This window comes from Musa acuminata, chromosome BXJ1-8 (genome assembly GCF_036884655.1).
Source record: "Musa acuminata AAA Group cultivar baxijiao chromosome BXJ1-8, Cavendish_Baxijiao_AAA, whole genome shotgun sequence".
Taxonomy (NCBI): Eukaryota; Viridiplantae; Streptophyta; class Magnoliopsida; order Zingiberales; family Musaceae; genus Musa; species Musa acuminata.
The window spans coordinates 30,907,060-30,979,148 of record NC_088334.1 but is presented as its reverse complement, the minus strand read 5'-3'; the positions used below and the strand labels follow the sequence as shown (position 1 = coordinate 30,979,148).

Sequence of the window (72,089 nt, the reverse complement as noted above, 5' to 3'; positions counted from 1 at the left end):
TCTAGACAATTAATCCTAAGCATCTAATCAAGTTGTCCGACATGTCATTGGTCCCTCGACGCTTCATCCGATTCTTCGGTGCATCATCCTCTCTTGCGGCCTATTGCCCAATTGGCCAGTTGACTCCGCAACTCCGATATCCTTGGCACAATCTCCTCTCTTCTTGCCCTAATGCCCGAATCCATGGCCCGAAGCCTTTTGTCGATACGTCGACTGATCCACCGACCTGACGTCCAATCTTCTGACATGTTCCTCGGGCCCAACTTGATTCTTCCTACTTTAATTGTCTCATCCTGATCGAAGCATCCTGCGTCACTCAAAACGCAGATTAAAACATAAACACATATTGATGGGTTTCATCATCAAAATCCGAGATTCAACAATTATTGGTCCATCGACGCTTTGTCTGATTCTTCGACGCATCATCCTCTCTTACGACCTATTGCCCAGTCGGCTAGTTGACCTCCGCAACTCCGATATCCTTAGCGCAATATCTGCTCTTCTTGGCCCGATTCTCAAATCCATGGACCGAAGCCTTCTACCGATATATCGACCAATCCTTCGGTGCGACGTCCAATCTTCTGACATATTTTCCTTTGGCCCAACATGATTCTTCCTGCTTTAATTGTTTCTCCTTGATCGAAGCATCCTGCGTCACTCAAAATATAGATCAAATCATAAACACTTATTAATTGGTTTCATCATCAAAATATGAGGTTCAACAATCTCCCCCTTTTTGTTGATAACAACTAATTGATGACAGAGTTTAAACAAACTCCCAGAGTTTAACCAAACTCTCCCATCAATATGCCATATTGATAAAACTCTTAGATTTAAAAATCCAAGCAACATGTTATCATAAACTTATGCATAACATCATTATACTTCTCCCCCTTTGTCATCAACAAAAAGGAGAGGTCCAAATATCAAGTGTTTGAGATATTATATCTCAAATCATTGCATAATAAATCTCAAGTTTAATCATCATGCAAGCTAGAAAATTTAGCAAGTGCCACATCATATTAGAACATGCAAACTATCAAGTTTTAGATATGCAAGGTAGTAAGATAGCAAGTTTACAACATACAAGCTAGCAAAAATTTTGAAAGCAAATGCAAAATAGCTTTCTTGTTGAAGTGTGTAAGCTAGCGATTCTTGCTTCTTATTGCAAAGTGCAAGTTGCAAGTTTTACTTTTTGAGATAGACAAGATAGTGATGTTCAAGATAGCAAGCTCTTTCTTCTCTTTTGAGAAGTGCCATTTTTGCTTCCTTTGCAAAGTGCAAGCTAGCAAAATTTTACATTATTTTATAATATACAAGCTAGCAATTTGACAAGTGTTACTTCTCTTTGAAGTATGAAGGCTAGTATGTTTTTAAAAAATAATGCGAGATAATAAGCTAGCAAGATATAATGTTTTACATGAAGCAAGCTAACAAGTTTTGCATTATACAAGCTAGTGAGTTTTTTGTAAACTTTTTTACACCTTTTGATATATGCAAGATAGTGTGTTTTTGCATCTACTTAAAACGTGCAAGCTAGCATTTTTGCATTTCTAGCAATTCTTTCTCTATATATCATCATGCAAGCTAGCAATATTTCTTGAGTTTTGTAAGTTTGTACATTTTGGTAGATGTGCAAGTTTAGTATCTTTTGCATCTTCTTGACTTGTGCAAGATAGCTATCTCCCCCTTTGTCATTGTCAAAAAGAATGAAAGAATATAATTTTGTACCTCTTTTTTCCTTTACAATAATTTTCAAATCATGACAAAGGATGAATAACAAATATGAAAAATCAAGTTATGAATGTCAAAACAATTTTTCATCATGAATATTTTATCATTGCATGCATCATTATCATAAGTTAAAGTATTGCATGCATAATATCAAATCACCATTCATAATTACATCAATATTTCAATCATTATTTCAATATGCTTGTGCATCATTATAGTTTCAATTTACAACATGCATAATTTTAAAACTTTACATATCATCCTTACTCTATGCATGATACTAAAAATAAATCAATCACCATATCATATATAATACTAATAAGCTAGCAAATTTATATCATTTTAGAGCATCAAAATAATATCATGAGTATTTCATGCATTCATATCATCACATGAAGAATATCAAGAAGAATTAGGTGATGAGATATACTTCAAGAATACAAGGAATTATATAAAGCCAAAAAATCATATCATGTGAATACCAAAAGACATGATTCATTTTGACAAATCTCCTCTTAAATATTCAAAAAGAAATCTTAGGAGATCAAATAATAAAAGATATTCAAATAAATTTGTAAGTCATGAATTTCGAAAAAGATATTCTCTTTAGTAAATCACAAAAGGAAACATAGGAGAAAAAGATTTCAATCTTATGATTCATATAGAAAATCTCCTCTTTAGTAAAATGCCAAGAAAAATCATAGGAGTACAAAGAAGAGATCTTGATTAAAAAAAATCTCAAGTAATTCCAAGAAATCAAGATAAAACTCATTCAAATTCAAATCATCAAATCAAAATCATTTTCAAGAGATTAAAAAAAAAAGATAGCTTCAGTAGTCTCTCCTTTCTGAAAAGTCGATAAAGTAGAGAAATTTTGCAAGAAGAAAGCTTTCTTCTTTTGGTATTTCAATTCATAAGATTGATTTCGTAGAAGCATGCCCTTTTCAAATAAAAACATGTATCTTTTTTTTTAAAACCAAAAAGCCACTTTCATTATAGTAAAAATCGATAATTCATAAATCGCAAGAATCGTCATACATAATTTCGAAAGATAAACTCATTAAGCATGATATTACTTCAAATCAAACATGATTTCATTAATCATAGAGCATCTTCAATCAAAATTAAGAAACAATATGATTAATCTTGTTAAGTGTACAAGCATTAGATTTATATTTAACATTTTATTGCATTATTGCATCATTAAAACATCAAGCATGATTTTATAAGACATTTTTAATCAAAATCATTTTGTTTGTTTATCATAAAATAAATAATTTTCATGATCATTTTCAAAATTACTAGAAAGATAAGCATAATCCTAATTTTTTAGCATTTTCATTATATTATTGAACATATGATTTTTAAGAAAAATAATTAAACTAATTTAAAAATAATTCATGAAAAGCATTATGTAATTTCGAAATAAGGCAAAGGGGTTTTGGTTACCTCATTGTCAAAAGTCGTTAAGGCGTAGTTTGCCACCTTACCTTTGTTAGTTGGCTCCTTGTCTTCGGATGCACTCGTTTCATCCTGAGGTGCTTCCCTCTTCTTGCGTTCATAGCAAATAGTTACGTTCTTTTTGTTCTTTAATTTTTTTTTTATGAACTTTTTAAATTTCATAGTGATGAGTTCAAGTTTACCATCACTTGAGCTTATGCTCGAGTGGTTTTCAATTGTTCTAAGTCTGAAATCCTTCCTATTCTTTGGAAGGTGGTTCTCAAGTTCGTTTTGTGTATTGTGCGCTATTTCATATGTCATTAATGAACCAAAAAGTTCTTCAAGTGAAAAATTATTAAGATCTTTTGCCTCTTGTATTACAGTTACTTCTGGATCCCAACTCTTATTAAGATAACGTAAAATTTTGTTTATAAGTTCAAAATCCAAAAAACTTCTACCAAGTGCTTTTAAACCATTAATGACATCCATAAAATGGGTGTACATGTCTCCAATGGTTTCACTTGGTTTCATGTAAAATAATTTGAAGTCATGCATTAAAAGATTAATCTTCGAAACTTTTACTCTACTAGTGCCTTCATGTGTGGTTTCAAGAATGTGCCAAATGTCGAAAGCCGTTTCGCAAACATAGAAACCCGATTAAACTTGTTTTTGTCTAAGGTGCAAAATAGAGCGTTCATAGCCCTAGCATTTAAGGAAAACATTTTTCTTCTCCAAATCAATTCATTCTTTTATTAGAGTAGAAGACCTTCAAAAACCATTTTTAATAATATTTCATAAATTTAAATCCAACGAAAGTAGGAAAACTCTCATTCGAGTTTTCCAATATATGTAGTCCGTCCCATTAAACAAGGGAGGACGAATGAGAGAGTGACCCTCTTGAAAGCCGAAAAGAGTCATTTCTCTTGGGTGTTAAACCAAATGAGAAATCACAAAACTCTAATACCAACTGTTAGGAACGAGTCGGCACTAAGAGGGGGGGGGGGGGGGGGGATTAGTGCAGTAGTAAAAACGTCGGTTCTAAAAAAATCTTTGTACGTTGAAAACCGATTACGGAAGATGTTACTGTTAGGATCAAGAGCACGCTAAGAGGGGGGGGGGGGGGAGAGGGGGTGAATTAGTACAGTGAAAAACTTTCGCTATTTCAAAAAACCTTGTTTTGATTAAAGCTGATTCAATGAGAATGATCTCAACTCAATTCGTTTCGGAAGAAATTTGAGCTTGAAGTCTTAAGCGAAAATGCAAATGAAGACTAAGTGATTTGTAGCAATATAAATCACATAAATGAAAAAACATAGATTTCATAAAGTCTTCGTAGAAAACTGATCTCGGAAGATGTTTCACGTCAAAGTGAATGTAGATGTATTTAAAGCATAGTAAGGAGGAGAGGCAGTTTGCTATAAAGGAAAGATGCTCAAAATAAATGCAAACCGAGATTTTAGAGTGGTTCGGTCAATGTGACCTACATCCACTATCGGCTTCCTCCTCCGACGAGATCATCGGCGTCCACTAGAGGCCTTCCTTCAATAGGCGAAGGCCAACCACCCTTTTACAGCTTTTCTCCTTTTGACGGGCTTAGGAAATAGCGCTTACAAGTTTTCACTCCTCTCTTGGATGATCTCAACTCTTAGAAAGAAGGAGAAGAACTCTAGCTTTTACAATAATTTAAGGCCTCAAAGACTCAAGATAATGTTAAGATTTCGGTGCCCTTTCATACAGGAAAGGGTGGGGTATTTATAAACCCCAATGAGTTCAAAAATGGAGCATAAAAGTATCTATTCATGGATTTCCGAGGTCTTGGTAGTACCACCGCCATTACTGGGTGGTACTGCCACCTATCATCGGGCACTGGGCAGTACTACCGCTCAGTCTGGGTGGTACTACCGCCTGACAGTGCTCGAAGACCGAGCTCAAGCAGTACCATCGCCTGACAGGGGCGGTACCACTGTTGGTAACAAAAACTACAAGCGGTACCACCGCCTGATAGGGGCGGTACTATCACCCAGAAATCTTGGGAGACTGAGTCTCCCAGGCAGTGCCATTGCCAGCCCTAGCGTTGCCACCGTCGACCAAGATTTCAAGGACCGAATGGGCTGTTCCATTCGGCCCAATTTGGGTCTATTAAGGGCCCAATTGGCTCCTGATTAAGTTAGTGGGATCACCTTCCAATCCTAACTTAATCTACACTCTAACTACGATAATTAAGACATCATTACTGCAATTCGTGTTCCGGTGCATCAATCGCTTCTTCCGGCGAGCTTCCGGCAAACATCCAATGAACCCTCGGCGATACTCCGGTGGACTCTCGGCAAGCTCCTAGACTTTACGACGATCTTCTTGGCGAGTTTCGACGAGCTTCTATGGCAAGCTCTTGGACTTCCGACGAACTCTCGGACTCCCAACGTGATCTTGATCTTGACTTCGGTATAACACCTGCTGCATGTCTTACTGTCATCGTAGTTAATCATGCATACTTTTCCCAATATATAGATTAGATAAACAAATGACAATTGACTTCATTATCAAAATATGAGATTCAACAATCTCCCCTTTTTTTATGATGACAATCAATTGATGACGGAGTTAACCTTAACTCCTCATATCTATATGCCATACTTGAGAAAAGTCACTCTTGAATTCTAAACCTTTGAATTCAAGAGACATACTGATAAGTTAAGTTCATTTAAACTTATTAATACACCCATCATGATTCCTATCATGATGTAACTTTCTGAAATCAATACACCCATCATGATTCCTATCATGATGTAACTTTCTGAAAATGATGTCAAGGCATGATATCCATTTTCAAGTCTTATTTTTCAAATATAAAGGATAGCAATCATAGCAATTCATTCTATGACAAGATATCAATTTGTAATATTTTAAATTAAGCTCTAGATATCTTATCATAATACAAACATTTCAAGTGTAAAATTGCATACATTTATCATCAATTTACCACATATTTCTCCCCCTTTATCATCAACAAAAAGGAGAACGATTTAATAATATATGCAAGTGTGGTAAAAATTCATGTCATTTTTCAACTTGTAAAGAAATTCATACAAATTATTTTTCAAGTATTCATGACATGATATCATTCATTAACTTCTTTCCTTTTACTTATCATCAAAACTTTGCATTAAGAAAGAAAGAAGGTAAAAACCATTGAGAACCAACTTTAAATGATGTTAAAACTGAATGAAAGAGTTTCATTAACTCATGCTCATTTTTCACAAGGATCAAGATATACATATGAAATTAAATCCTTGCAAGTGTTCATCTAAAAAAAAATCTTCCTTCATCAAGAAGGAATTCATGTGAAAGAGTCATTACATCAAATCCATTTCTTAATAAAAAATTTACAAGAGATAAATTTATGAGAGATATATTTGTCAATTAATTTCATGTATTAAAAATCATTAAGTGATGGAGCATGGATATAAAATAGCTTTAATATGGCATAAGCTTATAAAAGCTCCATTCAAGAAATACATTAAGTCCGGAAGAGAAATACAACAAAATCATGCATTCGGACATGTTTTGTCATAGCTTTTCAATCACAATCATGAAGATAAACATGATATTGCATGATCATAGAAACTTTTTACAAACTTTCCAATGTGAACATGTTATTGAAGCACACAATCAAGTAAAATTCTCATCATAAAATTATAAGCACAGAATTTAAATGAATGATCAAAGAATCAAGAAAGTCCGAAAATGAAATTAAACAAATTCATGCACTTGGACAAATCAACATTCCTAATTCTCTTCTAATAAAATCAAATTATTCTTCACTTAAAGGCTTTGTAAAAATATCAGCTAATTGATGTTTAGTATCAATAAACTCTAGGATTACATCATGATTAGTGACATGATCTCATATAAAGTGATGCCTAATATCAATATGTTTCGTTCTAGAGTGTTGAATGAGATTCTTTATTAAACATATTGCACTTGTGTTATCACATTTTATGGGGATATTTTTAAGATGAATCTTATAATCCTATAAAGTATTTTTCATCCATATAACTTGTGCACAACATACAATAGTTACAATGTACTTGTTAGGACCTTTTTTCTGAGCTTTTGAATGATGTTTATTGAGTCTGTTTAGTCCAGTTGTTTATTGAGTCGGTTTGGTTTGGTTAGAGTCAAGTAGAGGTTTATTTATTATTAGAGTTCAAGTCCTGATTGACTTTGGGTGGAACTCTATGAATAGGGATATAACTACTTCTTTTCAGTAATCTATGAAAAATACTATTCTGTCTTTTGACAAGCCCTAGGAGGCCGATCCCCTCGAAGCGATCAAGGAGGGTCGATCCCCTCGAAGCGATCAAGGAGGGCCGATCCCCTCGAAGCGATCAAGGAGGCCGATCCCCTCGAAGTGATCATCCACTTTCTTTTCTTCTTTTTTACGATAAGACTTTAGGGTCTTATCATTTGGTATCAGAGCGACAATAAGACTTTAGGGTCTTATCATTTGGTATTAGAGCGACGATAAGACTTTAGGGTCCCACTCCGCCGCAGCCCTGTTCCTCTTCTCTACCGCCGCTGCAGGGCAACTCCTTCTCCACCGCTGCCGCTGCTTCCTGGCCCTCAGTAGTAGAGATCCCTCCTCACAGCGACCACAGCAAGCATCGTTGCCTCCCACGCAGCGAACGCAGCTACATCCCTGCATCCTCGTAGCAACCCTTCATTCCAATAGTGCTACCACCGATTGCATCACAACAACAACATAGAGTAGGACAGTGATTTATGCCCTAGTCTTGACACAAAAAACAGAAGTTGAGATTAAACATCAACGCAGTCGCCTTCCAACCCTGGCGCTCTCACCCCACGCAGCGATAGAAACAGGGCAGCTACTCTTCCTCCAACGCAACGACTGCAGCACTGCCCTTGGCGTCCACCTCCTCGGCAACTTCGCATCGACAGTGTTGATACCCTTGACCGACACTAAAAACAGAAGTTAAGATTACAGATTTGTAGTCTTACGCAATGGCCACTGATAACTCTCTGAAAGCACAAATAGAAGCATTGGAAATCAGAATTGAGAACCGACTACAAGAAACACTTAATGATTTCAAAAAGAGCCTATTAGAGAGCCTTAGCAAATTTCAACAAAATGGGGGCTCAAGTTCTGCGTTGCATAGATCTGAAAATATAGGAAAAGGGCCCCAAGATTGTGACACAAATTACTCACACATGAAGATGGAATTTCCGAGATGGAAAGGTGGAGATCCGACCAATTGGATCTCTAAGGCAGAAAATTTTTTCCATTTTCACAGAACCCCAGAAGAATCCAAGGTAGAAGTGGCCTCAATCCAGCTCAAGGGAGATGCACTCCAATGGTACGATTGGTATGAAACTTTTCACCGAGTTCCTTCATGGGAGCAGTTCAAAAGAGGGCTTCTTGTTCACTTTGGCCTATCCGAATATGAGAATATTGATTACCAGCTCGCCAAAATTCGTCAGACTTCTACAGTGTTAGAATATCAGAGTATGTTTGAAAGATTATCAAATCAAGCTAGAGATTGGTCGTCGGACCGACAACTTCTGGATATATTTATTGAAGGGCTTATTCCAGAGATCCGATGTGACGTTAAGGCTCGTCAACCCCCACTATGATAGCTGCGATCTCATTTGCAAATCTATATGAGAAAAAAATTAGCAAGGAAAGATCAGCAAAGGGTTTGTACTATGATGAAAAATGGAGTATGGAGCACCGATGTAAACAAGGGCAACTTCTGATGCTTAAACCAATTGGAGAGGAGCTGAAAGCTAAGAATGTGGACTCCGATCATGAAGGTATAAATTCTAATGAAGACGTTGAACCTACTATACATATAATGCATACATTAGCCGACTACTCTAACCCGCAAACTATGGAAGTTGCCGACACTCTAGAGCATCAACCTATTATAGTTTTGATTGATACCAGTAGCACTAATAATTTTATGGACAATGAGATTGTTGACCGATTGGCCCACCACATTGAAGACTATGATAGATTCGAAGTAAAGATCGTTGATGGACGGATTTTCATTTGTGATAGCAAATGTTCAAAGATAAAATTGATTATACAGGGCCAGAAGTTTCATGCAACGATTATTACACTGAAAGACCGACCTGTTGCTTACACTATCAAAAAGTGGAGACCATACTTACTTGATCAACGGGTTGTGATGCATTGCAGATAGTCTATAGCTAAAGTACTGAAAGAGAAGCTCCCCGAGATTGATGCTGCTTAGCCTTGAGGACAAGGCTGATTTGAAGAGGGAGGAACTGTTAGAACCCTTTTTCTGAGCTTTTGAATAATGTTTATTGAGTCTGTTTAGTCTAGTTGTTTATTGAGTCGGTTTGGTTCAGTTAGAGTCAAGTAGAGGTTTATTTAATATTTATTTATTATTAGAGTTCAAGTCCTGATTGACTCTAAGTGGAACTCTATAAATAGGGATGTAACTGCTTCTTTTCAGTAATCTATGAAAAATACTATTCTGTCTTTTGACAAGCCCTAGGAGGCCGATCCCCTCAAAGCGATCAAGGAGGGCCGATCCCCTCGAAGCGATCAAGGAGGGTCGATCCCCTCGAAGCGATCAAGGAGGCCGATCCCCTCGAAGTGATCATCCCCTTTCTTTTCTTCTTTTTTACGATAAGACTTTAGGGTCTTATCATTTGGTATCAGAGCGACGATAAGACTTTAGGGTCTTATCAGTACTCAGCTTTGATTATAGATAGTGCAACCGAGTTTTATTTCTTGGATGACCAAGAAACAAGTGCATGTCCTAAAAATTGACATGTTCCTAATGTGCTTTTTCTCTCTAGTCTACATCCAGCAAAATCCGCATCAGCATAAGCAATTAGCATAAAATTCTTAGACTTTGGATACCATAATCCTAGATTTGTGGTACCTTTAAGATATATAAGTATTCTCTTAACTGCTTTAAGATGAGATATCTTAGGATTAGATTAAAACCTAGCACATAGTCCTACACTAAACATAATATTCGGTCTAGTTGCAGTGAGGTAAAGTAAACTTCCTATCATACCCCTATAAATTTTTTGATTAAAGCTTTCTCTACTTTCATCAATTTCTAACTTAGTGGAGGTGCTCATGGGAGTGTTGATAGCTTTTGAGCTATCCATATTAAATCTTTTTAGCAAATTTAAAGCGTATTTTGTTTGGCTAAGAAAGATGTCATTACTTAGTTGTTTGATTTGTAAGCCTAAAAAGAAGGTTAATTCTCCCATCAAACTCATCTTAAATTCAAGACTCATACTTTTAGCAAATGATTCATAAAGAGATTCATTCGTGAAACCGAAAATAATATCATCAACATAAATTTGAATAATAAGAAAATTATTTTCAAAATTTTTGATAAACAATGTAGTATCGACCTTGCCTTTAAAGAAATTATTTTCAATAAAAAATGAACTAAGTCTCTCATACCAAGCCCTTGGGGCTTGTTTTATACCATAGAGAGCTTTAGTCAGTTTAAACACATGATTAGGGAAACTATTATGCTCAAATCCGGGAGGTTGTTCAACATAAACTTCTTCAGAAATAAAGCTATTAAGAAAAGTACTTTTAATATCCATTTGAAATAATTTAAAATTATTACTACTAGCATAGTCAAGGAGCATCCTTATGGCTTCTAATCGAGCCACAGGAGCGAAAGTTTCTTCATAATCGATACCTTCTTCTTGGTTGAAACTTTTGGCCACTAATCTAGCCTTGTTTCTAACCACAATACCATATTCATCTTACTTGTTTCTAAAGACCCATTTAGTACCAATAACTAAATGGTCATTTGGCCTAGGAACAAGCTTCCACATCTCATTTCTCTTAAATTGATTTAACTTATCTTGCATTACGATAATCCATGAAACATCTTTCATGGCTTCGTCAATACATTTTGGTTCAAGTTGGGAGAGAAAAGCAACGTTGGCACAAAAATTTTTAAGAGAAGAACGTGTTTGAACACCTTTAGACGTGTCTCCTATGATTAGCTTCTTAGGATGATCATCTACATACTTCCAATCCTTGGGTAAGGATGTTTCGGAAGTGGATGCATCCAAGTTGCTAGTTGGAGAAGGGGTTTCATTTAAATTCAAAGTATCAAAATTAATATCATCATGAAAATTATTTTTCTTAATTTCGAAAACCTCATTAAAAACAACATGAATGAATTCTTCTATAATCAAGATTCTTTTATTAAAGATACGAAATGCTTTAGAAATCGAAGAATAGCCAAGAAAAATTCCTTCATCGGATTTAACATCAAATTTTCCTAAGGCATCTTTTTCATTCAAGATAAAACACTTACACCCAAAAATTTAAAATATGAAACATTGGGTTTTTTGTTGTTCCACAACTCGTAAGGAGTTTTGGTGAGTAAGGGTCTTACTAGAACTCTATTCATAACATAGTATGTTATGTTTACCCCCATTGAGTTCAAAAATAAAGCCTAAAAGTGTTCATTCCCGGATTTCCGGGGTCCTGGCGGTACCACCGCCATTATTGGGTGGTACTGCCACCTGTCATCGGGCACTGGGTGGTAGTACCGCTTGACAGCGCTCGAAGACCGAGCTCAGGAGGTACCACCGCTTGACAGGGGCAGTACCACCGTTGGCAGCAATAACTGTCGGCGGTACCACCTCCTGACAGGGGTGATACTACCACCCAGAAATCCTAGGAGATCGAGTCTCCCATGCGATGCCACCACCGGCCCTGGCGATGCCACCGCCGGCCAGGATTTTATGGACCGAATGGGCTATTCCATTCGGCCTAATTTGGGTTTGTTAAGGGCCTAGTTGATCCCTGATTAAGTTAGTGGGATCATCTCCCAATCCAAACTTAATCGACACTTTAATTACAATAATTAAGACATTATTACTGCAATTCGTGTTTCGGTGCGTCAATCACTTCTTCCGGCGAGCTTCCGGCGAACATCCGATGAACCCTCAGCGATGCTTCGGCAGACTCCCGGCAAGCTCCATGACTTCGCGACAATCTTCTTGGTTAGTTTCGACAAGCTTCTATGGCAAGCTCCTGGACTTCTTGGCTAGTTCTCGCAGAACTTCCGACGAATGTTCGGACTTCCGACGAACTCTCGGACTCCCAATATGATCTTGATCTTGACTCTGGCATAACACCTACTGCATGTCTTACTGCCATCGTAGTTAATCCTACACACTTTTCTCAACATATAGATTAGATAAACAAATGACAATTGACTTTATCATCAAAATTTGAGATTCAACAATTAACTTGAAAGCGTATTCGTAAACGTATTGAAAGTAGTAAGCAAGTAAGGAGGTTTGCAATTAGATAAATTGCACAAAAGAAAAGGCAAACTAGATTTTTATAGTGGTTCGGTCATCGTGACCTACATCCACTCTACCAATTCCTCTTCTGTTGAGGCCACTGGCATCCACTATCGATCTTTCTTTAATAGGTGAAGATTAACCTCCTTCTTACACCCTCTTCTCCTTTTCACAGGTTTAGGAGATAACCTTTACAAGCACACACTCCTCTCTAAACAAAATTCTAAGTTTAAGCTAGAGGAGGGGATTTCTCAAGGGATTTATATAGCATTTTCTCACTTTTAAACTCTTTGTGCTTGTATTAGTTAACTAGTGATGAGAGTGATATTTATAGGCTTCAAGTTGATTCAAACTTGGAGCTTAAAAAGGTCTCATCCCAGGTTTCCTAGGTACTAGCGGTACCACCATCGTTCTTGGGCGGTACTACCATTGTTGGATCTGCCATTGGGTGGTACCATTGCCTGATAGGGGCGGTACCACCATTGGTAGCATTCACTATCGGCGGTACCACTACCTAATCTGGGCAGTACCACCATCCAGAAATTCTGAGATGCTGTCTCCCAACCGGTGCCACCGCTAATTGGGCTTTCAGTATCCTGGTTGGGCCTTAAATCTGGCCCAAACCAACCTAACTTCAGGTCCAGTTGGCCCCTAACAGAGTTGATGGGATTACCTCCCAAATCACACTCTAATTATGTGCTAACTACAAAATTTAAGGCATACACTAAGCTAAATAAGTCTAGTTTCTTCCGGTGAGCTTCCGGCGAACTTCCGACGATCTCTTGGTAATGTTTCGGTGGACTCCCGGCAAGCTCTTGGACATCATAATGATTTTCTTGGTGAGTTTCGATGAGCTACTTTGGCAAGCTCCAGGACTTCTCGGTCAATTCTGGCAGAATTTTCGATGAACGTCCGAACTTCCGACGAACTCTCGAACTCCCAACGAAATCATGTTCTTGACTCTGAGACTTCATTTTGCTTTATGCCTTGCTATCGTAGTTAATCTTGCACACATAAAACACACTTTGATCTAGACAATTATTACTAAGCATGAATCATGTTGTCCGGCATATCATTGGTCCATCGATGCTTCGTCCGTATCTTCGACGCATCGTCCTCTCTTGCGGCCTATTGCCCAATCGCCAGTTGACCTCCGCAACTCTGATATCTTTGGCGTAATATCCACTCTTTTTGGCCCGATGCTCGAATCCATGGACCGAAGCCTTCTACTGATATGTCGACCAATCTTTCGGTGCGACATCTAATCTTCTGACATGTTTTCCTCTAGCCCAACATGATTCTTCCTACTTTAATTATCTCTCCCTAATCGAAGCATCTTGCATCACTCAAAACATAGATCAAATCATAAACACTTATCAATTGGTTTCATCATCAAAATTCGAGATTCAATAGAATTTGGTAATGCAAGATTTCTAGAAAATGTCAAAATTAGTAGGAGTGAAAAATCTTGAAGGATTAATTTTGATATTGAGGAGATACATGTTCATTCTTGTTTATCATCTCATATTCAGGAGATTGTTGTTCCTCAAATCATTTAAGGAATTAATAAGGGTGAACAACAAAATAATATTGATGAACCCTCGTATAATGTTGATGTCATCGCTAATGACCTTATAAAACAACTACAACCAATAGTTTTGAGAAGATCTCAAAGGGAAAGGAGATATGTTATTTCTGATTATTATGTGGTATATTTACAAGAATCAAATTATGATGTAAGGATGCAAAGAGACCCCTTATTATTTTCACAGGTCATGGAAAGTAACGATTTTGAAAAATAGTATGATGCCATGAAAAAAGAGTTAAAAACAATGGGCCAGAGTTATATTTGGGAATTTATTGAATTATCCAATAATTATAAAAGAGTTAGTTGTTAATGGGTCTTTAAGATAAAATGTAACTTAACCGTTAAAATTGAATGATATAAAGCCAGACTTGTGGCCAAATGTTTTTCTCAAAAAGAAAGCATTGATTATAACGAGACATTTTATCTAGTTTCTAAAAAGGACTCGTTGAGGATCATCATAATATTAGTAGCTCATTATGATCTTGAGTTATATCAAATGGATGTAAAAATAGCATTTCTGAATGAGGATCTATATGAGACAATCTATATAGAATAACATGAAGGTTTTACAAAAACTAGAAAGGAAAGTTAGGCTTGTAAAATAAAAAATCTATTTATAGCCTTGAATAAGCTTCCAAACAATGGTATATAAAGTTTCATGACATCATTACTTCCTTCATATTTAAGGAAAATACTATTGATCAATGTATATACCTAAAAGTTAGTGGGAGTAAGTTATTATATTAGTCTTATATTTGGATGATATTTTACTTATTAGTAGTGATCTTAGTTTATTGCATGAAACCAAGATATTTTTCAATAAAAACTTTAAGATGATTGATATGAATGAGATAGCTTATGTTATTAGCATTGAGATATTCATAAATAGATCTTAAGGATTATAAGGACTGTCTCAAAAATGATATATTGATCAAATTTTAGAGAGATTTAATATGCAGCTTTGTTTAGCCAATAATACACCAATTACTAGAGGTGAAAAATTCAATCAAAACTAGTGTCCGAAAAATGACTTAGAAATGAATCAAATAAAGGATATTTTTTTATGCATGCGTAGTTAAAAATCTATTATATGCTCAAACCTATAAAAGACCATATATCAATTTTGTAATTACAATGTTGAGTAGATACCAGAGCAACCTAGGAATAAAAAATTAGAAAGCTACAAAGAAAGTAATGAGATATCTATCGGAGATGAAAGTTTATATGCTCACATACAGGAGATCAGATCAGCTTGAAGTGATGGGCCATTCAGATATTAGTTTTGTAAATTGCCTCAACAGTAGAAAGTTCACCTTAGGATTTACATTCATGTTAGATAGAGAGATAATTTTTAAAAAAAGTATAATGTAATCGTTTATTGCATCATCAACAATGAAAATTAAATTTATAGTATACTTTGAGGCCACAAATCAAATTTTATAGTTAGAAAATTTTATCTCAAGACTTGGTATGGTCAACTCAATTGTCAAGCCACTGAAGATATTTTGTGATAACAACATAGTAGTTTTCTTCTCTAAGATTGGTAAGTACTCTAGTGGTTCCAAGTATATCGATATAAAGTATTTGATGGTTAGAGAAATAGCCCAGAAACAATAAGTATTAATTAAGAACCTGAGCACCACCATGATAATTACTGATCAATTTACTAATATTTTATAATCTAAAATATTTAAAAAAATATTTTTAGAATGAGATTTATGAGTAAGTCATAAAAGACATGGTGATGCATATTTAAATGGATGCTATTATTGATATTTTTTCTTACTTGATTAAAATTATTTATTTCTACTATTGTCACATCCCGAATTTATAAAAAGAATAATAAATTAGTATTTTATTATCCATAATTTATATAATAAACTCTCTCCTTTTCTTTTCATTCATCTTTGAATTCAAATCCTTGTCTTTACAATAGTAAATATTCTATTAACTAGAAAAAAATAACAACATCTACTTGATAAGGTCATAAGTCTCTTCCACCCAAGCTTCAGATTTATTACACGGTAGTAAATTACTTTGAAAATAAATATAAAATAAAAATATATCACCAACCACACATGCTGGTAGGAACCCTAGAAAAATCATAAAGTTAATCTTCAATATTTATGAAATATAAACAAGTATCAATAATTTATTAAGAAAATATATCTATTCATCATAAAACTTATGCATCAGAAAAATGATGATAATTTCTTACATAATAAACAAAATTATGCATCAGCCACATGCAACACATATATAATAACAAAGGCGTACATCACCCGATGGTGCACTCTCCCAACAGCGGATGGAGAGGCATATTCCATGGGATGGATTCCTCCCAACATCGGATGGAGATAATCCATATCGCACTCCCAACAGCGGATGAAGTGGTATCCCTCACCCGCCCAAGTAGGGATATGTTCCTCCCAACAGTTGATGGATGAACCATCTATTCATCACATCTGACGGCCCGCTAATCCCCGAAGGGAATCGTCATACCTACCCTTAGCAAGGATATATAAACATCCATGATCATTCATTTACACTCATCCAATGACTCATGCATACATCAAGAAATCAATATGATTAAATATTATGAGAGACCATACAAATCTGCTAGACTATATTCATTGGTGGCTCCGCACTATGATGGGTCCGTAGCTCCTTTCACATGTTGCACTTCCAATGTGAACTACTAGTCTAGTCACATCTACTACATGATACTCATCATATCAATATCATAAACATAAGAAAATAGAAAACCAATAATTATTTTCAAATGACATCTTCAATTAAAAACCAATAAAACCTTTAAATTCATCAAATCATCAAAGAATGAAATATCAATATCTCAATAGTCCTCAGTCAACCAAAACTCTAATTGAAATAGCTCAATTGACTTAAACCAAACTCAATTCGATTATGATATAACAGAACCAACATCAAATCCTTATAGAACCTGTTTGGAATCACCCTAGACTGGTTCAATTTAGATTTGATTAATCTCGATTAGGTTAAATAAGTTTGAACTAGTCAAGTTAGTGTGGAATCACCCTAAATCAGCTTTAACTGATCAAACTTGTTTGATTTAGTCAATTAATGAGCTCGAATCAATAAAGAGAGAGGAAATTGGACTATCTCGTATAGTGCTAACCCAAACCGAACCAACCCACCTGAGTCTTGGACGAGTCATATACACTGCATATACCTATTCCATATACACTATATATACTTGTTCCAAGTACTAAGTTGAGTTGAGGTACGACATGTTATATAAAAGGAGCGACTATATGTCTAATGCCATCGTGTAGCTGGGCAGGCTTAACTTCATGAACTAGGCTAAACCTCACTTATAAGTTGGGCTGAGCCTTGTCATTAAACTAGGCTTTGCTTGGCTCGGGAGTTGGTCCTAGACACGAGTTGGGGTCATATTTAACCACATGGATTGGGTTGTACCTACCGCATGAGCTAGCCGATGCCTAGCCACATAGTTGGGTCGTACCTTACCATATGAGTTGGATCATACATGGCTACATGGACTAGATCGTACCTAGCCACATGAGCTGGCCCATACCTAGCCACATGGTTGGGTCATACCTTACCACATGGGCTGGGTCATACATGAACATATGGACTAGATCGTACTTAGCTATATGGGTTGGATCGTACCTTGCTATATGGGCTGGCCTCTACCCGGCCACATAGTTGGGTCATGCCAAGTCGTACTTGGTCACATGAGCTAGGTCGTACATGACCACATAGGTTGAGTCGATTCGATCTGATCGATCAACTTGACTCAAGTCAGACCCCAATTAGACTCCTCTTATCAAATTAGATTTCAACATTTAAAATTATTAATGAATGACTCAAATTCATTAATTAAAACTTTAAATTCATGATCTTAAATTTAAAACTAATTATATTATAGAAATTCATACATAATTCTTGAAACATAGATATATCTAATTAAATAAATTAGAACTACTATGTTAATCCAAAAATAAGAATTTTAATAATTAAATCAATATTAAAATTCACTTAAGCTCAAGAGATCGAGATAAATCAAATAATCATTATAACATCACAAATCAATTATCCGTATTTACTACTCATGAAATTTCGAAAGTAAAACATCATTATGCATCATAAAATAATAATAATCTCAATATCAAGATTTCAAAATATAAATCAAAGCTAATTGAAAAAGAAAGAATCCTACCTCTCTTCGATTATCCCTTCCTCGATATCATTTCCTCGGGAAGTCATCTCCTCAATCCCCCCATTGTTAGGCTTAGTAGAGAATGAGGAAGAAGTAGCCCCTTTATATAGGAGAAGATGAGATCTCCCCGAAAGGTAAGGAATGTTGAATCTCGGATTTTGATGATGAAGTCAATTGTTATTTGTTATCTAATCTATATGTTGAGATAAGTGTGCAGGATTAACTACGATAAAAGTAAGACATGCAGCAGGAGTTGCGCCAGAGTCCAGACAATGATCACTTTGGGAGTTCGAGAGTTCGACGGAAGTTCGGACAGTCGTCGGAGGTTCTATAGGAACAAATCCGAGAAGTCCATGAGCTTGCCAAAGAAGCTCATCGGAACTCGCCAAGTGGATCATCGCAAGTCCAGGAGTTTGCTGGAAGTCCGCAGGAGCATCACCGAGGGGTCATCGGATGATCGACGGAAGTTCGCCGGAAGCTCGCCGGAAGAAGCGATTGACGCACCGGAGTAAGTTGCAGTAAATGTCTTAGGGAATGTCGTATTTAGCACAATGATTAACTTGGAAATGGGAGGTGATCCCATTAACTTAATCTTGGGACAATTGGGCCCTTGAAAAACCCAAATTAGGCCGAATGGATTAGCCTATTCGGACCTTGATTTCTGCCAAGCGGTTGAACCGCCCAAGGCAGGAGGTTGCACCGCCTGGGCTCAGTCTCCGAGCGAGACTGGGAGGTGCAACCGCTCCAGCCAGGCAGTGGCACCGCTTGGGCTCAGTCTCCGAGCGAGACTGGGTGGTGCAACCTCCCCTGACAGGAGGTGGCACCGCCTGGGCTAGGTCTCCGAGCACTGGCTAAGCGGTGCAACCGCCTCAGTCAGGAGGTTGCACCGCCTGAGCTTAGTCTTCGAGCTCTGGCAGGAGGTGCAACCGCCCCTGACAAGAGGTGGCACCGCCGAGAGGCTCAGTCTTCGAGCTCTGTTAGGCGGTGCTGTTGAATCTCGTATTTTGATGATGAAACCACTTGATATATGTTTATGATTTAAACTGCATTTTGAGCGATGCAGGTCTACTCGATCAGGTTTAGACAGTTGACGCAGGAGGAATTGACGTTGCGCCGGAAGAGATCACGTCAGGATATTGGATGGCTAAATGCTTCGAATGTCGGGCATCGGGCCAAGGAGAGCGAAATTACGCCAAGGATATCAGGTTTAGACAGTTAACGCAGAATGGTTTCCGAGAGTTTATCGGAAGACCGTCAGAAGTTCGCCGGAAGCTCGCTGGAAGAAGTCTTGACTTACGGACTTTGTAATAGCTTAGAAAATATCTTTAAATTCATAGTTAGCACGTTAATTAGGGTTAGGATTAGGTGTTAATCCTATAACCCAAGTAGGGGTCAATTGGGCCCGAGTTCGGACTGGTTTAGGCCAAGTTTGGAGCCCAACCAGTGAGCTGATTTGGCCTAGGCGGTGACACCGCCTAGGCTGGGCGGTGACACCTCCTGGGCTGGGCGGTGGCATCGCCAGCATCGGGAACATAAGAGAATTCAAATTTTTGGAGCCCAAATTTGAATCCTCTTGAGGCCTATAAATACCCCTCAAGTCTCAGCTGAGAAGACAACTTTTTGAGCAGCAAGTGTTTGAGAGAAAGGTCTTAGAAAAGTCCTAGCTAATCTTGTTTTCATTTTGCTAGTGTTCACCTCCTTCTTTCTTGCTGAAAATTTGTAAGAGAGTGAACCACTTGTAAAGAGTTGTAAGAGGGGTATTTACCCTTCCCTTTCAAGAGATTTGCTAATGGAAGGTGGGAGCCTCATCGAAGAGGGGCCTCGCAAATGGATGTAGGTCATTTGACCGAACCACTTTAAAATCGGCGTAATCTCCGGTTTGCGTTTATGTTTATGCATTTATCTTTCTGCAAACCTTTACTTTGCTAAGTTCACTGCCCTCATCTTATTACGTACGCTTTCAACGCAATTGAAACAGTTTCAAACGAAATATTATTTTTATCGTACGAAAGATTTTCGAAAACCGAAGTTTTAATCCGCTGCACTAATTCACCCCCCCCCCCCTCTTAGTGCCGCTCCGATCCTAACAATTGGTATCAGAGCCACGTTTTTCTACCTTGGTTTAACACCCAAATAGAAATGGCTCTTTACGGCTTTCAAGAGGGTTACTCTCTCGTTTGTCCTCCCTTTTTCAATGGGACGGACTACACTTATTGGAAAACTCGAATGAGAGTTTTCTTACTTTCTTTGGATTTGAATTTATGGCACATAGTCGAAAATAGATTTGAAATGTCTTCTCTTCCAATGAACCAATGGAATGATTTGGAGAAGAAGATGTTTTCTTTAAACGCAAAGGCTATGAATGCCTTATTTTGCGCTTTGGACAAAAATGAGTTCAATCGGGTTTCTTTATGCGAAACGGCTTTCGACATATGGCACACTCTTGAAATCACACACGAAGGCACTTCTAGAGTTAAAGATTTGAAAATCAATATTTTAATGCATGATTTCGAGCTTTTTCAAATGAAGCCGAGCGAAACCATTGTTGACATGTACACCCGTTTCACGGATGTCGTCAATGGTTTACAAGCTCTTGGCAAATGTTTCTCGAATTTTGAACTTGTTAGTAAAATTTTACGATCACTTTCTAAAGCTTGGGAATCAAAAGTAATGGCAATACAAGAAACAAAAGATTTAAATATTTTTCCACTTGAAGAACTTATCGGCTCATTAATGACAATAGAAATGGTGCGCAATGCACATGATGAACACAATGAACACTTGAACCACCTTCCAAAGAACAGAAAGGATTTGGAACCTCGGACAAATGAATACCACTTGAGCGATGACTCAAGTGATGAGGACAATGATGAACTTGAACTTCGAACACCAACTCTTAATAAGTTCATTAAACAAAAATCTAAAATAAACAATGAACTTGAATGGAGGAAGAGGCCAAAGAAAAGGAAGGCACCCAAGGATGAATCAAGAACTTCCAAAGGTGAAACGACGAATTGGGCTTTGACGGGCTTCGACTACAAGGTAAGTAACTCAACTCTCTTGAATTATTTTGAAATTACTTGAAGTTTTTCATGAGTTCTTAATTTAGATAGTAGGAATAGGAAATAAAAAAAATTATTTTTCAAAAATTATATCATGTTTTTCTTTTTTAGCATCTTTGAAAAAATTAAAAATTTGATCAATGAAAAGTATATTGCTAAGGTTTCATGCATGTTATGTTTTGAAATGTTGAATGATGTATGCAACATTATGGATTATAGTTATATGATATGTGATAATGCTTAGGATTAATCCATGCATGTGTATTTTGATGATTTTATGTCATGCATGAGTTTTTGAAGTAAATGTTGATTTGATACTCTCATTTTGGATTAACATGTTTTTGGTTTAATCATTTTTATGACGAATTAAGATGACATTCTCATGACATATTAAGATGACATAGTGCATGTACATCTATGTATGAATTTCTTGATAGTCTTTTGATGATAGATGTGATATCATGATGTTTTATTTTTGATGTGTTTGGTCTTGACGGCTTTATGACGAAACTTATGTTTTGACTTTAAATGATGATACAATGTTTTCACAAAAAGACTTGAACACTCTTACATGAAATCAATTGTATGAAATGGAAATGAATTTTCTATTCTATTGAGATTAATGAATTTATTTTACCAATCTTATGAATCTCATGAAAATAAACATGATGAATATTTTATAAATGAGTTGTCTTATAAGATTTTGCCTTTACATCTTGAACTTTAATGCTTATATTGATTTGGCATATAAAGACTAAGGCATGCTCATAAGAAGCAAATCACATGAATAGAAATTTATAAAAATGAAATGTAATCCTCTATCTTATTGATTTCTACCTAAGAGACCAATAAAACTATCTATGCCATTTTGAATCTCTTGAAAGAAATGTTGAGATTTTGATGATTTGGATGATTTGAATTTGAATGAGTTTTATTCAAAATCATGATCTTGATTCCGTGATATTTACAAATTAAGATTTATTATGAATCAAGATTTTTTCATTAATCGATCTCCTAAGATTTTCTTTTGATTATTTATGAGTAGGTTTTTCAAAAAGAAATCATGCCTTTTGGTATTCATATGTTCTAATCTTTCATGATATGATTTTTATACAATTCCTTGTATTCATGAAATGTTTATCGCATCACCCAATTACTTTCTTTTTGATATTCCTTATGTGGTGATTAAAATTATGCATGAAATACTCTTGATATTATTTTGATGTATACAAATGAAAAGTTATAATCATGAATGATCAGATGAAATTTGACAAGTTAATATCTTCATGATTTGAAATATTTATAATTTGAAATTATGCATGCAATTGCTTTGTATTGTGATGATATATGCATCATGAATACTTTATTATCATACATGAAAATAGTGATAAACATTTTGAAAATAAATGTTTGTATCATGTTAGATGATTTTACATTTTGTGCATGATGAGTTATAGTGATGATTGAAACAATGATTGAAATGCTTTAAATGATGAATGTTTGGTATCATGATCAACATGTTGATAAATGCTTGAAAATTTTAATATTTGAGTATCATGTATGATATGCTTATTAATGATGATTGATTTATTTTTCGGTATCGTGCATGAAAAATAAGGTTATTGAAATTGTGTATGTTTTAATTTGAATATATAATGATGCACAAATAAGAATGATACTTACCTTTGTCATAATATGAAAATTGATATAAGGGTCTTCCCTTCTTTTTGACAATGACAAAGGGGGAGCAAGAATTTCTAGCGTGGACATCATGAAAAGAGGCAAACTAACTAGCTTGCACAATTCAAGATGAAAGCAAAAATTGCACTTCTCAAAAGAGAAGATGCAAAAGTAACATTTGCCAAATTGTTTGCTTGCCTCATGTAAAACATTATCTCTTGCTAGTTTGGCATTTTTGCTAGCTTGTATGTTGCAAAACTTGATCACGTTTTCAAACATTTTGCTAGCTTACACTTTGAAAAGAAAGCAAAAATGACACTTCTAAAAGAAAGAGCTTGTTATTTTGAACATCACAAGCTTGCCTATCTTAAGAAACAAAAATTACAAAAGTGCTATCTTGCCTCTCTCAAGAAGCAAAACTTACAACTTGCACATTGCAATAGGAAGCAAGAATTATGAGCTTACACAAGAAAGCTATCTTGCATTTGCTTTCGAAATTTTTGCTAGCTTGTATATTGTGAAACTTACATATCGTAAAAATTGCTAGCTTGTAGTCTAAAGAGAAGCAAAAAGTTGCTATCTCAAAAGAAGCAAATGTGCTATCTTTCCTATCTTAAGAGGCAAAAATTGCTAACTTGCATATCTAACAAAACTTGACAAATTTGCATATTTCAAGAAGCAAGAGTTGCTTTCTTGAACATCTCAATATTGCTAGCTTGCATGATGTAGAACTTACTATCTTGAACATTACCAAAAGTGCTATCTTGTATGCTGTAAAACTTACATATCTAAAACTTGATAGCTTGAATGTCCTAAGCATGATGCATTACTTGCTAAATTTTCTAGCTTCAAAACAGCATGATGATAAAACTTAATATTATGTTTTTCATGCAATGAGTTGAACTTATATTACAAACACAAAGAATAGTTGTACTTCTCCTTTTTGTTGATGACAAAGGGGGAGAAGTATGTTGATGACATGATATGCATAAGTTTATGCATATGTTCATGATGATGTGTTGCAAGTATTCATGATGAATATTGCAATGACTTGAATTCAGTTTGAATTCAAGGTTCTATCAATATGGCATATTGATAGGGGGAGTTTGTTTAAACTCCGGGAGTTAAGGTTAACTCCGTCATCAAGTGGTTGTCATCATCAAAAAGGGGGAGATTGTTGAATCTCGTATTTTGATGATGAAACCACTTGATATGTGTTTATGATTTAAACTGCATTTTGAGCGATGCAGGTCTACTCGATCAGGTTTAGACAGTTGACGCAGGAGGAATCGACGTTGCGCCGGAAGAGATCACGTTAGGATATTGGATGGCTGAATGCTTCGGATGTCGGGCATCGGGCCAAGGAGAGCGAAATTGCGCGAAGGATATCGGGGTTGCGGAGGTCAACCGCCGATTGGGCAACAAGTCGCAAGAGAGGACGATGCACCGAAGAATCAGACGAAGCGCCAACCAATGACGTGCCGGGCAACAGAATGTCAATTCGCGTTGTAATAATTGTCTAGATCGGAGTTGAGTTTTGGTTTGTGTGTGCAGGATTAACTACGATAACGATGAAGACATAAAGTGAAACAAAGTGCTGGAGTCAAGCGCGAAGGATTCGTTGGGAGTTTGAGAGTTCGACGGAAGTCCGAAGGTTCGTCGGGAATGCTGCCGGAACTAGCCGAGAATGAGTAGGGAGCTTGCCGAAGGGTTTTTCGGAAGCTCGCCGGAAGGTTCGTTGGAAGTTCGCGGAGCTCACCGAGAAAGATCGGAGCTTACCGAAGAAGCTCGTTGGAACTCGCCAAGATCAAATCGTGAAGTCTAGGAGCTTGCCGGGAGTCCGTAGAATGGTTTCCGAGAGTTTATCGGAAGACCGTCGGAAGTTCGCCGGAAGCTCGTCGGAAGAAGTCTTGACTTACGGACTTTGTAATAGCTTAGAAAATATCTTTAAATTCGTAGTTAGCATGTTAATTAGGGTTAGGATTAGGTGTTAATCCTATAACCCAAGTAGGGGTCAATTGGGCCCGAGTTCGGACTGGTTTGGGCCAAGTTTGGAGCCCAACCAGTGAGCTGATTTGGCCTAGGCGGTGGCATCGCCTAGGCTGGGCGGTGACACCTCCTGGGTTGGGCGGTTGCACCGCCCAGCACCCGAACGCTGGGCGGTGGCACCGCCAGCATCGGGAACATAAGAGAATTCAAATTTTTGGAGCCCAAATTTGAATCCTCTTGAGGCCTATAAATACCCCTCAAGTCTCAGCTGAGAAGACAACTTTTTGAGCAGCAAGTGTTTGAGAGAAAGGTCTTAGAAAAGTCCTAGCTAATCTTGTTTTCATTTTGCTAGTGTTCACCTCCTTCTTTCTTGCTGAAAATTTGTAAGAGAGTGAACCGCTTATAAAGAGTTGTAAGAGGGGTATTTACCCTTCCCTTTCAAGAGATTTACTAGTGGAAGGTGGGAGCCTCATCGAAGAGGGGCCTCGCAAGTGGATGTAGGTCATTTGACCGAACCACTTTAAAATCGGCGTAATCTCCGGTTTGCGTTTATGTTTATGCATTTATCTTTCTGCAAACCTTTACTTTGCTAAGTTCACTGCCCTCATCTTATTACGTACGCTTTCAACGCAATTGAAACGGTTTCAAACGAAACATTATTTTTATCGTACGAAAGATTTTCGAAAACCGAAGTTTTAATCCGCTGCACTAATTCACCCCCCCCCCCCTCTTAGTGTCGCTCCGATCCTAACAGGTGCAACCGCTCCAGTCAGGAGGTGCAACCGCCTGATCCCGGAATTCCAGGAATTGACAGTTTTGAGCTCCAAATTTGAACTGGGTTGGGGCCTATAAATACCCCACCCATTCAGCACTGAAAGGGCACAGAATACACTCCAAAATCTTGATCTTGTTCTATGATTTTTAGAGCTCAAAATTGTTGTAAAGGCCAAAAGTCCTTCTCCCTCTTTTCTCCCAAGTTCTGAGCTGTAAAGAGAGGAGAGGAGAGAAAATTCTATAAGGGTTGTCTCCTAAGCCCGTCAAAAGGAGTGAAACTGTAAAAGGGTGGTTGGCCTTCGCCTATTGAAGGAAGGCCTCTAGTTGACGTCGGTGACCTCATCGGTGGAGGAAGCCAAAAGTGAAGTCAAGATTGACCGAACCACTCTAAATCTCGATTTGCATTTACTTTGAGCATTTTATCTTTACTGCAAACCTCCTCTAAAGCTTACTGCTTTCTGCGCATATACGATCGGGTTTCAGCTTTGCACTTTCCGAATCAACGTTTAGACGTAAATCTGTTTTTTCGTACGATCATCATATTTCAGTTTGCATTTATGTTTTGATTTCTATCTTAACTGCAAACTGCCTTAATATCCTTGCTTAAGCTGTATCTCGCCTAATCAAGTGATTTACGAATCAGCATTTAGACGTAAATCAGTTTCTTCGTACGAACGTCATATTTCAGTTTGCGCTCGTATTCTGGTTTTCATCATAACTGCAAACTGCCTTCATAGATTGACTTTAACGTCATCTCGCTTGATCTTAAGTTAAAGTAATCTTAGAATCGACTTTCACACCGAAATTGTTTTTATCGTTCGAACGTTTTTATCATCGAAAGATTTCCGCTGCACTAATTTAATTCACCCCCCCCCCCCCCTCTTAGTGCTCTTGATCCTAACAATTGGTATCAGAGCGGGGTTAACTCTCAAACGGATTAAAACCCAAGAGAGATGGCATATGTCGAAAACCAAGAGGGCCACTCTATTACACGTCCACCCATGTTCAATGGGATGGACTACACCTATTGGAAGACCCGAATGAGGATCTTTCTTATTTCTATGGATTTTAAACTTTGGAATCTTGTCGAAAATGGATTTTCGAAGTCTTCTCTTCCAATGATCGATTGGAATGAATTGGAGAAGAAGGCTTTCGCTCTTAATGCAAAGGCTATGAATGTCTTATTTTGTGCACTTGATAAAAACGAGTTCAACCGTGTTTCGATTTGTGAAACCGTATTTGATATTTGGCATACACTCGAAGTGACTCACGAAGGCACAAGTAGAGTGAAAGAGTCAAAATCAACCTTTTGTTACACTCTTTCGAACTTTTCCGGATGAAACCGAGTGAGACTATTGGCGACATGTTTACCCGTTTCACGGATGTCGTCAACGGTCTAAAAGGACTCGGAAAAAGTTTTTCGGATTTTGAGCTCGTAAATAAGATTCTAAGATCCCTTCCTAAGAGTTGGGATCCTAAAGTCACTGCTATTCAAGAGGCGAAAGATCTAAACAACTTCCCTCTTGAAGAACTAATCGGGTCATTAATGACCTACGAGATGACTTGCAAAGCTCATGAAGAGCAAGAAGACATCCTTCCAAAGAACAGGAAGGATATGGCACTTAAAATTTCAGAAGACCACTTGAGAGAAAACTCAAGTGATGAGGACTATGACGATGACTTGGCACTTCTAACAAGAAAATTTAAAAAATTCATTAAAAGAAACAAGTTTAAGAATGAAACAAAAAATAAATTTGAACCCAAGAAGGACCAAGTTATTTGCTATGAGTGCAAGAAGCCGGGACACTACAAGAGTGATTGTCCCCAAGTCAAGAAGAGAACATCAAAGAAGAAGGCGCTCAAAGTAACATGGGATGACTCGAGCGCGTCCGAAGAAGAGGAGTCCAACATCGAGCAAGTTGCTCATTACGCCTTAATGGCCATCGGAGAGGAGGTAACGAATTTAATAGATGCTGATTTATCATTTGATGAATTATTAAATGCCTTCCATGACTTATTTGATGAATGCAAGAGTATTAGTAGAAAATATAAATTGCTAAAAAAGGAGCATGATAGTCTTACTTGTAATTTTGATAAGTTAAAAACTGAATATCATGATAGTTTAAGTTCATGCACAAAATGCCATGATCTAGAAACTCTCTAAAAGGAAAACTTGCTACTTAAGGACACCTTGAAGAAATTCGAGGTTGGTAGCAAGTCATTGAACATGATCCTTGCAAACAAGGGTCACGTTCCCAAAAGAAGTGGAATCGGATTTGTGAGAAGTCATCACCAAAATTCAACCATCTTCATAAAAGGCCCCATCTTACATGTTCGACACCAAAGCAAATGCAACTTTTATTGCAAACTTGGACACAAAACGCATAATTGTCCATTCAAGAAAATTAGTCCGAACAAATTAATTTGGGTTCCTAAAGGAACCATGATAAATTCTATGCAATATGATAAACAATTTAGATCTATTTTTGAGGCACCCAAAAGCAAATGGGTACCTAAAAATCATCCTTTCCTGTAAAGACATAAAAAAATTATAAGCTGAAGCAAGAAATAATATCCTGCTCCTTGGATTCTCGATATTCATGACCCAAGATCCAAATAGAACTCGCAATGCTCTCTAGCCTAAATAACAGATGAAGATTAGAAATTTAAAATCACAAATGCGATTTAGATTCAACCCTATTTGATTTCTCAGAATTGGAAACCCATGATTCTCAATTCACATATCCTTTGGATTTTCGAACCCATCGATTTCATCCGTTCGTAACTTTCGAATCCAACTCTATATCATGAACTGACTAAGTTTGTCATGAACTTGCAAGGCTTACCAACTTGAACAAACTGTCACAAACATGTGTACGACATTGAGAGTATGCATGTCAAAAGATCTATCTTGATCGTGCAAAAGTTCTTATTTTAAAATGAAAACTCTTACGTAATTACGTAAGTAAAGTTGATTGCTCTGATGAAAAGTCTTCTCAAGTCAAAAACTCTCAAATCAGATCACACTGCGGTCAGAACAAGTGCTCACCACCTACAGGTGGTGGCACCGCCCCAGCTGGAGGTAGCACCTCTAGCTGTCACGTGTTGCAAGCAGTTGCACCGCCCCAGCTAGAGGTGCAACCGCCCGCAACTCTGCCCCTTTTTTGTTGGGAAATCATAGGGGGGCGACATCATATGCGCAGCGGAAGAACAAGAAAACAAAAATCCCCGATTCCCAAAAAGATGTTCATCGTCGTGCGAAGATTGGTGCGCAAAATCCACAAAAACACAAAACTGCGTATAGAGATTGTGTTACCTAGGGAGATCGTATATCCCTGTTTCCTTACAGATCCTTAGGAGAGGGTGAAGGAGGTCAAGCGTCCTCCTCTCTAGCGGTGATCCACACAGTAGGGTTGCGACGACGCTCCTCATCCAGGCCTACTCTGAGGTGGAGAGGGAGAGGAGAATAGGAAGGGCAAGCAAAGACTCTAGCCTATGAGGCTGTGAATCCCTCCTATTTATAGAGATCCCGTGTCAAAACCCTAATGGGTCCTTTCCCTAGTGGGTATTGGATCTGCATCCAATAAGACAAGGGCTCTGTCGGATATCTCATATCCGAACCTCTACTCATCGCAATGCCTACCATATGTGTGTGACCCTCTAGGCCCAATATCGAGCTGGCCGTGAGTCATACCTGTCAGAACTCCTTCTAACTAAGTGAATTATTATCTCTGTAATAATTCACTCGACTCATCGACTACGGAAGTACTAGGCCACTACGCCGTAGTCCCCAGACGATACAGGGGAATCCAATCCATTGGACCTGTCTGTCCTCAGTTACCATGTACCTATAGTCCCTCATCCATCTAATATCCCAGAGACCGTATATCGAGCATGGTGCTGTCAGACCCATACGGTTTCTACTTGAGTCTCGCTCTAATCGGATTCTCCCGGAGAACTCTTTCTCTCTCAACCCGAATGACCCTGGCCAGGGATTTGTCTGAGCAAGAACACATGGGATATTCCTCTCATGATACCGAGAGTGGATGATCCTCTATCGACACTCAATAGCCCTCGTAAGGTCGACTACCACTCCCAATGACCAGCTGTACTAGATCTGGGAACAGCCAAACCTATAAGTCTGGTATCAAAGAGTGGAGCACTCATACAGGACATCCTTGGTGTCTCAAGTCTAAGAACCAGATACACCACTAGGACTACGGAATCGTTGTCTGACAATAAGGCATCATCAACCATCCAGCATTCCGTAAGCGGATCAATCAGTGAACTCATTCTCCAATGAGCACCTGTACTGTATCCCTAGTGTCCCTACACGAGCAGCTATGAGACCAGCTGCATCCATCATATGGACGGGTATACAGCACACCAGTCTATCCGGTTATCACGATGTCCCTCTCGAGTAACCTATGACCGGGATTATTTAGGATATGTGTTTAAAGGTGAATCGATCTCATTATCGTGATCTCATCACGATCCGATTCCCATTGCACAAATCCAAGGACATCACAATACATATGTGCATTTATGCAATAGTTATAAAGTGATATACGCCAAAATATAATAAGCAAAAAGATTCTGTATCAAGTCACACGTGCCATCACTCACGTGATTGGCTTGCTGGGCACTTATGACTAGCAATCTCCCACTTGACCTAAAGCCAATCACCTATGTGTCTGATCCCCATCAGACCCCTGTGACGCTCAAAGACAATCTGAGACAATGTCTTTGTTAGTGGATCTGCAATGTTATCTTCGGATGGAACTCTTTCCACTGCTACATCTCCTCGGGTCACAATCTCTCTGATAAGGTGGAACCTCCTCAAAACATGCTTAGATTTCTGATGAGACCTAGGTTCCTTCGCTTGAGCAATTGCCCCGTTGTTGTCGCAATATAGGGAAATCAGCTCCTCACTATCCGGCACGACTCCCAAATCTGTGATGAACTTCTTCAACCAGACTCCCTCCTTTGCTGCATCTGATGCAGCAATGTACTCCGCCTCTATGGTCGAGTCAGCAGTGGTATCTTGCTTGGAACTCTTCCAGCACACTGCTCCTCCATTCAAGGTGTACACATACCCTGAATTCGACTTGCTATCATCGACATCAGACTGAAAACTTGAGTCAGTGTAGCCTTCAACCTTAAGGCTATTACCTCCATATACTAGTAAAAGATCCTTAGTCCTTCTCAAGTACTTAAGGATACACTTTACTGCTTTCCAGTGCTCCAAGCCTGGATCCGCCTGATACCTGCTCGTGACACTCAGAGCATGCGCTATATCAGGCCTAGTACATAGCATGGCATACATGATAGACCCTATTGTTGAGGCATAAGGTATCATATCCATGTTCGCCCTTTCTTCTGGAGTCTTCGGGGACATACTCGTAGAAAGCGATATCCCATGTCTCATCGGTATGAGACCTCTTTTGGAATTTTCCATGCCAAACCTTTTGACAATAGTTTCTATGTACCTGGACTGGGACAAGCCAAGCATCCTTTTGGATCTATCTCTATAGATTCTAATCCCCAAGATATAAGATGCTTCTCCTAAGTCCTTCATGGAGAAGTGTCTAGATAACCAAGCTTTTATTGTGGATAGCATTCCTATGTCATTCCCAATGATGAGGATGTCATCCACATATAACACCAAAAAGCTAATAGCGCTCCCACTTACCTTTCTGTATACACAAGGCTCATCTTCGTTCTTAACGAAGTCATAAGATCTGATTGCCTCATCAAATCTTATGTTCCAACTTCGGGAAGCTTGCTTTAGTCCATAAATGGATCTAAGCAACCTACACACCTTATCTGGTCAGTTCTTGGACACGAATCCCTCAGGTTGCATCATATACACCTCCTCCTCCAGGTTCCCGTTGAGGAATGCGGTTTTCACATCCATCTGCCAGATCTCATAATCATAGTGTGCTGCAATAGCCAATAGAATTCTGATGGATTTTAGCATTGCTACGGGTGAGAAAGTTTCGTCGTAGTCAACACCTTGCCTTTGACGATACCCCTTAGCCACTAGCCTTGCTTTATAGGTCTCTACCTTTCCATCTACTCCGATCTTTTTCTTAAAGATCCACTTGCAACCGATGGGTACAATACCTTCGGGTGCATCAACTAGGTTCCAAACCTTATTGGAGTACATAGAATCCATCTCAGAATTCATGGCTTCTTGCCACTTTCCGGAGTCTATACTCATAATAGCCTCCTCGTAGGTCTGAGGATCAATATCCTCTACATCCTCTGCTCTAATATGTCCCACATATCTCTCAGGAGGATGGGATACTCTATCAGACCTGCGTAAAGTTGAAACTTGTGTATTAGATACCTGAACAGACTCGGGCTGTAGAGTGGTGCTTGAGCTTGGTTCCCTAACTTCGCTCAACTCTATCATTCTCCCACTGTCTCCGCCAAGAATGTGTTCCTTCTCAAGGAACACTGCTCTCTTAGCTACAAAGACCTTTTGGTCCTCGAGATGATAGAAGTAATACCCACAAGTTTCCTTGGGGTATCCCACAAATTTACATCGCCCTGTCCTTGATTCTAACTTATCGGGGTTGTGTCTTTTAACATGGGCAGAGCAGCCCCAAATCTTAACTACTTTAAGATCAGGCTTCTTCCCTTTCCATATCTCATATGGTGTAGACACCACCGACTTAGTTGGAACTCTGTTCAGAAGGTAAGCTGCGGTTTCTAGGGCATATCCCCAGAATGAGATGGGTAGGTCAGCGAAACTCATCATGGACCGTACCATATCTAATAATGTACGATTTCTCCTTTCAGAGACACCATTGAGCTGAGGTGTATAAGGAGGTGTCCATTGGGATAATATCCCATGGTCCTTGAGGAAGTGAGTAAACTCTGTACTTAAGTACTCACCTCCTCGATCTGATCGAAGAGTTTTGATACTCTTTCCAGTCTGGTTCTCCACCTCATTCTTATACTCTCTGAATTTCTCAAAGGCCTCGGACTTGTACTTCATTAAGTACACATATCCATACCTTGAGAAATCATCAGTAAATGTAATGAAGTAGGAGTAACCTCCAATGGCATGAGTTGACATGGGTCCACATACATCACTATGTATGAGTTCCAACAACTCAGTGGCTCTCTCTCCAGTTCCACTAAATGGAGAGTTGGTCAGTTTTCCACGAATGCAAGGCTCACAAGTTGCATATGACACATAGTCGAATGGATCTAGATATCCATCATTTAGCAACTTTTGAATCCTTCTTTCATGGATGTGACCTAGCCTACAATGCCACAGGTATGCACTGTTCAACTCATCTCGTTTCCTTTTGGACACATTTATATTCATGATTATGTGGAGTGGTGTCTAACATAAATAAACCATTATGCAATGTTCCTTTCGTGATGATCTTATCATCTAATAATATCGAACAACCATTGTTCTCAAAAACAAATTTATATCCACTAACTGTTAAACATGAAATGGAGATAATGTTTTTGATAATAGAAGGAACAAAATAACATGCATCTAATGCAATAAAAGCTCCACTAGGCAGATGTAGGGCGACCTCGCCAACAGCTAATACAGCAACTTTTGCTCCATTACCCATCTTGAGGTCCATCTCGCCTCTCTCTAGTCTCCTAGGCCTTGCCAGAACCTGCAACGAATTGCATATATGATAAGCACTACCGGTATCTAATACCCATGTGTTATCATAAGAGTCTGACAAATGGAGATTGATCATGAATGTACCTGAAGCTTCATCAAGCTTTTGTTTCACCCTTTCTGCAAGGTACTCTTTGCAGTTTCTCTTCCAGTGCCCATCTTTACCACAGTGGAAGCACTGGCCTTTGTCCTTTGTTGGGTCTTTCTTAGCAACCTTTGCTTTACCTTGTTTGCCCTTGCCCTTTCCCTTCTTAAGGGACCTTTCTGCTTTCCTTTTCTTTCTGGTCTCACCAGTGTAGAGAACTGGCTTCTCTTTCTTAATAGTACTCTCTGCCTCCCTCAACATATTGAGGAGCTCTGGGAGAGTCACCTCAAGCTTGTTCATATTAAAGTTCATTATGAACTGTGAAAAGGAATCTGGTAGGGACTGAAGCACAATGTCCACACACAAGTTATCCTCTAGGACCATTCCTAGACCTGTGAGTTTCTCTATCCACTCAATCATCTTTAGGACATGGTTCTGAACCGGTGTCCCCTCAGTCATCCTAGCGCGGAAAAGGCTCTTGGATATCTCATATCGTTGAGTCCTTCCCTGTTCCTCAAACAATTTACGGACATGTAGGAGAATGGATCTGGCATCCATCTTTTCATGTTGTCTCTGTAACTCTGGAGTCATAGAGCCCAACATATAGCACTGAGCAAGAGTGGAGTCATCAATGTACTTCACGTAGCGAGCGATCTCATCCTCGCTTGCCCCTTCTTCGGGCGTAGGCATCACTGTATCAAGGACGTACACGATTTTCTCCGCTGTGAGAACAATTCTCAAGTTACGGAGCCAATCCGTATAATTTGGACCAGTGAGGCGGTTGACATCAAGTATGCCACGTAAGGGATTTGAAAGCGACATTTTCTGAAAATAAAGATGTAGCAGAAATGAATAACATGCAGATTTTGCAAGAAATAAACTATCAAGATATGGACTTCTATCTTAATATGCTCCCACTATTTTACTAACGAGTCACGCGACACCCTCAGCACGTGAAACGGAAGTCTCCGGCAGACTTCTAGTGGGGATCAGGATCCAATCAGCGTCTTAGTGTAACCTCGAGGGACTCGACCAATCACACTAAGCCTAAAAGGTAGACAACTCTTGCCGATCACAACTCCTTGTGATTCCCATCCTGTTCGGCCTCCGAATCACCATGGCCTCGAGGGACTCGACCAACCATGATGCTCGGTTAAGTCAACACCTTCGTTACAAGATGAGTCTGATTTGATGATATACCCTCGAGGGACTCGACCAAGCATATCATGCCCTCAGGTCACCGGTGACATCTCTATGTCGTAAGCAAGATAGCGAATCGCGATATAGGTGAGTCTCGAGGGACTCGACCAACTCAACCTACACCGGGATTCGGTTCCTACTCATAACGATGGAAGGCCACGTGGGTCAATCTAATTGCCTCACGTTTACCGACTTAATATTATCGAGAGATGTTTCTATGATTTGGTCTCCTAATATGACATGTCACACATATACATATTTAATATATATCTACATCGCATGCAAATATATATACATATCTAGTATGTGTATAAGCAATCACACCAGATGATCATGGACCACAACCTAATATGATTAGGCCCGAGCCAGTAGGCCTAATCACTCATATCAAGATCTATGTGTGCAACGGTGCATCTCCATGCCTTGTGATCGTCCATCTCGTCCTCGTTGGTTCCGTCGACATCTTGATGCATCTCCATGCATCACGATCGTCCGTCTCGTGGGTCCCGCTATGGCTTCCACGCTCCCGCTGCGCCTCCTCATGTGATTACAACTTAATCATAGGCACGCAGGCCCGACAATAAACGAGAAATATAATGGAGGTTCGCAGACCTCAATAATAATAATCACAAGTACACACATCACACGGTCCATGATCATCCGTCCACTCATCATACATCACATGTATAAATAATCATCATCATGTAGGACTACTAGATAATAAAAAAAATAATAATCAACTAAACCTTTTAATTAATTAATATTTTCTGAAATCAGGGATATATAGGAAATTTCTCAATTCCTAAGGGTATTTTCGTAATTTGGACAAAAGACAGAAACTGGAATTTCTCAAATTCCGAGGGGCAAAATTGTCTTTTGCGCAGAAAACCCTAATACCCTTTCCCCTTTTCGCTGCTGCCGCCGCCGCCACCCTGCCGGCGGCGGCCTGTGCGGCGGGGCGAGGGCACTGCCCTCGCCTGCAGGCGGCACGCCCGCTGGCGGCGATGCCGCTGCGGGTGGGCGCCCTATTCGGGCGCTGCCGCCTCCGCGGGCGATTCTGCCCGCGAGTCAGCGCCCGCAGGTGGTGTTGCCTCGCTGGCGGCCGCCCCTGCGGGGTTTTTGCCCGTGGGAGCAGCGGCCACAGGCGCCGCTGCCCTGCGGTGCCTCAGCCCGCGCTGCTGCCCCGCGGCGCCTCTGCCCGCGGGCTCAGTGGCCGCAGGCGCTTCTACCGAGCGGGCTGCCAGCCCCGCCGGCCGCAAGCCTGCTGCAAGCAGACCGCCGGCCGGCTGCTGCAGGCACAGCGCTTGCGCATGCGCCGGCGCTGTGCTGCCTGGCTGCGGCTGCGGCTGGCTGCAGGCATGCAGATCGAGGGCAGCAACTGTTGCTGCCCTTCCTTGCTTTTGCGTCAACGATTTTGACGTCAATATTCTTCCTAAACACAACACACGCAGTTCAAAAACCAATCATTCGCACGAACAACCTGGCTCTGATACCACTGTTGGGAAATCATAGGGGGGCGACATCATATGCGCAGCGGAAGAACAAGAAAACAAAAATCCCCGATTCCCAAAAAGATGTTCATCGTCGTGCGAAGATTGGTGCGCAAAATCCGCAAAAACACAAAACTGCGTATAGAGATTGTGTTACCTAGGGAGATCGTATATCCCTGTTTCCTTGCAGATCCTTAGGAGAGGGTGAAGGAGGTCAAGCGTCCTCCTCTCTAGCGGTGATCCACACAGCAGGGTTGCGACGACGCTCCTCAAAACTCCAGGCCTACTCTGAGGTGGAGAGGGAGAGGAGAATAGGAAGGGCAAGCAAAGACTCTAGCCTATGAGGCTGTGAATCCCTCCTATTTATAGAGATCCCGTGTCAAAACCCTAATGGGTCCTTTCCCTAGTGGGTATTGGATCTGCATCCAATAAGACAAGGGCTCCGTCGGATATCTCATATCCGAACCTCTACTCATCGCAATGCCTACCATATGTGTGTGACCCTCTAGGCCCAATATCGAGCTGGCCGTGAGTCATACCTGTCAGAACTCCTTCTAACTAAGTGAATTATTATCTCTGTAATAATTCACTCGACTCATCGACTACGGAAGTACTAGGCCACTACGCCGTAGTCCCCAGACGATACAGGGGAATCCAATCCATTGGACCTGTCTGTCCTCAGTTACCATGTACCTATAGTCCCTCATCCATCTAATATCCCAGAGACCGTATATCGAGCATGGTGCTATCAGACCCATACGGTTTCTACTCGAGTCTCGCTCTAATCGGATTCTCCCGGAGAACTCTTTCTCTCTCAACCCGAATGACCCTGGCCAGGGATTTGTCTGAGCAAGAACACATGGGATATTCCTCTCATGATACCGAGAGTGGATGATCCTCTATCGACACTCAATAGCCCTCGTAAGGTCGACTACCACTCCCAATGACCAGCTGTACTAGATCTGGGAATAGCCAAACCTATAAGTCTGGTATCAAAGAGTGGAGCACTCATACAGGACATCCTTGGTGTCTCAAGTCTAAGAACCAGATACACCACTAGGACTACGGAATCGTTGTCTGACAATAAGGCATCATCAACCATCCAGCATTCCGTAAGCGGATCAATCAGTGAACTCATTCTCCAATGAGCACCTGTACTGTATCCCTAGTGTCCCTACACGAGCAGCTATGAGACCAGCTGCATCCATCATATGGACGGGTATACAGCACACCAGTCTATCCGGTTATCACGATGTCCCTCTCGAGTAACCTATGACCGGGATTATTTAGGATATGTGTTTAAAGGTGAATCGATCTCATTATCGTGATCTCATCACGATCCGATTCCCATTGCACAAATCCAAGGACATCACAATACATATGTGCATTTATGCAATAGTTATAAAGTGATATACGCCAAAATATAATAAGCAAAAAGATTCTGTATCAAGTCACACGTGCCATCACTCACGTGATTGGCTTGCTGGGCACTTATGACTAGCATTTTTAACCCGAGCTAGGGTCGGCGGTGGAACCGACCCCAACTCACTCCTTTCCCCTCTTTACTCTTCCAAAGCTTCTCCACCTCCATTTCTCCCCTCATAGCATACCAAATACCCCTCATTTCGAAGCAAAAGATCAACAATCTTTCCCCCTCTTGAAGATCTCACTAAGGTATTCTCTAAGAAGCCCTTAAATTCTGTTTTTGATTCATTTACTCTTGCTCATTAGTATCCTCCTAAACAGAAGTAGTTATGGGGTCCAGAAGATCCTCAAGAGACAAAGGGAAGAGGAGATTAGTGGAAGATTTTGATCTTACCCTTTTCGATTCAAAATATCATGCTGAAAAGTTTTCATCTTTCGAACTTAGGAGTGTCAATAAGGGAAAACATGTTGATTTAAATGAACTAAGAGACTTAGAGACAATCCAATGATTTGCAAACTTAGATCTACTCCCTATTTTACAAATTAATGAACCCATCTATCCAAGACTTGTTAGATTGTTTTACAACAACATACAAGTAGATGAAGAAGAAAGAATGTCTACCTATCTCTTAGGACAACACATCTCCATTACGGATAAATTCATTTGCGACATGATAGGCATTCCCATAAAAAGTAGAGGACTTTACTTTAGAGGATCATGGGATGATGAAACTGTTGGGACAACATATGTTGAAGCCTTAGGAACTATTTTTGCCAATCCCAACTTAACATTTGTTCCTAAAAGTTGTGAACATCTACTGCCACTAAACACTAAGGTATTTCATCATATCCTAACTAGCATCATTCTCCCTAAACAATACCATCATGATGAAGTAAGCCAATTAGAATTAGGAACTATGTATTTGATTATGAAAGAACATGACATCTGTCTTGGCTACCTTATCCAGCAAAATATGTTAGAACTATCTAAGAAAGACATGATGCTTCCATATGGTGGTATAATCACTAGAATACTGAAAGCCTACGATATTCTAATACCACCGGAAGAAGAAGCAATAAAAGTAGATAGGTTTAGCATAATAAATTAAAATCTACTTCACCGATTAAGATGTGTTTATAGAAACGGTAACTGGGTTAGAATGCTTAGAAGAACCAATCCCCCTCAACCTGAACCAGAACCGAAAACACCAGTCTTTAGGGGTACTCAATCTCCTCTGATCTGTCCCTTTGAGGAAACACATTCATTTGAGCCAGCTCATACATCATCTGTCGAAGATATTGGGATTCTAATGGACCGATTTGAACAAAGACAAGAACGGCTTAAACATCGACAAGATCAAATCCTATCTGAGCTACAGCAAATTCATCGACAATTTGACTCTTTATTTAGACATTTTAATTTTTCACCTCCTGAATGAGCTTGTATGTGTATTGTAAACTCTTTATGTTACTCACTATGATCACAATGCCTTATGCCTTGATCCTTGATCTGGTTACCTGATGTATTTATTTGTGAGCGGAGTTACAAACATCACTCATTGTTTAATCTCGTTACTCACTGTTGGATTTTACATCAAAACTAAATGTTTTTTTTGAAAACCTTGTGTCTTGATTTCCATGATAAATATGATTTGTGAAAATGATATACCAATGCAGTTGATGCGTCATGTTATATTAAATATCAACTAGCTGATATTTTTACAAAACCTCTAAGTGAAGAACAATTTGATTTCATAAGAAGAGAATTAGGAATGTTGATGTGTCCGAGTACATAAACTAGTTACAATTATCCTTCGGACTTTATTGAATGATCAAATCACTTGATTGCCATTACATGCCAAAATAACATGTTGGAAATTATGTGCTGAATACAAAAATTTTCATAACAATAAGCATGTTTTGTCTTCATGATTGTATTTGAAAATCTATAGCATAGTCTTGTCCGAATGCATGAAAGTGTTCATTTCATGTGTAAATTCGCTTAACAATTGGTATCCTAAAAATCGGATTTTCTCATATACTTATATATGAAAAATATTTTTCTGAAATGGATTTAATAAAATGATTCCTGCTTATGAATTCCATCTTGAAATATGAATGATAGTGCTTTTACTTGCAAAGATTTGCTTCACATACATATCTTGATACCTGAACCATGATTTAATCTCTCATCGGTTTTAACTTCACTTAGTGTAAACTCACAAATAGCTGGAATCACAAATGACCTTCCTCCTTTATGCAAAAAGATTATAACAAATAAAAAGGAAGAAGTATTCAAAGTGATCTACATATCATGCTTGTATAATTGATTTCCTATCACTTACTATTGAAAAATAACATGAACCGAGTAAAGGCATGAATAATTAGCACACTGATGCTTAAAATTTGCTTATATTGTTCTCTTGGTATCACAATTACCATGCTTTTTGTTGATGACAAAGGGGGAGAAATATATGAGTATTAATGCCATGCTTGCATCACCAAGAGACGCCATGATTGCTATAATTTGCATTATGCCTTGTTTGCATTATGTCAAGATATCAAACAAAAAACTTGCATCATAATTTTACGTATTGATATCTTACCATGTGATGAAATGCAATAATTGTTAAAACATCATTTGAAATGTGTGCATCATGTAATGATATCAAAATCTTACTTCGTAGTTTTACATGTTGATATCTTACAATATGATGAATTGCTACTATTACCATCATTCAGACTTGAAATGTAAAATTTGAAAATGAATGTCAAGCCTTGACATCATCTTCAGAGAGATACATCATGATGGGAATCATGATGGGAGTATTGATAAGTTTAAATGATTTTAACTTATCAATATGTCTCTTGAATTCAAAGGTTTTGAATTCAAGAAAGACTTATCTCAAGTATGGCATATAGACAGGGGGAGTTAAGGTTAACTCCATTATCAATTGATTGTCATCATAAAAAAGGGGGAGATTGTTGAATCTCGGATTTTGATGATGAAGTCAATTGTCATTTGTTATCTAATCCATATGTTGAAATAAGTGTGTAGGATTAACTACGATAAAAGTAAGACATGCAGCAGGAGTTGTGCCAGAGTCAAGACAATGATCACGTTGGGAGTTCGAGAGTTCGACGAAAGTTCGGACAGTCATCGGAGGTTCTGCAGGAACAAATCCGAGAAGTCCATGATCTTGCCAAAGAAGCTCGTCAAAACTCGCCAAGTGGATCGTCGCAAGTCTATGAGTTTGCCGGAAGTCCGCAGGAGCATCACCGAGGGTTCATCGGATGATCGACGGAAGTTCGCCGGAAGCTCGCCGGAAGAAGCAATTGACGCACCGGAGCAAGTTGCAGTAAATGTCTTAGGGAATGTCGTAGTTAGCACAATAATTAAGTTGGAAATGGGAGGTGATCCCATTAACTTAATCTTGGGACAATTGGGCCCTTGAAAAACCCAAATTGGGCCGAATGGATCAACCCATTTGGACCCTGATTTCTGCCAAGCGGTTGAACCGCGCAAGGCAGGAGGTTGCACCGCCTGGGCTCAGTCTCCGAGCGAGACTGGGAGGTGCAACCGCTCCAGCCAGGAGGTGGCACCTCCTGGGCTCAATCTCCGAGCGAGACTGGGCGGTGTAACCTCCCCTGACAAGAGGTGGCACCGCCTGGGCTCGGTCTCCGAGCACTGGCTGAGCGGTGCAACCGCCTCAGTCAAGAGGTTGCACCGCCTAAGCTCGGTCTTCGAGCTTTGGCAGGAGGTGCAACTGCCCCTAACAAGAGGTGGCACCGCCCAGAAGCTCAGTCTTCGAGCTCTGCCAAGCGGTGCAACCACCTGATCTTGGAATTTCGGGAATTGACAGTTTTGAGCTCCAAATTTTAACTGGGTTGGGGCCTATAAATACCCCACCCATTCAGCACTGAAAGGGCACAGAATACACTCTGAAATCTTGATCTTGTTTTGTGATTTTTAGAGCTCAAAATTATTGTAAAGGCCAAAAGTCCTTCTCCCTCTTTTCTTCCAAGTTCTGAGCTGTAAAGAGAGGAGAGGAGAGAAAATTCTGTAAGGGTTGTGTCCTAAGCCCGTCAAAAGGAGTGAAACTATAAAAGGGTGGTTGGCCTTCGCCTATTGAAGGAAGGCCTCTAGTTGACGTCGGTGACCTCGTCGATGGAGGAAGTCAAAAGTGGAGTAGGTCAAGATTGACCGAACCACTCTAAATCTCGGTTTGCATTTACTTTGAGCATTTTATCTTTATTGCAAACCTCCTCTAAAGCTTACTGCTTTCTGCGCATATACGATAGGGTTTCAGCTTTGCACTTTCCGAATCAACATTTAGACGTAAATCTGTTTTTTCGTATGATCATCATATTTCAGTTTGCGTTTACGTTTTGATTTTTATCTTAACTGTAAACTGCCTTAATATCCTTGCTTAAGCTGCATCTCGCCTAATCAAGTGATTTACGAATCAGCATTTAGACGTAAATCAGTTTCTTCGTACGAACGTCATATTTTAGTTTGCGCTCGTATTCTGGTTTTCATCATAACTGCAAACTGCCTTCATAGATTGACTTTAACGTTATCTCGCTTGATCTTAAGTTAAAGTAATCTTAGAATCGGCTTTCACACCGAAATCGTTTTTATCGTTCGAACGTTTTTATCGTCGAAAGATTTCCGCTGCATTAATTTTTATTTTTAATTTATTTTTCGTTTATTTTCACACACAAAGAAAGTAATATAATATTCATATCTTATTGTTCACATGCAAAAATATAATATAAACTATTTACTTCCTAAATATCAAATCACTCATTAGGAAATTGAATCTAACTTATCCATGTGATTAAGGAAACTAAATTTAATTATTTTCTTAATTATAGTACATAGAAGTTAGTAATAAAGCAATACATCATTTATAGTAATTAATTTATGTTAAGGGAGAAATTATTGGTAATTATAACTATCCTATTTATATTTATGTTTATGCATATTATAGTTGAATGTAATAACATGATTATCTTAAAGAGATAAATTACAAGAGTTATTATGAATTATATTAAGAAAGACTAATAATGTTTTGATATATAAAAGAGAATATGACATTAAGAACATACAATCATTATGACTCATATTGATAGTTTGACTTAATGTAGTATTATACTTATTGGACTTATTGGCTTACTTTAAAATTCATAGTTATGTTCAAAAATATTTTTTAAAATTTTTAGAATCCAATTAGGTAAAATTATTTTCAAATAAATTTTATTTTATTTATCTTAATTTTAAATTTCTTTTATATCTTACCCATTAATGGGTCAAGTAGGAGAATGCTATATTATGTAGCCTAATCTAATTGATAAGATATATTATAGATTTGATTGGGTTCTGATGAAAGTTATAGCTAATAGAAAGGAAGTCCATATTATAGTATGATTCCTTAGGAGATATCGTTGAGAGGAACTATTCTAATTATTTATCCTAAATCATTTGCTTTCTATATATAAATAGGATCTCCTAGGAATTAGACACATGACATGTGATAGACACGGGCACTAACACAAGACATGGATACGTGATAGGCATTGAGAAATTACGGTTCCTCTCTTATCCTCCCTTGTCCCTAATCCATCAATCTAAGTGGTCCTGTAAAAGGATAGGAAGAGAGTTGAAGGAGAGTATAGTTCTCCTTGCAGATCGACATTACTAAGATTTTCGAATCCAAAGACGGTGCCACTATAGATCAAATAAGGTTCGTTCCAGATGATATCGAAAGATACATGTTGTAAATCTGATTTATTATTATTTAATTTTAATTCTAATATTTAAAATTTTTTCACGTAACATATAACATATTATGATTTTTATGCTTATATACAATGAGCTCCCTCGTAAAGGATCATAAGCAACGACGATAGAGAAGGTGAAGGGAGGAGGTGGTAATGGCAATGATAATGGTGAGGAGGGACGACACCACTCACGATGGGACCATTGGGCAGAGGCTACAAGTGGCGTTGCTTGCGATGGGTGACGAAAATGGGTGATGCTACTCACGATGCATGACCCGTGGCCAAACCAATCAGGCACATGTACCATCAGGTAAAAGCACAATACTAAAAGTTTGTAAAATACTCAATATTATTTCTCCCTTACTACATAATCGATATAGTTTATTGGATAATAAATATACTACTAAAAAGAACAAGTAATTCCATGCAAAATTAGAAGAAAGGGAGTAGCAAAGCATGGCATCTTTACGAGCTCGATTGCTAATAGCTTCAGCTCATGTGGGTCATGGGTTTGGTTACTTAACCAAAGTTTAGCCTGGTATGCAACTGAACTGAATTATGCAACTGAACTGAATGCCACACCAATCCAACCCATGATTTAGTTAGTTAACCAAAGTTTATCCTGATAAATAATAAATTCGACTCTGTGAAGGATGCCACGATTCACACCAGATGACAAAGAGAGCATTTTTGTACGTCTCGTTTCATGATAACATAAATCATCCCAACTCTTGATGGAACTTAGGGTTAACAGAGAACAAGACTGTTGCTCCAACTCAGATGAGGTCTTTTGTCAGAAAACAACAATATTTAACAGAAAAGGACGCCTACCAAAGCCACAACCAATTCATATTGTAAGATTCACAGACAAGTCACCTGAAGAAAGCCCTAATATGCACCCAGCTGTTCATGGAAAATTGGATGCTGTCATCCAGAGAACCCCGAGCAAGCACAAGGAATCTTAGGAGACCTCCACTGACTCGAGTACTCAGACAACCTCAGTTGCCATGAACAATGGTTAGGGTAAGAAACACCAATGATCAACTGCAGAACTTATAGTTGAACAGCAGCAGGCAGTCACATTCGCATCTTCCAATTTGAACAGAGAATGTGTATAAAACATGATAATCTTGCTTCTTATTGCTGCTTCTGCATTCACTTCCTTGCAACCAGCAGCACCACCAGTCGCTACAGCTTCCAAACAAAAATGTTAAATATGGGGGTATCTCCAACCACCAGAAGCTCATTTCAATGACTTTCACACATCATACATGAAGGTAGACACTTCGTTTTGAGCCAACCAAGTGTTCCCGAGACTACAAGAAGTAGTCGGGAGTTTTGCGAGTAGTATCGGGCTCGATTTGTCGTGGTGCTGGATCAAACTGAAGGAAGTTCTGATCCATGTTCTCCCCAATCTCTAATATAGCTGCCATGTTACCACACCGGTAACAGTAGTTTGGCGCGCTAAACACGGTAACAACATTTCTGTCCTGCACTCATGACAACGTGCGCAAAATATGCATAACAAGTTAGGGCCTCTAAAAATGCTGCATAATGAAACAAAATTTGCTTGAGTCCACTTGGCCCTAGAAGGAATTCAAGCAATATATAATGTGCTCTACTCCAGTTAATCTTTGACAAAACTGATTAAGACATTCTGATAAATTGACTTCAGAATAACACAAATATGATCAACAAATTCTGCATGCATAATCTCAAGACCTTTCCTTTACAATGATGCAACAAACTTAATTCGACAGGCAGAATCCAAGATACAACACTGTGAGACAGAAGTGTCATCCATGGAAAATGTGCAGAGGTAACGATTGAATTGGGCTACCCTAGTTTAAATAAAGAGAACATAACCAAAGTTGCCACACATGCTACAGAATTATCATTAATGGGAAATATGCCGAGGGAACAACTAAATCTGGTTAGCCTAGTATAAATACCATGAACACAATGCTAAACAAAGAGAACGGGGAAAACCAGATAGAAAAATTATCCAGTAAATTTAAAGAATAATTTTTCTTTTGGTATTCTCTTCATTTTCTCAAACATCCAACATTTTCTTTTGACTCTCTTGCCTTCGTTCCCCATATAACTATTTAATCACCCACTGGTAATCTATCAATCACAAGTTATTCCTGCTGTCATCCTAGAAGCAGCAATCTTTAAGAAATGCACCTTGGGACAAAATATTTGGTATAAAAACCCTACAAAGTGACCAGATATTTAACCAACATTTCAACCCACCTGGCACCAATTAAAACCTTCCATAACAAGTTGATGGGCTCTTGCAATCAGAGTTAGGCCATTATTATGATTAAACTGTTGTGCAATATCTTGTCCAAATGTGTATCCTGCTCCCCTTGGTGATATTCCCCATCCGCATCGATCATCAGGATCAGACCAGAGAAGATCACACATGGGACCTTCATGTGGAACCTATAGGCCAAATAAGAATTTAAGTTATTTCATATGGTAACTAAGTAAACCAACTTAGATGTTAAAAAGACACCGCAAAACATAACAAATACTTATAAATAGAAAAGTATTATGGAAACGGGTAACTAGTACATTTGTCGACTCAGAGCTGAGAATTTCCAGTTTCATGTGAACATAACCTAAAAGAAAATAGACAAACCTCAACTTCAAAACAAAGGATGGGGTTAAGTTGTTGAAATGTTTCTAATGGACAATTTATGATGGTCACTCTGCAATTCAAAGCTAAATATACAAATTTACAACAAAACTTATCATGTTGATGTGCCAGAGCTTATCTCAATCAGTGTTTTCAAAAGTGCTAGGCGCTCGCCTAGGTGCCCACCCGATGTTCCAGAATATTAAAAATTTAAAAATATATATTATGATTGATAAATATGATAAAAAAATAAAAATAACACAGAAAATTGAAATCATATAAAATGCCAAATTACATTGTCCATCTTCTAATAACAAAAATATTAAAACAATTAAGTTTAACATCAAATTCAATGAAATGTGCTACACAGGGTTCTACTGATAGAGACAAGTTGATTGAAATGAGAAAGAATGGACTGAGAAAAAAGTGCACCATAGTTCTAACTCAAATTCAATGAAATGTGCTAACCAATTCTAGCTCTTAATAGAGTAAAAGTGCACCACCTCAATATGGTGCAACAAGCTGATCAAAAATGAAAAAGAATGGATTGAGAAAAAAAAGTAACCGGCAGCTATGGAGGAAGGTGGGGGAAGAAGAAGGCGGCGAACTAAGCTGCGGAGGAAGGCGGCAGCAGTGGATGTAGGGTTTTGTTTTCCTGTTTGTCTAACTGGGTCAAGCCAGGGGGGGAATGGTTGGTTATTTTAGGGTACACTAGTTGGTTCGATTGAACCAACTTGTTTATTCAATTGAACCATGCTTGAACCTCGATCCAATTTAGCTCAGGCACTCGTCCAAGGCGTTCGGCAGCTAGGCACAAGTGAGCGCCCGAGTGGTGATTCATTGAAATGCCTCACCTCGACATTTTGCGAGGTGCTCGGGCCTTATCTCACCTCTCTCGAGTGCCTTTTGAAGACAATGATCTCAATAGTCTCATCCTTCAACTTATTGACACTAATACTGTGTGTCCTAGAATTAAACCAAGCGTACACAAAATCAATGTAATGATGAGGACTGAAACAACTCTTGAATTAGGTACCAGTTGCACCACCACAAATGTATCCATATTCTTAGTTCCAAATCATTCCACTGGACTAGTCATGAGAGAATTTACTTGTTAGAGAATGGTCAGGTTGATTTGAAAGGACTGGGTTTGTACATACTCCCATCTGACTGATCCAGTTCAGCACATGTCTGTTTGAATCAGTTGGAAGAATTTTTTTTACTTGCCGGGGTAAGACTGAATACATTGACTATTCCTAGACTCCACATTGGCACTGGCAGGAGCCTTATGCACTAAGCTAACCTTAAGCAGTGCTCTGCACTGCCCTTCTTACAATCTAGAAAAAAGGCTCACTGGTTATGATTATTACTACTGTTTTCTATTGATAGTTTTAGTTAGTTGACAAAATCTGATCCATTAGTTGCTATACAACATAGAGAAAGTAGAAGAATCAATGATAGAATCTAGACACATACCTCCTGTATACGATTCAGAGCACGAATATTATCTAATGTATCCAATGATGGGGATAGACCACCATGCAAACAGAATATCTACAATCAGAAAACAATGACATCTTTTGAGAATTTGAAAGTGGCTAAATTAGTAAGTGCAGAGTAAAGGAGCAGGAAATAAGACCTGACTCTCGATAAGAGCTGTAAGAGGCAGATAATCAAAAAGGTCAGTAAAATACTTCCACACATTGGCATTCCCATACTTCCTCAAACACTCATCATAAAAGCCATACCTGAAACCACAATCCAAGATGAACATGTAATAAAGTTTAGATATCATGAAATATCGAGGAATTTATCCCACTACTGTAGCTATTAAACATCAAACAAATTTCCCATAACTTACATAGTAAAACATTTCTTTTTTTGCATTATATATTTCTACTTGCTGAGTTGAAATAGAAGGATCTGATAAAGGTGTCATCATAGGCATAACATTCATAAGCACAAGTAATATACTTCAAACATTTGTACTTGCCAAATCAAGGTTTTCTTTCTCCACTGACAAACTATGTAATAAGCAATGCTCTTTTAACAAGAAAAGTTTGTCTTAATCCACATTTGCTATAAATCTTACAAAAGTCAGTCATGGATAATCAATAAAATTCAAATGACTAATGGCTGTTAGATTAACATCCAAAAACTATTGCCCTGTGCTAAATTAGATGAAGATCTTCAATTTTGTTGACTATTCACAAACTAGGTAACCTCTGTCTTCCTCTCATCTATGAAACTCTGCAGTCTTGTGTCATCTCTTAGCTATTGAACTTCGTACTTTCATGTATGCCATGTAGTAAAGTGACAGACACTAAAGGTCACTAAGGATGCTCTGGAGGTAAAGGTTTAGGTAAGAGAGGAAGAGAGATGTTCAAGCTGATCCTAGATAACTAGCATCAGGTATCATACTTCCATGACAAAGAAGCTGTCTTAACTGAGGAATAAGACAAGAAATAAGGGGGAGTTAAAAGAGAAGGGAGGAGCACTAAGAAACAAAAAGAGAAGAAGTAGAACAAGAGGTATGAGACAAAACAATATCAGTATATAAAAATGTTGTTCCCAGTGCAGTAGGCTCCTGCTAATGCAAGTTTGGAGCATTGTTGTCTTATGCAGTCTTACTGCTACAAGCATAGAGAAAATTTCCATTATTTAAATTCTAATCTCGCAGATTGCAGGAGAGCAATCTTATCTTGATACCAATTACCAAAGCTCACCCTCTAGTTATGTACAACATCATGTATCCCAAGAAAATGTCAGTATATCTAGAAGATAAATCATGTAAAACTTTTAGATTTGCTACAACCAGATTGGCACCTATCAGATAACAATTAGCCATGCCTTTCCGACTAAATCTAGGGATCAGTTAAAATTATAGCAAAAAAGAGAAATTCATTATCAGACCCTTAATGCAAATAACTATCAAAATTAAATTAAGAGAAATTCGTGGTTAGCCCCTTACTGCAGATAAAGCTCGACATAGATAGAATCTACATCTCCTATTTAGATAAAAACTAAATAGCATCATGTGGCTAACAACAGCCAGTATCATACTGAGTACTCTACATTACACATTCGTGCAAGACTTTGGGTTATATAAGGACTCTCTTAGGATAAGAATAATAGATTGAACTAAACCTTATGGTTGTTCTAGCAAAATTGAATCACTAGCTCACCAGCCAACGGTTTATTTGAACTAATATATAAATTAACATGCCGGACAAAGAAAATAATCACAAGAGGACCTACATATTCTGTCTATATTCTAATGCCACCAGTTTCATCATAAGATTTCACTCTTGAAAAGCATACAATCATAAGTGTACTAGCAAAAGGAGCCACTTACACTTGAGTTATTTGCCGGCTCTCATGATTTCCTCTAAGGATGGTAATTCTGTCTCTATAACGAACTTTCAAGGCCACCAAAAGTGTGACCGTCTCAACAGAGTAATAGCCACGATCTGCATCAAACATAGTAGTTAATAAAAAGATAAGACCTTTTGGACATCTAATGACAAACCCCAAACAAGTGCAGCAAGTCCAGACCAAGTGTTGTAATTTGGACAACAGCAGATAAATGCAAAACAAAAATGCTCATCAGTTATAATTTAGCAACATAAACCAAGAGTTAATGTCTCACTATGTAGTCATAATAACATAGTGATGATGAAAAGGAAAGGAGTTCAGGTATAGGCATGTCAGCATGCTGACAGAAGCAAAATATATAACCAACGCTAAAATTCTGGTTAGGAAAAAAGCAACCATGTAAATCATCTTATAGAAGACAAACATTTATAACCACAAATTTCAAATAAATGTTTTTATATGACACAAAAATATTGATGTCAACCTTCTTTCTAAATTATAAATGACAAGAAAGCTAATCTATTACATTATCTTACTACTGAAGTCGTGAATGGAACTTTCTACAACAACCAAAAAAAGGAATATAATGCACTCATGCATAGTTCTGAATAACTCAACAAATTTATTAGCAAATTTGATTATTTGGATCCAAATGTCCTTTAAGCTTTTCTACTTTGTCATGCTTCTCACAACCATGAGATTTACTGGGCTGAATGCTTGTGATTATACTGTCTATTTGTCATGGCTCTACCATGTAGACGTCCAATAGAGAATGGGCATACCGGTTTTGAAGTGAAAAAAGGTCCAACATATACTCAAAGCAGGAAATTGAATGTCAATGTACAGTTATACACTAAATTATGTGATTTTTCATTACTTCATGTAGCTGTAGGTAAAATAAAAAACCAGAACCAGAAGAACCAATCTTGAGACAGCTATCTAGGGTTTTTATTTATTCAATTAAAGTCTTTTATCAGTAATTATTAATACATATCACAATGTTAAATTTTGTTAACTGTCTCACAGCTTCCATACAGATGTTCTTAGACCTCCTTCTCCCTCTTTGGACTTCCAAGATATTCATGCTCCTTCTCATATTAGAAACTCATATTTTCATTGCACACAGGACTGCAAATGAACTGTGAGGATTTCAAGTTTCGATGATTAATGCTATAATCCGATTGTTGACAAACCAAGGAGATTAAAGTTGGAATAACTTGATCATGAAAAAATTGAGTTTAAGCTCAAAGTCAGCATGCTAATACACATGTCTAACAAGCTGTGATCAAACACCTGCAACTAAGATATGCGCAAGACAAGTTGAACTCATTTTGACAGCCAACTAAAAACCACAAATCTCAAAGCCCAAATCCAATAGTTGCAAAACACTAGCAACTAGCAGGCTCTCCCATTCTCACTCACATTTCTGTTCCTATTTTTCATGTTCACCAAACACATTTAGATCAACCATGCTCATTCGAGTTTTGGCATCCTTCTGTAGAGATTATTTCTGTAACCAAAAAAGATTTGCAGCCTATTGTTAAAACCTTCTCTGAGATATCAAGAGGATGAAATGCACAACAACTCCCTAGTTCACTTTCATTACAGATATTTCATCTCCCTCAAAATAGAATCTGACATGACTAGAAATCCTTCTACAATTTTTTTTTCTTAACATGTTTGCCATATAATCTATTTTATTATTTCTATACAGATGGAATCAGGCCTCATATAGGAAAATTCATCTCGAGTTACAGGTTACTGTGGACATCTACTATAATTCTCCCCCATATTGCAAAAAAGTCTGATTGTCAGTTAAACAAAATAAGTTTAATAAAGCCATATATTTCATTTGTCAACCACTACCATTAAGCCATATGCTTGAAAGTTTTGTCCATCAATGTCAAGATTAATATATATAACTTGCAAAAGTCAAACTATGAGGTAACATGACCATTGAATAGTTGGTAAGTCCACCTAGTCAAGCTTCAAGTGTGTCAAAGAAAAAATTGCATACTATTAACAATGAATATAAACCATTATGATGTCAGGTAGATCAATTTTTCCAGAAGCATTCTGACACTCTCATATAGTTCTTCCATGTCAGTAACATGATCAGACCTTAGAAAACCAAATCTTGTGATAATCCCTGAGCCAGATAACTTAACGCTTGACATAGTTAGCCGGCAAAATGAACAGAGAAAAGAAAACTTTTCAAACATAAACCAAATTAACTAGATAAGGAGTTGCCAATCCCAAATAGTCAGAAAATTATGGTTTGTTCTTGTTGTTGAGACTTAGACAATGAGCTAAAGTTGACATACTCATTCAGGCATAATATTTCAAGTAACTACAGTAAACCAACTTCTTGATATATGACACAATATATATTTTTGACTTTGTTTAATAACAATGTCGAACCAATTTCATATTATATCGCACAATCTTTCTAATAACTTTGTTTTTGTTTGGACTTGCAGAGAAAGTTAGTGTGAAATATACCTAGAGTTGGTGTTAAAAATCCAATACGTTATAGAATTAGTAAAGAAACGGGCAGCTATTCACCTTTTGACTATGATATTGCAAAATATCATATTTTAAGCATATGGTAGAAAGGTCCGGTGAGTGATAGATAAAATCGTAACACATTTGACAAATGACGTGTCTCCGATATATTAACTGCTGACAAAAAAAAAAAGAAACCATATTTTGTGCGCACATACAAGTCCAAAAAATTGTCACTCAACCAACTAAAGTCTGCTCCCCTTTCATGGGCAGAACACAACCACAACTCGCTTCTATATGTGTTAACCATCTACTTGTAAGCAGAAGGAAACTGCAAGGAAGAGAACAGTTGTGAACTTATGGAAAATTGAGATCACAACCAAAATCAGATCAATTGCAAGTAACACGAATGGAGCAAGGAATGCATTCTTTTGCTAGTTCTTCCCTTAAAAGACTGACCTACATAGTCCCCCATAAAGAGGTAATTGGTATCGGGCGCCTCCCCACCGATCCGGAAGAGCTCGACGAGATCGTAGAACTGCCCATGGATATCACCACAGACCGTGACGGGGCACCTCACCGGCTGCACGTTCCACTCCTCGACGAGGACAGCCCGCGCCTGGTCACAGAGGGCCCTCACCTCCGCCTCCGGCAGGAACTTGCATTCTCTGAGCTGCTCGATCTGGCGGTCCAGGTCCGCGTACGACGGCATCTTCCAGCCCCCCACCTCCGGCCCGTCCGATCTGCGGTTGACTGGAGCCGATCTCGGAGGCCGGAATTCGAAAGGAGAAGCGGCCGCGACGTGCCCCAGCAGAAGAGGATCAGGCAGATCGAAGCTTCAATGGGAAGAATAAAAGGTAAGGGTTAGGGTTTGGAAAGGAGGAAGAGAGGGAGGAGAGAGAGAGAGAGAGAGAGAGGAGGAGGAGGAGGAGGAGGAGGAGGAGGAGGAGTCGATCCGGAGAGCCTCACAGGCTTGGTTCCGTTCTTTTATTCTCTCTTATTTATTCTACTTCTATCTTTTTTTCCTTTCATTTTTTCTTTCATGCGGGCTGATGATGTGGTGCAGCTCATACATCTGGAGCAAGACAAGGAACATTTTTATCATCCACACGCCACGTAGCTCGATCATCGAGAACAAAGTCTGGTTAAATAGACTATTTAAATACTTTTAAATTTGATAAATAGAAACATTGCTCGTAAAATAAAATTTAATATAAAAATTAAAATAAATAACTTTCAGAGTTTTTATTTTTTGCTATGTCGATGAGTCATTATATGCATCATGTTGCCATAGCGTATCGATAGTGAATTTGATAAGACGTTAGGGTTATATCATAGAAGAAAGAGGAGAAACGGGAATGATCATTTCGAGCGGATCGACCTTCTTGATCACTTTAAGGGGATCGACTTCTTAAAGTTTTCCAAAGACTAGAATTATATTTATTTGCTTACTGAAAAGAAATATATATTTCTATTTATAGAGTTTCATCCAGAGTTCACTATGAATTAGACTCTTAATAATAAATAAATATTAAATAAATCCTATCCGACTTGGACAAAACAAACTCGATAAAACATTATTCAAAAGCTAAAAAAATAAAGGGATCCTAACAATTCCTCCCCCTTCAAATCAGCTTTTCCTCAAGGCTGAGCAGCATTAAACTTGAGGATTTTCTCTTTCAATACTTCAGTTACAAGGTATCTGCGGTGTATCATAACCTATTGATCAAGTAAGCACGATCTTCACTTCTTGATAGTATAAGCAATAAGTCAAACTTTCGGTGTATTAGTCATTGTAGTCTTTTGGAGAACTCTCTCCATCTGATGGCTAGTGGCAATTGTGATCTTACTTCAACGTTTTCCTTTTAGGATCACCTGCATTCCATTAATAAAAAACTTTATAATTAGTTTAGAAAAATTCCAAGAAACATCACCCAAGGTTGATAGTGATTCAATTCCAAGCACCACTTCAAAGTCTTCCAAGGATAGCAAAAAGAAGTCTACAAGTAACTCTTGACCCTATATAACCAATTTTATCTTCGAACATTTGCTACCACAAGTTAAAATTCATCTATAAGTGACTTTTACTTCAAATTTGTCATAGCCTTCAATGTGATAGGTCAATCGATCAGCAACCTTACTATCCATAAAATTGTTAGTGCTACTAGTATCAATTAAAACTATAACATGTTGATGTTCCAAAGTTCCTCCAACTTTCATAGTTTGCAGGTTAAATAGTCGGTTAATGCATGCACTATATGTATGATAGGTCCAACATCTTCACTAGAATCTATACTTTCATGATCGGATTCCACATTGTTAGCTTTCAATTCCTCCCCAATTGGTTCAATCATCAAAAGTTTTCCTTGCTTACATCGGTGCTCCCTACTCCACTTTTCATCACAGTGCTTGCACAAACCCGTCATTGATTTTGAGTTCTTCTCGAGTTAGTCTTTGGGTTTTAGGATTTCAGTTGGGAATAGATGGGGCAGGTGGCTTGTTGATCATTTGTTTGTTATCACTTTTGTTTCTATGATTTTCTCTACTGATTTTTTCCTCGTGTAAACGTTCAAATGAAATTGCAGCTATCATAGTGCGGGGTTAGCGAGCTATGACTTCACACCGGATATCTGGATTAAGTCCTTTAGTAAATGCTCCAATAAGTTATCATTCGAATCAGTCTTTGGCTGGCTTGATTTGACAATCGTTTAAATCTGTTAGGAAAAGAGTCGACACTAAGAGGGGCGGGGGGTGAATTAGTGCAGCGGTAAAATTACATCGGTTCAAAAAACCTTCATATGATCAAAACTGATTTTGACATAAACCGTTTCGGAGAGAGGTTAACTTGAAAACGTTTTCGTAAAGATAGCTTCAAAGCGTACGAAAGATGCATAGTAGATGTAAAGTAAGTTAAGAAGTTTGCAATAAATTAAATTGCTCAAATATAGAAATGCAAACCAGAGAAGAACACACCAATTTTATAGTGGTTCGGTCGTCGTGACCTACACCCACTCCATCAATTCCTCTTCCGTCGAGGCCACTGGCATCCACTATCGATCTTCCTTTATAGGCAAAGATCAACCTCCTTCTTACAGCTCTTTCTCCTTTTACCGAGTTTAGGAGATAACCCTTACACCCCCACTCACTTCTCTCTCAAACTATTCTAACACTTAGAACTTTAAGAGGAGTTTTACATAAGATTATAGTAGAGTTTCTTTCCTTTTTACTCTCAATACTTGTGTATATTAACCAAGGATGAGAGAGGTATTTATAGGCCTCAAGTTGATTCAAACTTGGAGCCTAAAAATATCTCATCCTAGGTTTCCTGGGTTCGAGAAGTACCATCGCTTGTGCTGGGCGGTACTACCGCTAGTGTCAGTCTGACACTAACACTACACTAGGCGGTACCATCGCCTAGTTTGGCGGTACCACCACCTGGCACCTTGCTAAGGGCGGTACCACCACTTGACACAATCTCGAAGACTGTGCCATGACGGTGCCACTTCTTGGGTCATTGTTTGGGCCGTTTATTAGGCCAAACACAGTCCTTACATGGGCCCAACTAGCCAATAATTGGGTTGGCCCAATTCCAATCCCAATTATGTGCTAACTATGAAAGAATTTTACTAAGCTAAACAAGTCTATAAGTCTAGTTTCTTCCGACGAGCTTCCAGCGATCTTCCGGTGAACTTTCGACGATCTCTCGGCAATGTTCCAGCGGACTCCCAACAAGCTCTTGGACTTCACAACAATCTTCTTGGCGAGTTCCGACAAGCTTCTTCTGGCAAGCTCTTAGACTTCTCGGCTGGTTCTTGCAGAATTTCCAACGAACGTTTGGACTTCCGACGAACTCTCGAACTCCCAATGAAATCGTATCCTCGACTCTGGGACTCCATTTTGCTTTATGCTTTGCTATCGTAATTAATCCTACATATGTAAAAACATACTTTGATCTAGACAATTAATACTAAGCATGAATCATATTGTCTAGCATGTCGTTGGTCCATCGACGATTCATCCGATTCTTTGGTGCATCGTCCTCTCTTGTGGCCTATTACCCAATCGGCCAATTGACTCTGCAACTCTCATATCTTTGGTACAATATCCGCTCTTCTTGGTTCGATGCCCGAATCCATGGCCCGAAGCCTTCTGTCAATACGTCGACCGATTCTCCAGCTCGACGTCCAATCTTCTAACATGTTCCACTGGCCTAACATGATTCTTCCTGCTTTAATTGTCTCATCCTGATCGAAACATCCTACGTCACTAAAAATACAGATCAAATCATAAATATTTATCAATTGGTTTTATCATCAAAATACGAGATTCAACAATCTCCCCCTTTTTTATGATGACAACCAATTGATGATGGAGTTAACCTGAACTCCCTCTATCAATATGCCATATTGATAGAACCTTGAATTCAAACTGAATCCAAGTCATTGCAAATTTCATCTTGAATATTTACAACACATCATCATGCATAACATAATCATACTTCTCCCCCTTTATCATCAACAAAAAGGAGAAGTGTAACTTTCAAATTTTTGAAAATACAAGTTCAACTCATTACATGATAAACATAATCTCCATTTTTATCATCATACAAGCTAGCAAAAATTCAGCAAGTGCTACATCATATTAGAACATGCAAGCTATCTTTAGATATACAAGATAGTAAGATAGCATGTTCTACAACATACAAGCTAGCAAAATTTTTCATCATTTTAGAAAGTGTAAGTTAGTGTCGTGAGAAACAACTTTGAGCCATGGCCTCGGGGCCGACGTGGCTCGGTTCGGGTCCGGACAACGGGGATCTCCCTGGGGCGTTCCTCGAGCCCGCTGAGGTGGTCGAGTGCGGTGTCTGATCGGGACGGTGTAGCCGTCTCCTCCGGGCAGGAACTCCTTGCCTGTGCGTCCGAAGGGGACCTTCGGCTTCACACCTGCACGAAGGTCGAGCCGAGGTGCTCGGCCCGACCCCTCCGACGATCAAGTTAGCAGATGTGGAGGGGGTTTCATATGAAAAAGTGTTTTTGTGTGTCTGTCCCTCCCCCTCTTTCTGATGAACGAGAGGGTATTTATAGGGAAGCTTACTGCTTCCTGAGCTGCCCGCTTGCAGGGGGCAGGTTGGTAGCGTTTGACTTTGTGTTGGCGTGGCGTAAAGAATTGAGCTTTGGCAGGATGTTAATGCGCCTCGGTCGGCGTTCTGATCTGCATTGACCAGGTGCTATTGCGTGAGGCGTCATCTGACGTCAGCCGAGTCTTATCATAATTACTATCCTCATCATATTCCCCCCCGGAAAGAAGCTATGCGTCGGTCGTTGTAATGGGAGTCCGAAGCATGGGTTCAGCTTTCAGGTGGGCTAGCCGCGCAGACGCGGTCTTGGGGAGCATGGAGCCGAGGAGCACGAGGCAAGCGGGCTGTCCATGCAGGCGTGTCTCGGGTCATGGAGTCGAGGAACCGAGGAGCACGACGCAGGCGGGCTAGCCGCGTAGGTGTGTCTCGGGGAGCATGGAGCCGAGGAGCCGAGGAGCACGACGCAGGCGGGCTGGCCGCACAGGCGTGTCTCAGGTCATGGGGCCGAGGAGCCGAGGAGCACGACGCAGGCGAGCTAGCCGTGCAGGTGTGTCTCAGGGAACATGGAGCCGAGGAGCACGACACAGGTGGGTTGGCCGCGCAGGCGTATCTCGGGTCATGGGGCCGAGGAGCTGAGGAGCATGACGCAGGTGGGCTGGCCACGCAGGCGTTTCTCGGGTCATGGGGCCGAGGAGCCGAGGAGCACGACATAGGCAGGCTGTCCACGCTGGCGTGTATCGGGTCATGGGGCCGAGGAGCCGAGGAGCACGACGCAGGCGGGCTGCCTGCGTAGGCATGTCTCGGGTCATGGGGCCGAGGAGCCGAGGAGCACAACGCAGGCGGGCTGGCCGCGCAGGTGTGTCTCGGGGAGCATGGGGCCGAGGAGCCGAGGAGCATGACGCAGGCGGGCTGACCTCGCAGGTGTGTCTCGAGGAGTATGGAGTCGAGGAGCACGAAGCAGGCGGGCTGGCCGCGCAGGTGTGTCTCGGGGCATGGAGCCGAGGAGCACGACGCAAACGGGCTGGCCGCGCAGGTGTGGTCTCGGGCATCATGCGGCCGAGTAGAATGACGCAGGTGGGCAGACCGTGTAGGCGTGGTCTCTCTAGCCTCATGCGGCCGAGTAGCACGACGCAGGTGGGTAGACCGCGCAGGCATGGTCTCGGGCAATAGGCCGCCCTGAGGAGGGCTCGGCAGTCTACAACTGAGAGATATGGCAAAGGCCGAAGGACACGACTCAGGCGGGCAAGCTGTCCTAAGGCAGAACTCAGGCAGTCTACGGCCGAGGGACACGGCTCAGGCGGGCAGGCCATGCTGAGGTGGACTCGGCAGACTTCGGCCGAGCCGGGTAGATTCAGAAGGATTTAGGCCGAGGCTAACCGCGAGCCGGGAGGTAGTCAAGTAGATATTGAACCTTCGCTCGAAAGAGACTGAGGCAGGGCCTAAATTTCTTTTCACGAGGACTACATCGGATAGCCGTCGCGGGTGCTTGACCCTTTCTATGGAGCCTGCTGCCGAAAGTCATCCCTTCTCCTTACGGCCGCCCAGGCCTCCGCTGCGATGTACTGGTTAGCCCGCTGGAGCATCTCTGGCACCGTGGTGGGGGGTCGCTCCACGAGGGACCAGAGGAATCTGGAAGGTCGTAGGCCTATTATAAACGCCTGCACCAACAGAGAAGGGTGAGTGTCCAACAAACCCTGGTTTTGCGTGGCAAAGCGATCCACAAAATGTGAGAGGGGCTCGTCCTCCCTTTGTTTGAGTCCGAGGAGCAGTGCCGCGGAGGGCCTTGGCCGTGCATAGACTACGAAGTGGAGCTCGAAGTCATTGGTGAGCTGGTCGAAGGAAGCAATCGTTCCGGTCTTCAAGCCGCCATACCACGCGTGGGCCGGCCCTCTCAGAGTGGTAGGAAATACTCTGCATATCAGGGCATCAGAGGTTCCGTATAGCGCCATTTGGGTACGAAAAGTGGCTATGTGGTCCGCCGGGTCGGTGGAGCCATCGTAAGCGTCCAAAGAGGGGAGTTGGAAGTCCAGGGGGACTGTCAGATCCTGTATCTCGGGTGTGAAGGGAGATCCTTGGTGTGCATCTTCCCCGAGCTCTCCCTTGGACATGCGACCCTCTTTCTGCACCTCGTCGAGTCGCTGGCTGACGAAGCGCAACTAGGCCCGTAGGGAGTCCGAAGAGAGTGCCTCGGGTTCTGGGCGGCCGCTTGGGTTTGCCATCACTGGATCCCCGAGTGGGGCCGGTCAGACCCGAGGCGAAGTGGGGGGCTCCGGAAGTGTCATGTGGGCCCGAATGGGCGCCTTGCGTTGTCGCAGTGGTTCGATCGTAGGTAGGTACGCCGGATGAGAAATGAGCGGGATAATGGTTTGCACCATTTCTATCAAGGCTCGGACTTGAAGAGCGAGGTCCTGAAAGGCCTCGGACGACACGGGCGTTGAGTCGGCTGGGGCGCCGTCGGGCGACGGCAAGTCCGGGTCGTTGAATATTCACCAATATCGTTCGGAGGTCGTGGCGGGGTGTTCGTCACGATGGTCTCCGTGCGGGGGAGGTTCCCCCGAGGCTTCAGTCGGGTGTGACCTCTCAGCCGTGGGCTCATCTGAGCCACTCGGGTGGTCACCCGACATTCCGGGCCCTCCTTCTAGAGCCAATCTATTATGAGAAACAACTTTGAGCCGTGGCCTCGGGGCCGACGCGGCTCAGTTCGGGTCCGGACGACGGGGATCTCCTTGGGGCATTCCTCGAGCCCGTTGAGGTGGTCGGGTGCGGTGTCCGATCGGGACGGTGTAGCCATCTCCTCCGGGCAGGAACTCCTCGCTTGCGCGTCCGGAGGGGACCTTCGGCTTCGCACCTGCACGAAGGTCGAGCCGAGGTGCTCGGCCCGACCCCTCCAACGATCAAGTTAGCAGATGTGGAGGGGGTTTCAGATGAAGAAGTGTTTTTGTGTGTCTGTCTCTCCCCCTCTATCTGATGAACGAGGGAGTATTTATAGGGAAGCTTACTGCTTCCTAAGCTGCCCGCTTGCGGGGGGCAGGCTGGTAGCGTCTGACTTTGTGTTGGCGTGATGTGAAGAATTGAGCTTTGGTAGGATGTTAATGCGCCTCGGTCGGTGTTCCGGTCTGCATTGACCAGGTGCTGTTGCGTGAGGCGTCATCTGACGTCAGCCGAGTCTTATCATAATTACTATCCTCATCAGTTAGCAATTTTATATCACTTTACAACATGCATAATCATCAAATCATCATTAATTTTAAAGATGTGCATGATTGTAAATTTTGTAAGTTAGCATGTTTTGCTTCTTGAGATAGGCAAGATAGTACTTTTGCTTCTCTTGACATTGTAAGCTAGCAATTCTTAGTGATGTTTAAGATAACAATTTCTACATCATGCAAGCTTAGAAAATTTTTTTACATCATTAAAAAAAAATATAAGCTAGCAATATTGAGATATTTAAGAAAACAACTTTTGCTTCTTCAAATATACAAGTTAGCAATCTTTACTTCTCTTTTGAGATGAGTAAGCTAGCATGTCTTTGCATCTTCTTGACTTATACAAGCTAGCTATCTCTCCCTTTGTCCTTGTCAAAAAGAAGGGAAGAATATAATTTTATAATTCTTTTCCCTTTATAGTAATTTTTAAATCATGATAAAGGTAAAGTATTAATCTTATTTGTGTATCATTATATTTTCAAATTAAAATATGCATAATTTCAAAACCTTATATTTGTATCCTTACTTCATGCATGACACAAATAAATCTATCACTATAGACATATCATACATGATATTCAAGCATTCATGATACACCATTTTGACAACAAATCATAGCATTTCAAATCATGATGGTATATAAATATCAAATTATATTACATTCTATCATGCATGATCATAACTTCTCATTTGTTTGCATCAACATAAATTCATGAGTATTTCATGCATAATTTCATATCATCATAAAAAATATCAAGAGATTTTTGGTGATGAGATATACAAATAATGAAGACAAATTGTGAATATCAAGAGACATATTATTATTCTTTTTGGATAACTCAAATGGCGAGAAGAAAGAATCATAGTAGACAATCTTGATTTATAAAAATAATTTTTGAGTTATAAATCATGAGAAATTAAGATCATGATTTCATAAAATCCATTAAATTTAAATCATTTTCATAATCCATGAGATTCACAAAAGCATAATATACATGGATTCATTAATGAAAAATCAAAATCAATTTCATGGTTTAAAAATTCATAACATAGGAATTGAGAAATTTTTAAGAAATGTATTCCCCTTTTATTTCATACATGCCTTTGCTAAATAAAAACATTCATCATCGTTTTAAAACCAAAAAATTAAATTTCATCACGACAAGGATCAACAAGCCATAAATCATAAAAATCATCATGTATAATTTTGAAATATAAACTCATTAAGCATGATATCAAATCTCTTAACATTTTCATTAAGACATTAAGTATGGCTTCATTGAACATAATGTTGAATGATTCTTAAAGATATCTAATCTTCTTTAGTTTCAATTTGTATGATTGACTTTATATTAGCAAGGCCAAATATTTGTTCTTATATCAAAACCATACATCATGTTTAAAATCGAAAAACAAGGACAAGATTCATCATAAAAATCATCAAGCCTTCCATACAAAAGCTATTATGTATAACTTCAAAATCTCATGCATAGAATAAAGTCATCAAGCATTGTACCAAAACTTTTATTAAAAACAACAAGCATGATTTCATTGAGCGTTTTCAATCAAAGTCAGAAATCAATAACGAAATCAATATAATACAGATTATTATTTCTTTAGACAAAAGATTTGATTTATCTTTTTATGTGATTGATTTTATATGTATGCTTAAATTTTTCATATGAAAGCCATCTAACAAAACTCGAAAACAATACAAAATCATCACAATACACATAATTGTTTATACCATACAAGAAATTAATCACTAGATTTAATTTTAACATTTTGTTCGTTTATCATAAAATATGTAATTTTCATGATCATTTTTAAAATTACTAGAATGATAAGCATGATCCTAATTTTTTAGTTTTTTTATTATATTATTAAACATACAACTTATAAAACATAATTAAACTAAATTAAAAATAACTCATTGAAAGCATCATGTAATTTCAAAATAAATTAAGGGAGTTTCGTTTACCTCGTCGTCAAAAGCCGTTAAGGCGTAGTTTGCCACCTCGTTTTTATTGATTTTCTCCTCATATTCGAAGGAGCTTAATTCATCCCAAAGTGCTTCCCTCTTCTTACATTTATAGCAAGTAGTTGCGTTCTTTTTGTTCTTTAATTTTTGTTTCATAAACTTTTTAAATTTTATAGTGGGGAATTCAAGTTCACCATCATTTGAGCTTATGCTCGAGTGGTATTCGATTGTTCTAAGTCCGAAATCCTTTTTGTTCTTTAGAAGGTAGTTCTCAAGCTCTTCATGAGCATTGCAAGTCATTTCATATGTCAATAATGAACCGAAAAGTTCTTCAAGTGAAAAAATATTGAGATCTTTTGCTTTTTGTATTGCTGTTATTTTAGAATCCCAATTTTTAGAAAGTGAGCGTAAAACTTTATTCACAAGTTCAAGATTCGAAAAACATTTGCCAAGAGCTTTTAAACCATTGACAACATCTATAAAACGGGTGTATATATCAATAATGGTTTCGCTAGGCTTCATTTGAAAAAGTTTAAAATCGTGCAATAAAAGATTGACTTTAGACTCTTTAACTCTATTCGTGCCTTCATGTATGATTTCGAGAATATGCCAAATATCGAAAGTCGTTTTGCATAAAGAAACCCGATTGAATTCATTTTTATCTAAGGCACAAAATAGAGCATTCATAGCTCTAGCATTTAAAGAAAACGTCTTCTTCTCCAAATCATTCCAATGGTTTATTGGAAGAGAAGACATTCAAAAATCATTTTCCACAATACTCCATAAATTTAAATCCAAAGAAAGTAGGAAAACTCTTATTCGAGTTTTCTAATATGTGTAGTCCGTCCCATTGAACAAGGGAGGATGAATGAGAGAGTGACCCTCTTGAAAGCCGAAAAGAGTCATTTCTCTTGGGTGTTAAATCAAATGAGAAATACGAGGCTCTGATACCAACTATTAGGAAAAGAATTGGTACTAAGAGGGGTGAATTAGTGTAGTGGTAAAATTATATCGGTTCAAAAAACCTTCGTACGATAAAAACCGATTTCGACGAAAACCATTTCGGAGAGAGGTTAACTTGAAAGCGTTTTCATAAAGATAGCTTGCAAGCATATAGAAGATGCATAGTATATGTAAAGCAAGTTAACAGCTTTGTAGTAAAGTAAATTACTCAAATATAGAAATGCAAACCAGAGAAGAACACGTCGATTTTATAGTGGTTCGATCGTTGTGACTTACATCCACTCCACTGATTCCTCTTCCATCGAGGCCACCAGCATCCACTATCGATCTTCCTTTATAGGCGAAGATCAACCTCCTTCTTACAATTTTTTCTTCTTTTACCGAGTTGAGGAGATAACCCTTGCACCCCCACTCACTCCCCTCTCAAACTATTCTAACACTTAGAACTTTGAGAGGAGTTTCATGCAAGATTAGAGTAGAGTTTCTTTTCTTTTTACTCTCAATACTTGTGTGTATTAACCAAGAATGAGAAGGGTATTTATAGGCCTCAAATTGATTCGAACTTTGAGCCTAAATACATCTCATCCTGGGTTACCTGGGTTCGAGCGGTACCACCGCTTGTGCTGGGCGGTACTACCGCTAGTGTCAGTCTGACACCGACACTACACTAGACGGTACCATCACCTAGCACTAGGCCATTAGGCGGTACCATCGCCTGGACTAGCGGTACCACCGCTTGGCACCTTGCCAGGGGTGGTACCACCGCTCAGACAAGCGGTACCACAACTTACACAATCTCAAAGACTATGTCACGACGGTGCCACTTCTTGGGTCACTATTTGGGCATTTCATTGGGCCCAACACAGTCCTTACATGGGCCCAATTGGCCCATAATTGGGATGGCCCAATTTCAATCTCAAGTACATGCTAACTACGAAATCTAAGACATTTACTAAGCTAAACAAGTTCGTAAGTCTAGTTTCTTCCGGTGAGCTTCCGACGATCTTCCGGTGAACTTCCGACGATCTCTCGGTAATGTTCCAGCGAACTCCCGACAAACTCCTAGACTTTACAACAATCTTCTTAGTGATTTCCGATGAGCTTCTTCCGGCAAGCTCCTGGACTTCTTGGCTGGTTCCTGCAGAACTTCCGACGAACATCTAGACTTCCGACAAACTCTCGAACTCCTAATGAAATCACGTCCTTGACTCCGGGACTCCATTTTGCTTTATACTTTGCCATCGTAGTTAATCCTACACATGTAAAAATACACTTTGATCTATATAATTAATACTGCGCATGAATCATATTATCCGGTATGTCATTGGTCCATCGACACTTCGTCCGATTCTTTGGCGCATCGTCCTCTCTTGCGGCCTATTGCCCAATCAGCTAGTTGACTCTGTAACTCCAATATCCTTGGCGCAATATCCACTCTTCTTAGCCCGATGCTCGAATCTATGGCCCGAAGCTTTCTATCGATACATCGACCGATCCTCCGGCTCGACGTCCAATCTTCTAACATGTTCCACCGGTCCAACATGATTCTTTCTGCTTTAATTGTCTCATCTTGATCAAAGTATCCTACGTCACTAAAAATGCAGTTCAAATCATAAATACTTATCAATTGGTTTCATCATCAAAATACGAGATTCAACAAAATCTTCTATGATATTCTAGCACTATAGAAATCTAACGAATTTTAGCGAACTACCTATTAACATTCTCATATTCAGATGGTCCAAAGTGAACAAGAAGCCCTCTTTTGAATTGCTCCCACGAGTGGACCCCATGATAGGTTTGTTGAATCTCGAATTTTAATAATGAAATTAATTGATAAATTATTTGATTTAATCCATGTGTTGAGTTAAGTGTGCAGGATTAACTACGATAGCAGTAAGGCGTAAAGCAGATGATGGGCCAGAGTCAAAAACTCGGACAATATACCGGGAGCTCGCTGAGAGTTTATCGTGAGATCACCGGAAGCATGTTGGAAGACTCACCGAAAGCTCATCGGGAGATCATCGGAAGCACGTCGGAAGACTAGCCTAGAGTTGGTCGGGAGTTCATTGGAAGCTCACTGAGAAATTCGCCGGAGGATCACCGAGTGAAAAATCGACGTACCGGACCATGCTTGCCTTAATCGTAGTTAGAACAATAATTAGAGTTGATTTGGTAGGTAATCCCATCAACTCTGTTAAGGGCCAACTGGGCTCAGAGCTAGGATGGTTTGGGCTAAATACAAGGCCCAACTAGGTTGTTGGACTCTGACCAACGGTGGCACCGCTTGGAAGACCCAATCTCCTAGGTGGTCTGGGCGGTGGTACTGTTGGCAGTTAATGCTGCCAGTGATGGTACCGCTCCTGTCAGGCAGTGGTATCGCTAGAGCTCAATCTCCGAGCTCTATCAAGCGGTGGTACCGCCCAGTATCAGGTAACAAGCGGTGGTACCACCCAGTAATGGCGGTGGTACCGCTAGTACCTCGAAAATCCGGGATGAGACACTTTTTGGCTCCATTTTTGAAAGCCATTGGGGCCTACAAATACCCTACCCTTTTCATCATGAAAAGGCACCGAAGTGTGATTGTAATCTTGAGTTATTAGGGTGTAAAAGTGTTGTAAACAAGTTCTAGAGTCCTTCTCCTCCCTTTCTAAGTTTTGAGATCATTCAAGAGAGGTATGAGACTTGTAAGGGTTCTCTCCTAAACCTGACAAAAGGAGAAGGAGCTGTAAAAGGTGATTGGTCTTTATCTATTGAAGGAAGGCCTTTAGTGGACGTCGGTGACCTTAATGGAGAAGGAATCCGAAAGTGGATGTAGGTCACATTGACCGAACCACTCTAAATTCTTGTTTGCATTTCGTTTTGAACAATTTTCTTTAACTACAAATCATTTCATAGCAAACTTCTTCTCCTCTTCATCTTGCTTTCACTACACTTACGCTCTCTTATGTTTCAAGTTGCTATCTTTTCGAATCGATTTCCATCGAACATACGAAATATTTTATGAAATCGAAGAATTTTTCGCTGCACTAATTCACTCTCCCCCTCTCTTAGTGCCGCTCTTGATCCTAACAAGTTTTCGTACCAATTATATAATTGGATTACATCTCCCTCTAGTTGGATTGAAGTAATTTCCACCTTGGATTCTTTTGGAGTTACGTAAAAAAAAAAAAATTTGCCCTAGAGATCCAATTGGTCGTATCTCCATCTTCCCTTCTTGGAAATTTTATTTTCATGCGTGGATAGCTTGTGTCATATTCTCAGTTCTTTTTCTCTGTGTCTCCAAATCGATTCAATGTAAGACTTGAACTTTTATCTTATTGGACTGAAATTGGCACTAAGAGGAGGAGGAGGAGGGGGGGGGGGGGGGTGGGTTTTTTTAAATTAGTGCTTTCAATAAAATTTTCAGTTTGAAAAACTTTCATTCGATCAAATCATATCAAAAATATATTTAATTTGAAAATGTTCATAAGCATAGTAAGTAAGTAAATAGGTAAATTAGTTAGCAATATAAATGAAAAGCATGAAGGAAATACGAGCCGATTTTATAGTGGTTCGGTCGTCATGACCTACGTCCACCTCCAATTCTTTTTCACTCAAGGCCACCAACTTTCACTACCAATTTTCTTTCCAATGGGTGAAGATCAACTACTCTTACAACTCTTTCTTCTTTTCACAAGTTTTGGAGACAACCTCTACAAGCCTCTCTCTTTTAGACCTTACTCCTCCCTTAGAAACATTCTAACTCTAGGAGGAAGAGACTCACTAACTTTAGAGAGATTACAACACCTTTTTTTTTTAAGTATACTTTCTCCATTTTTCTACTCAATTTTGTACTCTTCCAAGCAGAAATAATTAGGGTATTTATAGACCCCAAATGACTTCAAAAATGAAGTCAGAAAAGTATTGAATCTCGGATTTTGATGATGAAACCAATTGATATTGTTTATGATTTAATTCGTATTTTGAGTGATGCAAGATGGTTCGATCTGGGAGAGACAACTAAAGCAAGAAGAATCATATTGGATCAGAGAAAAATATGTCGGAAGATTGGACGTCGAGCCGAAGGATCGGTCGACGTATCGACAGAAGGCTTCGGGCCATGAGTTCGGGCATCGGGCCAAGAAGAGCGGATATTGCACTAAGGAAATCAGAGTTATGGAGGTCAACTGGCCGATTGGGCAATAGGCCATAAGAGAGGGCGATGCGCCGAACAATCGGACGAGGCGTCGATGAACCAATGACATGTTGGACAACATTAGATTAGCTTAGTATTAATTATCTAGATCGAAGTAGATTTTATTTGTACAGGATTAACTACCATAGTGATCAATGCATAAAGCAAAATGAAGTCCCAAAGTTAAGGATGCGATTTCGTTAGGAGTTCAAGAGTTTGTTGAAAGTTTGGACGTTCGTCGGAAGTTCTATCGGAATTGACCGAGAAGACCAGGAGCTTATCGAAGAAGCTCATTGGAACTCACCAAGAAGATCATCGTGAAGTCCAGGAGCTTGTCAGGAGTCTGCTAGAACATTGACGAGAGATTGTCGGAAGTTCATCGGAAGATTGCTGGAAGCTCGTCGGAAGAAACCTAGACTTACGGACTTGTTTAGCTTAGTAATTGTCTTAGATTTCATAGTTAGCACATAATTGAGATTAGAATTGGGCCAATCCAATTAGGGGCTAGTTGAGCCCATGTATGGACTGTGTTGGGCCCAATGAAAGGCCCAAACATTGACCCAATATGTGGTACCATCGTGGCACAATCTCCGAGATTGTGTCAGGCGGTGGTACCGCTAGTCTGGGCGGTGGTCCCACCCAGTGGTAGTGTTAGGCGATAGTATCGCCAGTCTGGGTGGTGGTACCACCCAAACATAGTCTTCCAAGCGGTGATACTGCCCAGTGTTAGTGTTGTAGGCGGTGGTACCACCAAGACCAGAGAAACCCGGGATGAGACATTTTTAGGCTCCAAGTTTAAATAAACTTGAAGCCTATAAATACCCCTCTCATCCCTGGTTAAACTACATAAGAATTTAGAGTAAAAAAGAAAGAAACGCTACTATAATCTTGTATGAACTCCTCTCCTTCTTCTAAGTGTTAGAATAGTTTGAGAGAGAAGTAAGTGGGGGTGTAAGGGTTATCTCCTAAACTCGGTAAAAGGAGAAAGAGCTGTAAAAGGTGGTTAGTCTTCGCCTATTGAAGGAAGACTGATAGTGGATGCTGGTAGCCTCGATGGAGGAGGAATCGGGAGTGGACGTAGGTCACGACGACCGAACCACTATAAACTCAGTTTGCATTTACTTTGAGCAATTTGCTTTTATAGCAAACTGCCTCTCCTCCTTACTGTGCTTTTATTACACCTACGCTTGTATACGCTTTCAAGTTAACATCTTCTGAGATCGGTTTTAATCGTACGAAAGAGATTTTTTGAAACCGAAGTTTTTACCGCTACACTAATTCACCCCCCCCTCTTAGTGCCGACTCATTCCTAACAAAAAGGTCTCATCCCAGGTTTCCCAGGTCTTGATGGTACCACCGCCTGCAACACTAATAGTAGGTGGTACCACCGCCCAGTCTAGTGGTACCACTGTTTGACACTAGGTGGTACCACCACCTAGTCTGACGGTACCACCGCTTGATAGCTTGAAAAAGTTTGCTCTTGACTTTTCTAGGTCATAGGCAGTTCCACCTATCCTTGGGTCACTGAATCGACTTTCCACTAGGACCAAAATAGTCCTAACTCAGGCCTAATAGGCCTCTAATTGAGTTGGTATGGTTATACTCGAAACTAACTCAATTATGACCTAACTACGACTAATTAAAATAATTGATTACAAGACTAGAATTCTATGTTGTCCGACATGTCATTGGTTCATCTAGCACTTCGTCTGATCCTTCGGCTCATCGTCCTCTCTTTTGGCGTATTGCCCAATTGGCATGTTGACCTCTCGCAACTTTCGATCTTCTTGGCGCAATGTCCGATCCTTCAACTCGATGCCTGAACTCATGGCATGAAGTCCTACTGGCATGTCGATCGATCCTCTGACCGACATCTAATCTTCTGTTCACTCCAACTCAATGTTCGATTCTTTCTATTTTAATCGATGTCTTTTCTTGATCGAAGTTAGTCCTACATCACTCAAATGCAGATTAGATCATAAACTCATTAATTGATTTCATCATCAAAATTCGAGATTCAATAATCTCCCAATTTTTGATGATAACAACCAATCGATGATAGAGTTTAAACTAAACTCCCCCTATCAACATGCCATAATTTTAATCATGAATTATATAAAATACATCATATCATTACTTACCTCATAAGTTTAAGTATTGCATCCAAACCATGATACATAATAAAATTTCATTATACCATGCATGATCATCATCATACCTTTTCCCCCTTTATCATCAATAAAAATGAGAAGTGCAACTAGCAAGTTTTTGAAATATGCAAGCTAGTAGGATAGCAAGTTTTGAATATGCAAGCTTGCAAGTTTTAGATATGTGCAAGTTTAGCAATTTTTTGCTTCTTAAGATGGGCAAGATAGCACTTTTGCTTATCTTGAGATTGCAAGTTAGCAATTCTGACTTCTCTTGTAAGATAAGTTTGCAAGTTTTGCTTCTTGAGATAGGCAAGATAGTAATTTTTGCTTCCCTTTGCAATATGCAAGCTAACAATTTTTCTTTTCTTTTCGAAGTATAAGCTAGCAAGACTTTCTCCCCCTTTGTTATTGTCAAAGAGAATGGAAGAATACAATAATATAATTTTTCTCCCTTTTTTACATCAATGATTTAGTCATATCATGAGATATATAAATCGTAAATATAAGGCAATTATATATAATAAAATTCAAGTCATAAACATCAAGAAGTTAAGTGTCATATTATGGTTAATTTGAATACATCTCTTCTTTAGTTAAAGAAAAAATCTTGATTTATAGAAAACTCAATTCATAAAAATTGAGACATCAAGATCATGAATCAAAAAATGTATAAGAAAAATTTATGCATTTGGGAGATTTAACATGCCTAAGTTTAACATTCAAGCTAGCAACTATGGTTCTCTTGAGATGCTAGTAATTTTCTTTCTCCCCTTTATCATTGCAAATAAGAAAGAAGAAGAGGGGAGGTATAAAAATTTACATCAATGATCATCACATGAAAGATATCAAAGATTATAAAAGATCAATACAAAAGATCATCAATATTTTGTATTATAAAGAAAACCTTCAAAACATAAGAGATCAATTTGATGATTAATACAAAGGAGTCATACTCAAGTTGAGAAATTAAGATTATAATTTGTATAAATCTCCTCTTAAATAAAACCATCATAGATAATTTCAAGAATATTAAAAAATCAAGATAAGGATCATGATTAAAAGAAATCTCCTTTTTAGTGAATAGCAAAAGGAAGAATCATAATAAACGACCTTGATTCAAATGGAAAACATAAATCATTGAAAACTGAGAAATAAAGATAAAATTCATGATTCATTTGGATAAGTATTCTCTTTAATAAAATGCAAGAGTCATATGGGAATAAAGAGTAGGGGATCTTGATTTATATAAAGAAAATCTCAAGTTATAATTTCGAGAATTCAAGATCATGATATAGATAAAACTCATTCAAATTCAAATCGTCAAATCATCAAATCATCAAGTATGTCTTTGTCTTTTATACCAAACAAAAACATGCATCATTGTTTAAAATTAAAAAACAAGATTTATCACAAGAGTCATCAAGGTCAATAAACTGTAAATCACAAAAATCATCATTATTTCAAATCATCATGCGTCATTAAATTATCAAACATGATTTCATTAAACATAAATTATTTCAATCAAAATTATTTTATTTGTTGTAGTAATGAATTTTTCTTCTTAAGTGAATCTAATTCTTCATACTTAGTGTTAGGAGTTAACATGCAATTATCATGTTCAATTTTTTTAATTTTTTAAAATTACTAGAAATAGAAGCATGATCCCCTTCTTTTTTTTTACATTTTATACACTAATTTAAAAATAACTTATGAAATGCATTAAGTAATTTCATAATAAAGTAAAGGGGTTTTGGTTGAGTCACTTACCTCATTGTTGAAAGCCATCACTGCATAGTTTGTCACCTCGCTTTTGTTGGTTTGCTCATCATCTTTGGATGTACTCGATTCATCCCATGTCACCTTGAATGCTTTCTTATTCTTTGGTAGCTTCTTCGATTTATAGTAAGTTATGTCATTTTTAAGTTCATTTTTAGAATTAGTCTTTTTCATGAACTTTTTAAATTTTTTTGTCAAAAGTTCTATGTCATCATCACTTGAGCTTTCGCTCGAGTGGGTCTTCTATTGTTCAAAGTACCAAATCCTTCCTGCTCTTTGGAAGGTAGTTCTCATGTTCATTGTGTTTAATACAAGTCATTTCATAGGTCATTAAAGACTTGATAAGTTCCTTAAGTGCAAAATTGTTTAGGTCCTTTGCTTCTTGTATTGTCATTACTTTTGGATCAGAACTTTTTAGAAGGGATCTTAGAATCTTGTCTACAAGTTCAAGATTAGAAAAATATTTACCAAGAGCTTTCAAACTATTGATGGTATCCATAATACGAGTGTACATGTCAATAATAGTTTCGCTTAGTTCCATTCGAAATAATTCAAAACTATGCATCAAAAGATTGACTTTAGACTCATTAACTCTACTTATGCCTTCATGTGTGATTTTGACTATATGCCAAATATCATACATAGTTTCGCATATAAAAACTCGATTAAATTCATTTTTATCTAGAGCACAAAACAAAGCGTTCATTGCTTTAGCATTCAAAGAAAAAGTTTTCTTCTCCAAATCATTCCA

General features: G+C 39.0%; 1 protein-coding gene across 4 annotated transcripts; it reads right to left on the bottom strand.

Annotated features, from left to right (window-relative positions):
- Positions 1–44,157: 44,157 nt before the first annotated feature.
- LOC103974882 (serine/threonine-protein phosphatase PP2A-1 catalytic subunit) lies at positions 44,158–53,116 on the bottom strand. 4 transcript variants are annotated; one of them, XM_018821954.2, is made up of 7 exons: positions 52,978–53,116; positions 52,468–52,844; positions 49,484–49,598; positions 47,768–47,876; positions 47,605–47,682; positions 45,741–45,932; positions 44,158–44,974 (listed from the first exon to the last, which is right to left on the bottom strand). In XM_018821954.2, the coding sequence occupies exons 2-7, from the start codon at positions 52,718–52,720 to the stop codon at positions 44,801–44,803; spliced, it is 921 nt and encodes a 306-aa protein (XP_018677499.1). In that variant the 5' UTR covers positions 52,721–52,844; positions 52,978–53,116; the 3' UTR covers positions 44,158–44,800. The 4 variants fall into 4 exon arrangements, with proteins under 4 accessions (XP_018677499.1, XP_009388059.1, XP_009388058.1 ...); XM_009389784.3 differs by lacking the exon at positions 52,978–53,116 and having other exon boundaries at positions 44,158–44,672; positions 44,756–44,974; positions 52,468–52,971; XM_009389783.3 differs by lacking the exon at positions 52,978–53,116 and having other exon boundaries at positions 52,468–52,971.
- Positions 53,117–72,089: the final 18,973 nt, after the last annotated feature.

Excerpts from the sequence above, each read along its gene's own strand:
- LOC103974882 (XM_018821954.2), bottom strand. The coding sequence starts at position 52,720 with ATGCCGTCGTACGCGGACCTGGACCGCCAGATCGAGCAGCTCAGAGAA. Across the intron at positions 47,683-47,767 it reads CAGCTCTTATCGAGAGTCAG|ATATTCTGTTTGCATGGTGG; the intron begins GTCTTATTTCCT and ends TTCTGATTGTAG. Across the intron at positions 44,975-45,740 it reads AAGGTTTTAATTGGTGCCAG|GACAGAAATGTTGTTACCGT; the intron begins GTGGGTTGAAAT and ends TCATGAGTGCAG.